General features: G+C 34.8%; 1 long non-coding RNA gene across 1 annotated transcript; it reads right to left on the reverse strand.

Annotated features, from left to right (window-relative positions):
- Positions 1-10,420: 10,420 nt before the first annotated feature.
- Positions 10,421-32,808, reverse strand: LOC116657457. Its single transcript, XR_004312539.1, has 4 exons — positions 32,798-32,808; positions 29,923-29,928; positions 18,167-18,173; positions 10,421-10,751 (listed from the first exon to the last, which is right to left on the reverse strand). It is a non-coding gene; the product is annotated as an uncharacterized LOC116657457 (long non-coding RNA).
- Between the last annotated feature and the right edge of the window lie 39,281 nt (positions 32,809-72,089).

A 72,089-nucleotide genomic window follows, 5' to 3' on the forward strand; every position in this document is an offset into this window, starting at 1 on the left:
ATTCCCTTAAGAGAAATTGTCATTGCAGTTTTCTTCTGTGCAAGATTTGGTCATTTGCCATGTTCCTATAGCCCCTCTGTCTCTATCAGAACTCCCACATTAATCTTCCTAGAATTCCTTATTTCAGTCCCCAAAACCCATTTTCATTTTTTCCAGAGGAGTTTGGTTTCTCTTTGACCTACCATTGAGGTTCCAAGCCCTATTCAGTAGGGCTCATTTCCACAACCAAGTAAGTCCATCAGGGAAGATAATCACCCACAGGATTCTCTTCTAGAAATTCTGTAATTAACCTATTATTTAATAATGTTGTTTGGTTTTGTCTCTACCACATGCAGAATCACACGGATTTCCCTGTGGAGCACCTACTCTCCCACCCAACTCTAGGATGATCTTGGCACATTCTGAGACTTCTCAGTCTAGAGTGAAAGTAATTTATTCTTGAGTGAGAGTGGAAAGTGCAGAGACAGAAATGGCTCGTTTAGGGGGGAAAAATGAGAACTGGCTGATCCAGAAAGGGTGGGAATACAATTTAGAATTGACCACATTTACAAATAATGACTGTTCATGATTATTAGCTAAATACTGCAGCTTCTCCAGAGAGTGCCAACATGGCTCTGAACTTTTGGTACAGAAGTATACTTTAGGAAGCATCTAGAAGAAGAGTCACAACACTTTGTATGATGGGCCCTCATATTGTCTTTGGTTCTGAAAATCTTTGTTACAGTTCTTCCTGCTCTTATTCCCCTTGAGATTTCCATGAATAAGATTCAGACCTTCTATAAAGGGGATTCCTATAGTAACAAAGTTGAGTATACTGTCAGTTTGAATGACTTAAAATGGCTGATCCTCAAGGCCAGCACTGAGTGTCCTTTATCTTTAAAGTGTTGTACACAGTTTGAGTATTAACTGATTATACACTTTGTAACTAGATTTGTCTATTATCTTTTTAAAAATCATAAAACATTCTAGATATTTGATAAGTAGTATTCAGTTAAAATTATATGCAAATGTGATTCTTCCCCACTTTTATTTGCATTTGGTAACACTTTGTGCCTATGTCTTTCTTCTCCTGATTAACATCCTCATCTTTTTTCACCTCCTTGACTCAGTTTTGAATATACAAATGCTCCCTACTTGCAGGATATATGATTATCTTTGACCACGTTAAAAGGAAGAAAAATCACATAACATCCTATTTTTCTCAACAATAATCCTTATTTAATGGTGAAGTGACATGCTTATAAATGAGAAAAATTTCAAGTATGATAACTTCATACAGACTTTGCTTTTCCTTTGTTAATCATTCAATTCTGTCATCTTGACACCACTAAAGTTTTTTATCTTTAGAACCTAATTACCAAGGTCAATTTCTAACAATTCCTTTATTCAGTGTCTATGAAAAAAAAGAACCATTTGAGTTGAAGCTCTGATTAAAAATGAAAGAGTCATGTAAATTGAACAAGTGACATTCTTTTCAAGGCTTATAATTCATTTTTATTAGTAGAAATTGTGTTTCATATAATTAATATGAAGTTTTTACTGGGCTTAAAAAGAAAAAGAAAGTTTGTTAGTTATGATGCAGAAGAAATACATATTTATATTTGGCAAGGATTAATAGCTTCTAAATTCCAAATTTGTTTAAATGTCAGTATGTCTTCAAAATCCTAGACTAAATTAGAGCTTTTGTGAAATTTTGCAGAAATTCAGACTTTCTGGGTGACTTATTTTCCATCTCTCCAGTCACTTACCCTTCATTCTCAATTGAAAAGTATTTTCTACTTAGTCTTAGTTTACTGAAGGTCAAATTACAGATTCTCAGTTTTTTTTTAAATTAAATGCTTGACAAGTGTCATGTAAATTTTATGTAAGGTTCATTCTCATGTCATGTAAGAAAATTTATGCTTGTGAAGAGCCTTAAAATTCTTCAAGCTCTGGAAGTAAAATATGTGTATTGTTAACTTCATAGGCATATATTGAAGACAAGAAGACAATGCATAGGTGGTAGTTGTTGCTTTTACTTGTTCATATTAGGTCTTTTTTATTGAGGTATAATGACATAACATTATATTAGTTTCAGATGTGCAATGTAATGACTTAATATATGTACATACTGCAAAATGGACACTACAATAAGTCCAGTTAACATCCATCACCACACATAGTTACAATTTTTTTTCTTATAATGAGAACTTCAAAGGTCCACTATCCTAGCTTCTTTCAAATGTGTAATACAGCATCATTAACTATGGTCACCATGCTGCACATCACATCCCCATGACTTACTCATTTCCTAACTTGAAATTTGTACCTTTTGACCCACTTAACCCATCTTGCCCACTTTCCATTCTCTTCTCCTGGCAATTACCAATCTGTTCTCTATATCCATGAGCTCAGTTGGGTTTTGTGTGTTTTATTTTGTTTTGTTTTTAGATTCCACATATAAGTAAGATCATATCGTGTTTATCTTTTGCTGTCTGACTTATTTTACTGAACATAATGCCCTCAAGTTCCATCCATGTTGTTGCAAACGGCAAGATTTCATTCTTTGTTACATCTGAATAACATCCCATTGTATACATATATAGGTTGTTTCCATATGTTTTCTATTTTAAATAATGCTGCAATGAACATGAGGCTGCGTTAATCTTTTCAAATCAGTGGTTTCATTTTTTTTGGGGGGGTGGAATACCCAGAAGTGGAATTGCTAGATCAGATAGTTTCAATTTTCTGAGAAACCTCCATATTGTTTTCCATAGTGGCTGCACCAATGTACATGGGGGTTAGAGCTTCACATATGCATTTGAGAGCGATACAAATATTCCATCTATAAGAGACAACTTTAAGAGAGGAATCCTGATACTGGAAGCCTTGATTGGTGAAGGAGGGAGAGCGGGTTGACAAACAGGAAATACGGAAAGGGATCCTTTGGGATTATCCCAAGTTATAAGGCAATACTGTCACAAGTAACGCAGTCTCATGATATTACAGAAGGAGAAAAGGATAAATTTGTTAATATATTAAACATGATAGTCCATAAAACAGCTATGTTAATTGTGAAACACAAGTCATAGTTCAATTTGTTCAACGACAATGCAAAAATTCAAAAATTTAGCAAAACAGAAAGAAAATAAAAAGAAACTATGAGTGGCGTATTATTGCAGAATATACTGATAAAGCTTCAAATTGTGTTCATGTAGGCAATTTTTTCTGATGTGGCCACCTAAAGAACCCACTAAAAATTGCCCACATTACTAAAAGATGAAGTTTATCCGACTTTGTGTTAAGAACAGGGAATAAAAACTTTCCCCACTAGACTTAGTCATTCTGATATTGGGTCTATGTCCTGTTTTTAAATAAATACACTACCAACTGTTGAGAATTAATGCTGATGGAAATGCTCATTTCATTAGAAATTTCAGGGATTAAGGGCCTCTAAATAACGTGATTCATTGTATTTTTTGACCAAAAGACTGATTCTCATTATGTAAGGAGGTCAATAGATCGCCTCACTCCTACCCTTACTCCCTGCTAGAGGAGTAGATCACATTAGTCCTGGTCATACCCCTCTATTCCAAATGACAGCCTTCTCTCATGTTGCTTCCTATGACTGAAATGCACTTCTTCCTTGCTTGCCTTTGCTGGGCTAAGTCCTACTCATTTAAGTTATTACTTGTGGTAAGAAGAATAATGGCCACCCAAAGATGCCCAAATCCTAGCCCTAGAACTTGTGAATATTAGATTACATGCAAATGAGAACTAAAGTTGCAAATGGAAATAAGGTAAAGATAATCAGCTGACCCTGATATGTACAGATGATCCCAGATTTTTTAGATGGGTTCAGTGTAATCACAGAAGACCTTAAAAGTAGGGGAGGGTGGCAGAAGAGAGAGAACCACAGGGACGGCAGCATGAGAACAGTGTGACAACCATAGTTGCTGCCTTTGAATTGGGGAAAGGTAGCCACAAACAAAGGAATGTGGGTGCCTCTAACAGCTGAAAAAGGCAAGGAAACAAATTCTGCCCCCAGAAGGAGTGTATCCCTGAAAATCTTGATTTCAGCCCACTGAGAATCATTTTGGACTTCTGATCATCAGAACTATAAGATGATAAATTTGTGTTGTTTCCAACGACTGAGTTTATGCCAATAGCAATCTAATATAGTACTAAAATGATCCTAAATGGAACTTCCTTAAAGAAGTCTCTCCAGTGTAACAGAATCGATTTGCTGTTCACATGAAACTAACACATTTTAAATCAACCATACTTCAATAAAAAAGAAGTATTTCCAGAACACCTAGAATAGTTCTCTTTGTTCTCCTTCACAGCAGTTCTCTCAATTTTAATTGAATAAATATTGTTTAGTTAGTATTTGTCACCTATTTGAGAAGTTAAGCTCAATGAAGACAAGGATTTCACACGTTTTATCCCAGCAAAATTCTCAAGTCTTAACATAAGACCTGACTCCATAAGTGCTTGATAAATACTTATTAGATAAAATTGATTTTTAAATAAGAAATTGATTCGGTTTTACTCTTCTGGGGCTATCAAGGACCAATCTAGGAAAAATGAGTTTTGAATTCTTTAAATATTTTAAGAAAGGGATCACAAGAGAGTAAAAATATCTTGCCCGGAGGAAAACCTATTAGTGCTAGGACTTCCTGCCTGACTTGTGAGTATTTCTTCTGCCTTTTGAAGGCAGAGTATTCTCCTTCAGCCTGAATCTTAATCTACAGGACTATTTACAAATTGTCTTAAAAATAGAAAAGGTCCTAATATGATAGAACTGAAATCCTACAGAATAGAATTTAATCTGAGATCTCTCTCCCCATGCATGCACAGAGGAAAGGCCACGCAAGAAGGTGGCAATCCACAAGCCAGAAAGAAGTTTCACTGGAAACCAATTTTGATGGCACCTTAATCTTTCATCCTACAGAACTGTGAGAAAATAAATTTGTGTTGTTTCAGGCATTAAAAAATGTCTGAATAATAATAATAAAATAATAATAAAATAATTATTTTTATTACATAATAGTAAAAAATATAAAAATAATAAAAACATGATAATAAAAAATTATTAATGTCTTCTTAGTATAAATATAGAATGTTTAATAAACGCATGGTTGATATAAGAAATGAAAAACCAATCATTTAATATTTTATAATATTTTTCACACCAGTATTGCTTCCATGATAGTTCTATGTTCAAGGTTTGACAGCTAAGTAATACAAAATAAGAAGAAAAAAAAAACTTCTTTCCTTAAACTTAAAAGCAAAAGGAACTGGCTGTCTGAGAATGGTTGGAAACACTGATACTGTCAAGTCACAGAAGGCTACTTAGGAAGTATCCAGGCATTTTTAAAAAGACATTATCAAATGCCATAAATAATGATTCTGTGAAGTCCCGTCACAGTTTCGACTGCCAACGCACTGGCATCTCAACATGAAGAACTGGCTCCAAACTTTCTGAGCATAACCAAATTCCTAGGGAAAATGAGTAAATATCAAGAGAAGTGGCTGCTGTGTTGGCAGATTTACTGGGACTTCAACCAAATGAATTCAGCAAAGGAAGCCTTAACTTGCAGCAAATAATCCTTGCATCTGTTTCTTAGGAAGCTATATTCTGTTACTTTTGCTTATTGAATTTTCAATTTTGTGGATTTCAGTAAAATATTTGTCTTAATTTCAAATACAGTTTTCATTTATTTTCTAGTAGCCTCTATATTATAGTGACCACTAGCCAAAGTCACCAGACCTATTAAAACTATTTTTTATGTGAGAAAAAGGTAGAAATGTTAATTGTACAATTCATAGCATTTTATTCTACTTGAAATTATCATTAGTCATTTAAACCAAAAAATGTATTATCATGCAAAAATAAGATTCTTATTACATTTCCTAAGAGGTTACCAAAGAAACCTGTTATGTAATAACACTCTGGATTAAATAAGTCAACAAACATGTTTGGGCATTTATTGTATGTCACATCTTTTACTAGAGACCTAGTGGAACTGATAGACAAATAAATCTGTATGATGTAATATAGTAGAAACCATGATAAATGAATACAAATACATATAGTCCTTTAAAACAGAAAAGAGAAATAATTCACTAAAGAAGAAAGCATCTTTAAAATGGGGAATTGAGCTAAGCCTTAAAAGAAGGTGGAAAACGGCTACTCTGTGTTTGATGTGGACATGCTAGGGAGAGTGCTCTATTTACCTGCAGTGTTTGTTTCAAAGCAGATATATGATCCAGGGGTCTAAAGATTTTTTTACTAACAAAAACCCCTCTACTATATAAATAGTATATAAACATAGTACTATATCACTACAGTGCATGCAAATGACATGGAGGTGAACCGGAGGACCCAGAATGTGGGGATTTTTCCGTGTGCCCTGGACAGAGATTGGGTAGTTGGGTGAGGGGCTTCATGCACCAGATGGACAAGCTGTGGGCACAGACAGCCTCCTGGGCCATGCTGAGCTACAAGTGCTGTAAAGAGGTTATGGCCAAGAAGTAGTCCCACTGAGCCTGGTGCCTCCACCATTGTGGAGTTCAGAGGGCTGCCCAAAGGCCTGGGTCCCCCACCCCCAGGCCACAGCCCCTTGCCACCCCACTGTTCCTCTGTGGCTTGCACCTCCACCACAGCTTCTGATGCCACCACACCCGCCCCTTGCCTATATTATCCAAGTGCCCTACCCAAACCCTGAGTAGTATTGCCCTCTCTCCCAAGCTTATTTCTCAGTGGTTGAAGACACCTTGGGTGGGGACTTCCTCATTGTCCTGAACTCCATCCCAGCTGAAACTGGAGCTGGCATCTACACTGTCCACATCTTCCCCAAGCCTCCCAATGCTCTAAGGCTCTGAAACTCACAGGATGAGGAGCAGCCAGTCTGCTTGTCGGCAGTCCCAGCGCTCTACTGGCTGTTCCCCCCAAACCCCCTTCTCTCCCCAACACCCCATCTTCTGACTTATTGGCTTCAGGTTGGCAGCGCTGCCCATGTCCCCTGCCTATCTCCTCCCAACTAGCAACTTACACTCTGACCCTGGTCCCCTCTACTGAACTGATGTCCACAGGATACCAACTGTGAAAAACAATGAAACTATACTCATATATAAATCACTACATATAATTTTACATATTTATATAAAAAGTGGGTAAATTTTACATTTTTAAGAAATAATTTTTTCTACTAAAATGCACATGGCTTATAATAAGACTTATTTGTTAAGACTTTTACTACTAGTCAGGATGTAGAAATTAAATTTATAAGAAACCAGCACTTCCATCATAAATACATGAACAAGCCAGATAAGTCATAAAATCTCCATAGATTTTTGTTTTTGATGTTTTTTTGTTTTGTTTTGTTTTGTTTTTCTTTGCTTTGCTTTGTTTTCTTACCATACTAAGAAAACTAAATTCACTGAATGAAATTAACTATAGCAAGCAGCCTTTGAGATGATCACTGATGGTCCCCTGGTTCTTGCTCTTCTCTGAATGCAAAATAGTGGCCCTTTGAAGGTCATCCCTGAGTCAAGAAAGCTACTGAAAATCTCTTTAGTCACTTCAGACCTTCACTGACTACACTGGAGCAGCACTCCAAGATTACAGTAATGGTAGGAGGACAGATGGAGATTTTCCAATGCCCAGAAAACTAGGGAAAGGGCAGAAGAAAAATCAAGCAAATGATCAAACAAAAAACATCTCCAGAGAAAAAAGGCTGGCAGCCAGGCTGTGATGCAAAGAAAGACCACTCACAGTTGGGAAAACTGGAAGTAGTTTAGGAAAATACAAAGATTTTGTTCGAGTCTCTTTAGTGCTCAGAGTCCAAGACTTGCTGAAGGAAAGTCTACATTGTGCCTTCAAAATATTTGACAATAACAACAAATTGAGTCTAACTAAATTTGCAGCCAAGCCATGCTCAACTGAACTACAGAACACCCAGTCCTTACCCTCACACATGTACTCTAAGAACCTGGTAGAAGGTAGGGATTGTACTTTTTCTGGAGGTAAGTATTATTTACTTCAGCTGATACTTTATTTCTACAATGATTGTCATACAACCAAAAATTATGACATACAACATCAATAACGTCTACAACAAGCAATGCATATCATTCAGACATCTATATTTTAATAGTCTCTTGGAAAATAGATAAGCATTATATATCTGACTTGGAGTAAAAAAAACATACATTTTTGATGTATAGAAATTCAATAAGTTAATATAAAAGCTATATTTATTATTAAAAGATTAAACAATCTAGTAGTTTTAAAATAGTTAAATAAATAGAGTAATAGAATCTTCTTGCATTTCTGAAGTAAGAAATATTCTGCCAAAGTTCAGTAGGTATTCTGTGAGAATTGTTCTGTCTGTTGGTGTAATTTTTGTGTGTCTGTGGGAGAGGATGAGCTCTGCGTCCTTCTGTTCTGCCACCTTGGCAATCTTCCTAGAAATTTTTTTGTAATGATGATATGTGGCATTGGCCTGGGCTCTGGGCTGAAATCGATTTTAATCTGGAACCATTTGGCTTTCAGGCAAATGGTGAATTCAATAATCCTCTAAAATAAGTAGCAATCTTGTTTCCCAAAACCTCAGCATTTTTTTCCGGAAAATGGGTTAGAGAAGAGTGGCCCTCCTCATGCTTCTGGAGCCACTGGTAGTAGCTCCTGTCTTGCAGCTCCTCAGTGGCCCTCCCCTTTCCTCCTCTTTTCCCCGAACCAAGCCTGCCCTGCAAGTTACCTTAACTGATACCTGATTTCTTCCATCTCGTAAATCCCTGGAAGGTGCTGGCATTTGAAAAATACACACCACTAGGCTATTAACACACTTTTTTTTCCAGTGTGATTTTTACAAGACTGCATTTTAAAGAGCCTTTGTAAAAGCAAAGCATGTGCCTAATTATTAGTAACAAATGCTGTGTATTTAGCAAATTGAAAATGCAATAATTTCTTAGACTTCTAAATGCTAATGAATTAACTGAAAAATCCAGAGCTGAGTTCCTCGTTGCTGTTTCTATACATTTTATAGAATTCTATTATAGAGTACCAATCAATTGAGGAAGCAGTTCAAGTCAGAAGTGCTAGCTTATTCACAGGAACATTATTAAATCAATTAACCTACTAATGGCAACTGCCAGTTCATTTTTAGGAACGGCTCAGCAGCAATAAAATTAAAGTATAGTCATAAATTTTTCTCTGTTATAGGTATTGAAGAAGAAAAATACTAAAACTGTTTTTTAACTTTGTCTTTAACATTAATCAGATTGCTTTAAGAAGCTCAGAAAAGGGGTTATGCTATCAAATGAGAAATCTATTCTGAAACCATTTCCCGGTAAGTGAAAGTTATTTTTACATAAACTTTTTTAATTGCTGAAAGTGCAGTTACCTTCACACATTTACTCTGTTTAGGGAGAAAATGAAATAAATCCATGCTGCTTCATTTCACATCATGCTGCTTCTGCCTGGTTTTCCCTCACTAGCTTATCTCCCGTACTGACAACAAACAGACCCAGCTACTGTCTCTTAGAAAGATGTGACAGAAGAGAGAATATTTGAAAGAAGTATATTAAGAATGAAAAACTAAATATTCCGATGCATTTGCTTAAGGTTTAGTGAATCTGGCCTGCACTAGTCAGAAAATGTGAAAGATTTAAGAAACAGTTAAACTGTAGTCTTCCCTTAGGAAAAATTGGTATTTCTTCAATGAGTCAGAGCATATGTTAAAATCATTAGAAAAAGAATGAATTTTTGTTATGGTTGTGTGGGAAAATACAGGTTCCCTGTGTATTTAGAAACCTAAAATTTAGTCCATAATGGACTATTAAAAATAAGGTCATTTCAGATCTCTGCAAAAAAAGGGAAGAAAAAGAAAAAAACAATTGGTTAATGATGAAAAAGATTAAGACTGCATGAAAGAATGTTTGCCTCATGATGTCTGAAGTATATTCAAACAGCCTTTTATTAGTGTAGAAAGAAATCAAAGGAGCAGCCTTTTTTTTTTTTTGAAAGAGAATTATGTTTTTTTAAGTTGTCTTTCTATCCATCTTTAATGAAATTGCTCCTAGCAATACTGAAGTAAAATTAAGAATAAACATATATGTATCCCAAGTCAAAAGTAACTTTCATATAGAACTTTTTACCTTGCTGGCAGTAGCAATAAGCTTGGATAAAAGGTAAAATTTGTACTTCATACTGGACGAGGGAAAAAGCAATCTTATTTCAGTTCTCTTGCTGATTATATTAGATGGCACTGCAAGTTAGTAATATGTCAAAGCGTAAAATTTCACATTTCTGAAAGCTGTAAAACCTTATTTTCAATGGGCTTCTTTTCCAAAACTTGTTTTTAATGTTTACATAATCATAGGAAAAACCACTGGGTCAATTTCATCTGTTACAGCTTTAATGATTTATCTTCTTTTTCCTAGAGTTCCGCTGTCTTGTGTTTGGGCCTGCTACGTGTTAGCCACACATATTCTGTGCTAATTAGACTTTTATAAAATATCACTGATTCAAATACTATTCCAGATGAAGTTCTGATTTATTAAATTGGTGCCACTGGAATATCTGAAACAGTACTAAGTTATAAAATAGCCTGGTCTTCTAACTTTCATATCCTGGATGATCATGCTTGGGAGGTTTCGAATGTCATTGTTAGAGATATTCCAAATTATCTGAAATGCTTCAGATGAGAGGTATAATAGCTTTGCAGCACTCATGTTCCCATGGCAATTTGTGAAAGAAAACCAAGCTCTCCTCTTTCAGTTAAAGCCAATTTAATCCTTTGAATTAAAGAGCTATGTCCAACTTTATAGCAGCTGAGAAATCAGGAAACATGAACTTTTGGAACTCTATCTCAGGATATGATTTTAAGAGGGAAAAGTTGATAAAATACCATTTGTGTAATTTATTTAATCTCCCATAACCATTGTGTAAGGGCATGCAAAAATGTCAAGGATAGGAATTTCAATGCTTATTGTCTGCTTCAAGCCCAGAGGAAACTACAAGGCAAAATGATGAAATACCTTTCCTAAGAAATTGAAAAATTTTCTCTAGTCCCAGACATTGCATGTGGCCTTTCTTCATCAAAACTCAAACCCTCAAATTAAAATATGTTACTCAGAAAGCAGTAGTCTTTTTCAGAATTCTGAAACTTGATAATGTCTTATAACCTAGTGTATACTACTTTCTACTATTTGATAAGCTTAAACCCCCTCTAAGACAAATCTCAGTGCATTCCTAAGGATGCGTTTTTATTTATTTATTCATACAGGCAGAATTCATTAAGAACCAATGAAACCGCAAGCATTGTGCTAGATTCTGGGGAAGATAAAAAGGAATAACAAAATATTGTCTGTGATCTGAGAACTCAGTCACTGGCTGGAGAGAGACAGATGTGCAAACAGTGCTGGTTCTACTGTATATAAAATCAAATACTGAAACACAACGTGGTACAAAGTAGAGATAAGTACAACATGTTTTGTGAATGCCAAGGAAAGAGCAACTAATTCTGTTAGATGGAGCAATGGAAGCTTTAAAGTTAGAAGGAATATTTGAGCTGGATCTTGAGAGATAAATAGGATTTTATGAATCAGAAAGAGTGCAACCTTAATAGACAGCTGAATCTATTTACACAGACATAGAAGAACAATGAGCTTTGCTGGTTTATAAAAGACCATCAGTGGTGATAAAGTAGAGACCTTATTTGAAGGAGACTTGACAGGTGAAACTGGAAAAGCAGGAGAGTCATGTAAAAAAAGAACACATATATCAAGTTAAAGGGTTTGCTATTGATTCGATTAATGGTGACTGAATGGAGGTTTTAAGCCTAAAACTTGTATGATAAAATCTGTGTTTTAGAAAAGTTCTCAGGTGAGCAGAGAGAGAAAACTAACAGGGGAAGAGACTGCTTACAAAGAGGACTGATAAAAGGTGGCACAAAATAGTATACAAGATTTTGAATGTTAATGCAATAAGGATGGAGGGGAAAACATGGGTTCAATTGTTTCTTGGAAAACTGGATGGAGTATAACATGGAAAACATAGAAGAAATATACAGGTATGGGAATAGTACAGGAAATGGAGGAGAGGAAGGATAGTGAGATTGGTTTTGGACACTTTAAGCTTAAATTGTCTTCGAGAGATAGAAAAGTTATCCAGTAGCTCAGAGGTCAGCAAACATTTTCTGTAAAGGGCCAGATATTAAATATTTTGGGTTTTGTGAGTCATATACATCTCTGCCATTCTGTCATGAAAGTAGTCATTGATTCATATAAATAGGTGACACTGTTCCAATAAATTTTATTTACAAGAATAGGTCCTTTGATCATTGTTTGCCAAACCCTACTGTAAAGTGTTGAAAATAAGTGACTTTTGCAAACATGCCATTGTCTCAGGTGCATTCCCTCTGAACAGATGCTACAAAGGAGGTGCATGCAGCGAGTTTACTGAGGAGTCCACTTTAGAATGACAAATGTAGAGAAGTAAGGAATGCATGCTTAAGCAGAAGTAGAACTTGAACCTGTGGTATGCTGGCATCAGTTTAACAAGTTCTCTGGAAAAAAAAAATCCTTGATTTGTAGCATTAGCTGATTTTCATGGTGTATTTAATTATTTAAAGCTATCAACATAAATTCACTGAATGCAAAATCGGGAAGGATGCACAAAACTGCCTCCCAGCAGACACTTGGAACTGGCCCCAGCACATCACTGAATTGAAATATAATGCAGCTGCAACAGAGGACTCAGCTGATCCCACATAGCATTTGGGAGCTCAGATGCTCTCCAGGAAGAGCAAATTGAAACAAGAGGGCTAGGTGTTTAAATCTTTATAGTCATTGGGAGTGAGCTGCCCAAGGAGAGGACAAAAAATCCATTGAGCTAAGGACAATTCCTGGAGAAGAGTTAGCTGGGTAGCTCAAAGATGGGGGTATCTCAATACTGTGAAGATTATCTGGGCTGAACACCACAATACTCATGGACTACCAGGTAGGAGACTGAGTTTGTTTATATGAAATTATATTTGATTCAAGTTTTTTTTTTAATAATATTTAGCCTCCCAAAATAACAGCAACTATAATAGCAACTATATATGTCATGATCCCACCATTTCACAAAATACATCTTCTGAAGTTTTCCACTGATTATTTTATTAGTCAGGTTGACTTGCTTTGTGAGAAAGTGGGAAATGAGTAAATTAAGCAATGTCTATATCATTTGATACCATCAATAATAGTACCGAAGTTAACAATTATGACTTTCATCCTTTGCTTAATTCAGTATGTTTCTTCTCATTAAGAATCAGCCTTAACCATAACAATGAGCATAAGCATCTGGAGACAGAGAGACACATTTAAAAAATGATTCATTATGTCATTTTATACCTGACAGAGTATCTGAACCTCTCTGAGACTCCTTTTCCAAATCTATATGCTGAAAATAATATCTATTTTGCTCATAGTTGACATTAGATGTAATCTGTACTTTCAATCTTGCCTATCATCATTTTTCATGTGTTCAGTCTGTTCAATAATACTAACAACAATAACAAAATTTATGAATTATATCTCTTCCTTAGACCCACTGTCTTATTTTGTCCTTTCTTTCATAACCAACGCTCTCAAAATTGGTGTCTACACCAGTGCTTCTCAAACTTTAATTTGCTTAGCAATCACCTGGATATCTTGTTAAAATGCATATTCTGATGCAGCAGTTGTGAGGGGATGCCTGAAATTCTGCATTTCTAACAAGCTCTTTGCGAGGGCTGATGCCATTGAGCCATAAACCACTGTTTGAATTGCAAAGGTCTATTCCTTACTCCTCTGCCATCAGGCTCAGATAATAGACTGGATAGTAGAACATCATTCATACCACTTGACTGCGTAGCTCCAGTGATCTCTTTAAAGTCAAATCTAATGCATCCTTTTTAGTCCCTAACTTTGGTGAACTCTCAGCAGCCTTTGATATTGCCAACAATGTGATGGAGCTATTATCACTCCTAAGCAGACAACTGCCATCTCATCCCCAGGACTCTCAGCAACTAGTGAAACCATAATCAGTTGGCCTCACTGCAATTTAGCAGATTTCACCTTATCCCTGAGAAACCATGTAGTCATGTATTTCTCTCTTCTCTCTTATCCCTTTACATGGTTAATCTCTTCATCCTGTAGTACAAAATTTAGACTCAATCCCTCTGAGAAACATTCCACTTATAGGAAGATGGAGAATATTGCGAAATTAAAAGAGAGAACAAAATAATTCTTATATTTTTAAACCAGACAACAATATGCATGCTTTTTCTATTAAAGCATGATTTTTGTTTCTTTTTTTTTTCCAAGAAAAATGTGAATCATGTGAGTTGGCTAGTGTAATGTCATGTCAATTTAAAGCACTGATGTGTTCTATTATCTGAGCAGGCAGATGCCCACACTGATCTGTAAAAAAAGGGGGAGTATTGTTATACCATACCAATAAGTACAGTTACTCTTTCTACTAACATACAACACACACACACACACATACACACACAAACACACACACACACACACACACCATACGCACAATATATAGCTTAAGAGTTCCAACAATTTGTATACTACCATGAGGACATATAAAGTGGAAGAAAGAGGTTAACACAAAACCCACTCTATATGAGATTAGCAGATCAGTTATTTAACTATTCAATAAAAGAATCTGCGGGATTTCAAAGGGAAATTTTCAAATGGGCTATTAATTGATAGGAGAAAACTAAAAATTAGTTTCAGTTGAGTTCATGATCCAGTTAGTGGAGTATACAAAATCTTGCTGGAATTGAAGTCATCATGCACACTAGGAATAGATACAGCCTAGATACAAGGATAGCAGCGGATATCAGATCCATTCTACATTTCAGGAAACTGAGGCATGAACAAGTTAAGCAATGTACCCACCATTACATAGCAAGTAAGTGACAGTGCTAGAGTCCCCTTCAGGCAATATTATTCTGTAGCCTGCACTTGTAATTCTTAAACTATGTTCCAGGCACCTTTCTTGGAATTGGGGGCAAACAAAATATTCATGAGTCCCTGCCCTCATGAAATTCGCATATCTTATATTTGGCTGTGACCTTCTTTTTTGTGGAGATTTGGAAAGAACTAAATTAAATATGTAAAAGAAGACAGCTAGAAGTGTGAAGTTGGGCACATTTTAGTAACATCTATTTGTTCCAATTTCAAGTGCACACTGATGGAATTAGAATCAACCTGAATCCCCAGATTACAGTTGAAGTGCCCTGTATACATACACACACATATAAACATGCATTCATAGAGATATACAAGGGGATACATACTAAATAAGTAGAGTTTCTTTCCCCAAATCATAAATATTCAAAAAAATGTTTAAAAGGTTTAAAACTTAAAACGGCTACTCAGAAGCCATTAGTTGTAAGAATGACATTTATTAAGAGTACTTCATTACTTTGGCCACATCCCGAAGCAATCTTTAATAATTTCTTTAATGGAATGAGCAGATCAGAACTGTAATGAACCTCTTCAACTTTCTTTAATGGCTATTTTATTAGCTAAAATAGATATTTGCTTCTTTGTGTTTGAACCTCTTATAAAAATCCCGCATCTGTCACACTGGATGTTAAAAAATAAAAATTGAAACCAGCTCTCTTTATTTTGATCAATCCAATCTACATATACTTTGAAGCCAGTCAAATCTAAGTATATTTCTGAGGACCAAAAAAGACATAGAATACAGAGCTAAAATAACTTCAAAATTCCAATACTTTTCTTTCTTCTACAGTGAGGCTTGGAGATCTTTAATGATTACAAATATCAGATCAATGTCCTTTGGGTCTATTGGACACCAAGTGACGTGGCAAGATCATCACTGGTGGAGCCAGGTCAAAGTATGTATAGGGGGCATCATTGTGCCCTCACCCAAGAAGAGGAGTCCTGAGCTGACACTTTTGTCTAAAATTTCTGCTAGAAATTAGTGAACTCACTGTTGTCAATCAAGTTATGGGGCAGATTTATTGAGTCAGTAAATTAGACCCATAAGCAATCTGGTAGACTTTTTATAGCCTGGAAACTATTGCAGAAAATGGAACAAAAAGAGTTACAGCTATTTGACTGGCATAGTCTCTGGTGTAAGGTGGCAAAAAAAAAAACAGTGATGAAGTTTCAGATTGAAATTATAAAATCAGTAAGTAAGCAAGCCCCAAATTTAATTTTTTAGATGTTCTAGCCATACCTAAAAAACAAAACCTCTATAACACAGTCACCTTCAAAAATACCACTTTCCTCTTCATAACTGAATATACATGCATACTTATGTGTACACCTCTAAACAAAATCAATTCATACATACCATCTGATGAAAAAAAGTGATTACAAATACTTTTTTATATGGCTTTATGTAAGTCTGCAACACATACTATATATAAAGTTTCTTTTCTTTCCAATTACTACAATGTCAGAAGGTTAGCCAGAGAGGAAAGGAAGGAAAAGACATATGCAGTTTTGTAGAGCTGACATTTTTTTCAAACCATTTACAACTCTAATTTTTAAAATGCAAGGACATTTTCAAATACAACATAGAATTGGAGTGCAATACATGCTCGGTAGGAACAATTCTCAGTTAATGGTTCAGTCTTAGTGAATTATGTTTTTACAATGGGCCACTTCAAATCCTTTTAGCAAAAAGTGAATATAAATATAGAAGTAAATAAAATAAACAGAAACACCATAAAACCGGTTTATATCCCTTATGTAAAGTAATGGTGAATTCACTCTTTGCAAGAAAACAAACAAATCTCACCTAGCTAAATTTAATATCTTATTATTGAATTCTAGCTGCCCCTGCCTCTGAACCCTCCTCCTCCCAGTACAATGTTTTCTGCCTCACCTTGGCTTCCTCATGATGATAAAATGCCAAATAATCCAGAAGAAATTGCATAAGAAATGGTAGGGGGAACCTAATAACAAACTCTATTTCAACTTTAGCAATAGGAGGGAAATAAAAGTGCTATTATCCAAATCCAGAAGATTGGGTAATTGGTAAATTAATTAATACCACTGTAAGTTGTGGACCAAAAAAGTGACACATTCTTACCTTAAATATTTTATTTTGACTTAACTTTGAAAGTGTGTTATTTGTTTGCTAAACTTTTGACATAGGGCCAAAGCTTTTTATCAATGCAGATTTGACTGGTGTTTAGAATCACCTATCTTGAATAAACAACACCCAAAATTTAACATCAGTTTACAATATCTCAAACTGTATCAAGAACAGAGGAAAAATATGAGTAGAATGCTTTAAAAAAAAAAATGCGTATCCCAATCTTTCAGAGTTGACTTGCCCACATCCAATTCCACAGCACTTTCCTCAAATATTTTTTTCTCTCTTTCTTGAGTCTTTCCAAAGACCTTCAATTTAGATTTCATGACAAAGATAGTGTTTTTATTTTTGCACTCATAGTCCATTGGCTTCTGTAATAGGCATTTGAGTTTAATAATTCAGCTTAGTGACAATCAACTGGCGTAGTAGGAAACAAACAAGGCTGACTCTAGTTAAGCACTGAAGTCAAGAAGGAGGATCAGGGGTGGTGAGGTCCTGGACAGGGGCCTAGTAGAGTGAGCACTCAACCACAATTGCAATGAGAGGTCCACATGTTTTTCTAAGGGAATGGAGAATGTTGGTTAATCCAGTGAGTCTGTGAAGTGCAGACAGCTTAATAGGGCTTCCAATATATTTATGATTAGAATACAGTGGTGCCTTGTGAAGTATAAGGTCAGGCGTGCAGCTGTGACTCAGGCGCCAGAACTACTGATTGCAAGAGGCACTGGAGGAAACCCAGGAAGTGTCTGGTGGGAGAGGAGGGGCACGGCCATGGAAGGCTCCCATGTAGTATCACTGTAGTCTGATTTACATGTGTCTTCCCACAGATGAAATTTCTGTACTTTCTAATTCACTTAAGAAAAAAATGTTTTGTTTTGTTTTTTTTTCTGCCACCAACAGTTTCTGCTTTGATTTCTTTTTTCATCCTGGAAAAGTAAGTCTAAGATTTAATTTTTTTTGACCCCACTTTCAAAGTCCCAGTGAAGGACTTTTCTTTATTATGTGTCCATCTCGGTCCAAAACAATCTGTATTGGGAATGCCAAGCTTTTTAGTATAACACAGCTGCTTTTTGGAAATGTGCAGAAATGGGGAGAATGGGCACAACTTGAGAAAAAGCATTGAGTATCCACCTCAGATACATTTTCTCCAACTCTGGGAAAATGGAAGAATCACAGGGAAGGCTGAGTTTAAATTAAAAAAGTTCAAACTAATGTTCCAGGTGCAGGGAAAGTTTGAGACCCACAGGCTTACAAGACAAATTAAAAAAAAAAGGCAAGGCCAGATCACATTGAAGCCATTAGCCATATTAGGAATTTTGCTAGGTTAGTTTGAGTAAAATGAATAGCTATCAAAGAGTTTTAAGTAAAGGGATCATTTTATTTCAGTTAATGTTTTTAAAAAGATCATCCTGGTCGCAGTTTCTAAATTACTTCAGTTAAGACTTGCATGACAAATGGAGATGAGTTAAGAGAATAAGGATAAGAGAAATCTTGTAATTATATTTTAAGTCAAAATAATTATAATAGGGAACACTACAGCAAAATGTACTGGTTTATATTTTCAAAAATACCTTATCTTTGTGGAACTGTGATAAGATTTATGCTTTTTGACACAAAAACTGGACTCATCCTCTCTCATTCTAATGCCATTGTTTCTGGAGTTGAGACGACCTGACTGTGACTCTGAAACAATCCTTAAACATTCTGGGCTTTAATTTCTTCATATTTAAAATAGGATATTGTTACCTATGTCATAGAGTTAAATTTTTGAGGTCTAAATCTTAAGTACCTAGCTGCATACCTACTGAATAAAATGTACTCAATAAATGGCAGTGGTACTTCATTCTGGTATTAAGCTTCCATAACCAAAGCAGGTGACTTATAATATAAGATAGTAAATAATAATGTGATGAGCAAAACTTTACTGCCTGAACCTCCATTATATTGAGCCAATTTACATACTAAAGCTTAGTGGACAATGAAACTGCTCTCAGCACATAAAAGCAGATTTGGGACAAGGTTTAACCAAAGGACATAATTATTTTCTAAGACTGATTTCAAAGGATGGTAACTCAAGCTACCTCAAGAAAAAGTGGGATGATTTTAATAATGCCTGTATAATGGACTGGAATAGGAAATCTATTAACAAAGTGAGACAGCTCTAGAGACAGGCTACTCTCTCCTCTCTCTTCTCCATTTGTCTCTCAATCTCCATACACATCTAATTGCTGTCTCCCACTGGCTTGGTTTCTTATAAAAACTTAGTCTCTACTTACTTTATAATTTCACCTTTCTCTGGATCTTCTATTATTATTGACCCTACTTCAATTGCAAATTAGCAAATTCTTCCTATGTTTTAATTCAATTAGCTCTAAGTATGAGCTATTTCATACAGTGATTCAGTGATCATAGGCCACAGCAAAGTAGGTAATCATATGACTTATGTACATTCTTTCATAACATGTCAACTGTTAACTAGCATCTATAATCATCTGTGTTTTAAGGAAATCTTTTTTTACAGAGAAAAATATCATCCAGTGAAGGCATTGTTAGATCAAGCTCATTTTGAAGCCAACTAAAGCTAACTAGTTTTGTACATTATCAATTCTTCACAATTAATTACTGTTAGCAATTCCTGAAATAGGGTCACTATCAATTTATTTACAAACATAAACATAACACTTATAAATACTAACTCATAAGTGGAGAAAGTTTGGTCCATTTTGAGCTCAGTATAACTGGAATTAAAATCAAATTATCATCACTTAACTTGTAACATGTGAATTTAGTTGACTTATCCTAGTTGTGAGGAGTCAGCATCCTTATTCTTCTCCAGTTTTACTTTCCTAAATCTAACATATTGCTAAGTAACTCTAGAAAGCCCCATGGAGTGTCTCAGAAATACTCATGTAATACCTGTATTCCTACAGAAATCTCTATCTGCCTATATTTCTCCTCAGCGGCTGTCTTGTTTGATGCCCTTGAATCTCTCCAGAGAGGAAGGTCATCTCTGGTCTGCTTCCTGAGCTTGTGGGGAAATCACCTCGCCTGAGATGCTGCTCTCTGGCATATCACAGAGTTGCAGAGCACTCAAGGTACCAAAACTATGCTGTGCTCTTATATACTTATATTTAACACATGTTTGTTGAATCTGTATTGAGTTCCGGACAGGACGTGAAGCACAGGGGATATAGCAGTAAATGAGACACTTATGATACTTGCTTTGAGGAGTTTATAATCTAGAGCAAAAGAAAGAAATTTAAGGCCCTGTTATGTTCACACTCAATGGGATGTCTCCTATAAAGAAGTAAATAAATGACAAGTATTAGCAAGAATATGAATAAATTGGAACTCTTGTGCACTGTTAACACGAATGTAAAATGGTGCAGCCACAGTGAAAATAGAATTACTATATGTCGCAGCAAATTTACTTCTAGGTATATACTCAAAAGAATCAAAGGCAGAGTCTCCAAGAGATATTTGTACACCCATGTTTATAGCAGCATTATACACAGTGGCCCCAAAGTGGAAGCAACCCAAGTGTCAATCAATAAATAATTGATACACAAAATGTGGTATATACGTGCAATGGAATGATACTCAACCTTAAAAAGGAAGGAAATTTGGACAAATAAGACAACATGGATGAACTTTGAGGGTATTATGGTAATGAAATAAGCCAGTTACAAAAAGACAAATCCTGTATAATTCCATTTATATGAGATACCTAGTGTAGTCAAATTTATAGAGACAGAATACAGAATGGTGGTTGCAAGGGGCTGGTGAGAGGAGTGAATGGGGAGTTGTTTAATGGGTATAGAGTTTCAGTTCTGCAAGATGAAAATAATTCTGGAGATAGTTTGCACAACAGTGTGAATGTACTTCACACCTCTGAACCATATATACTTAAGAGTGGTTAATTTGGTTAACTTTATGTTATGTGTATTTTACTAGAATTAATTTTTTTAAAAGTCCCTGCTGTGTTTCTTAAAGAATCCCTTATAGTGATGAGAACAATATTACACAACCCCAACTGTAACTTGCACATTACCATCTGCTACATATGTCCCTGATCTCTCAAAAACCATCTTTAAAACTGCTTTTATGTGAAATCCTTTTAGAGAATTAAGAGCCAATCCCTAAAACCAAGAGAAAAACCAGATACCATATCAATAACACCATAAGTAACTTCCTTTTCTCTTTGCTTTGAGTACTAGAAGAACCTCCTTCTCTCAGCTCCTTACCAAATTTCTGCTGCTGAGCCAATCTTGTAAATGGATACCAGATACGTCGGAAGGAAGGAAGAGTGTTGACAACCTCACATGCCTGACTGCCTTCATCTGAATTGAATGAAATGCATTATACCATAAATGGACCATTCTCTTCCTTACACTTTGGCAAATATTCATCAATATAAATTTCACATGAACAAGGGGGCTGAGTCTAAAAAGCCACTGTTCTCATTATATTCAGATCTTGAATAAATGCAGTATGTCATTCAAAATGAAATTTTAAAATTCAATGAATTCATGAAAACACCATAACATGTTAAAGCTAACATTTACTAAGAATTTACAATGGGCAAGGCACTATTCTACTATTCTAAATGTATTTACTTACTTAATTTTCATAACAACCCTATGAGCTGAGACAATGGTCTGCACTGTGAAAAGGAGGAAACAGAGACATCAGGAATCTTGCCCAATGTCACACATACGATGGTGGGCTACAGTTTTCACCTCAGCAAATCAATTCCAAGAATAAGTAATCTTAATCATTATTCAACACTGCTGGATGCAGAAAGTAAGATTCACAGAGGTGAAATAATTTATCGAGATCATACAACCATATAATAGAAGAGCCAGATCTCTTACCCAGTCCAATGGCTTTCTTCCCTTTTTCATATCCAACCAATCAAAGTAAACATTCTGTAATCTCTCAGTAAGACAAAGTAGTTCTATTCCTTGCTTGTCACAGCACAGGAGGTTGTTAGAATTTAAAGGATGGACTTCAGCAATCAGACATTCCACCCCTTTATCATATTATTCTTCACCTCTTTGTATTGATAGAATTATCTCAAATTACAACACTTATTTATTAATTTTACTCTAGTTAATTCAAGAGTTTATAATTCCGGGCAAACATCATGCATCTTTCACTTGTCCTTAAATATTATCACTATTTAAAGATTTTTAAGTAGTGGAGTTAAATTAAAGCACAGCTAAAATATAGTTACAATTTTAACAACATTTTAAATTAAAATACGCTTATTTTAATATCATACATTAATTCTCTTCCTGCATGTTAAATGGAGAATGCCATAATATATTTCTTATGTGGTCCTGAGATTTGATTATGTGTGATATTACTGACCTTTTAAACTTTTTTTCTTCCTTTTACATGAGATGACATTTTTTGGTTGTTTTTTGAGTTAGTACCTAATCGATTTAAGTTTTTGAGAAAAGTATTACTTAGAAATGTATTTAGAAAAACAGTAGTTAGGAAAAAACGACACAGTATACACAATATAAGTTACTCATTGATCACTGTCCTTTGGCTGGCACAATTCATAGTTTGACACCTTTCCTTCTTCTAGGCATTAAGAAACTATTTGATATTATTAAACATATCAACTGTCACCAAAGTGAGTATAATTCACATTGCTCTAAGTATGTACTATTACTTTTATATGGAAAACGATTGTGTTTTGTTGTTTACTGTATGTAAACATACAAAAAAAAAAAACTTGACAAAGACTTGGCTTTTATTTTCAAGTAAACAACTACTGTAAGTCACTTACAGTCTACCAAAACAAAACCAGAACTCTGCAACTTGAAATCAGATCACAGCTGTGTTCATGCATAGCATTCTAATTTAATCAATAGCCAACAGTCTATTCTGAAGTGATAGCAACCATTAGAGTTGTCTAAGCAATTCTTATTTTTTTCTCAAATCAATCCACATATTAACAGAGCAAAATAACAGAAAAAATGACTACTTCAAGCTTTTTTCCCCCATTATTATTCTCAAAGGGGACTAGTACAAAAGTGAGGCAATGTAAGCTGGTCATAAAATGTTTCAACAAGAAAAAAAATCACAGCATAAAGATCATTTTTGTTGAAGCTAAAGAGAATAATAGAAAACTGCGTTCTCTCAGGGATGGGGCCAAGGCCCCAGTTCTACTGCTATTGGAGAAAATGCTGTGAGTTCAAGAGTCAAACTGGTTTCTACTATAAAAGCAGTAGATTATTCTGTGATTAGTGCCTGAAACTGCTAAGCTTTACTGCCCCTTTTATTTAGCTTTACCTTCTCTTCTCATATAACCTGGTATCTGGTAACTCTTTATCTTCAGGACGTATGAAGTTCTTTAATGTTTTACATAAGTGGATACATATGAGTGAGATAAAATTTAAGCAATCCGAGGTAACAAACTGATTCCATCTTGAAACAACAAATCTGAAATTGCAGTTGTTATCAATTTGTTGTTATCTGAGTACAAAAGTGATATAATTAAACGCAATCAGAATATATGCATTTTGGATTTCTCTCTAGTGATGGTGATGGGTTAGTATTCTTCTACCAACTTGCCCTCACCCTCCTCTTTGAATACAAGAACAGACCCACATTAGCAAGGTTGTTGGCACTGCTTGGAAATTTGATCATGGTCATTGAACAAGTTGAAGTAATGGGCACAAAGAAAAAAAAATCCCATGATGTTAGCCCCAAAAGATGGATGTTCCAATTAATTAATAAGATAGTCAGATTCAGTCCCTGACTGATACTAAAGATTTCAAAATGAAGAGGGCAGAATTCATGTCAGAAGAATTAATGTAACAATAGTAATATGCCAGAATTATCTACATAGAAATAGCACTGATACAGAGTCCAGAAATGCTAAAGTGGGAATACGGCTGAGACTAGAGCAGGGCATACACAAAACAGCCTCCTGTGTAGGGACATGTATCTTTCGGGCTGCAATGTGTAAGCCAGTTTATTGTGCACACACAGAGGCCTCAATCAATACTGCTTGAACATGATGATGATTATAATCATAATTCACAGTTGGTCAATGTTTCAGTGTTCTGGAAGAATTCTAACTAATTTCTTTAAAAAAAATGTTTCTGCAATGTTGTTTTGTTTCAAAACAAGAAATTTTAAGAAACAAATATATTAAGAAACTAAGTATAGTTAAAAAAAATACTCAGGCCTATTTTAATGAATCATCACTAATGAATTTTGTACAGCTGGGATATGCTTTATTTTATATACGCATATATAGAGAGAGGACAGTATCCACAACTGTAGCCCATTATGAGATTTTGTTTGTTTTGTTTATCCTTAGATCACCCTTTACTGGTGAGATTCATTTGGACCCTGACTTGATATTTAGTAACTGAAAGGTAGACAGCAAGAGAGATTTGAGGAGAGTTTCAGGTAATGTCTGGAGAGTATAAGCAAGCAGGCTCAATGCAGTGACTGGTTTTGAAAAAGTAAGAAGCTCAATATTCCATATTAGTCCACACAATTTTTTAAATTGTATTAATCAAGGTCACTATTTGGTATATACAAATTATAATAATTCAAAGAGAGCTCTGTAAAGGAATAACATACAAGACTGGGAGCCCTGCAGCGAGACCATGAGGGACAGAACGATTCCACACGGGGAGAATCCCAATGGCCTGAGGAGGGAAAGGGTTACCACCATTCAGAGCAGAGAAGTCTCTCTGGAAAAACTGTCTCAAGGAGTTGAAATCTTTAGTCAATGGACTCAACTGGATCCTGGCTGCACCACAGGGAGGGAGTGAAAGTAATAGTGATTCCCACCTCATTCTGCTCTTCCAACCTATTGCCTGAGCTCCCCAGTGGCTAAACCCACTGGAAGCCTGAGGCAGAGAACCCTTGACCGTGATCCACATAGATCAGTTCTTCTGCGTGGCACAAGTGGAGAAGGGCGAGGAGCGGTGAGGGGGTGTGGGGAGGAAATCATCAAGTACATGTATCAGAACACAGAGTCATCCTTTCAAACCTTACTGGCATGTAACTATTTCTTTAGAACCAGGCTGGGAAATGTATCAGTTCTGCCTTTAATTTCTAAAGAAGAAACAGATACTTAAATGTACTAGGCATTCATTTCATAAAAGCTGTTTAAGAAGTATTTGGCAAGGGAGCTAAGAAAACAAGCTTTGGAATCAAGCTGTCTGGGTTCAAATTTTCCATCAACTCTTTAGCTATGTAACATTGGACAAATTACTTAGCTTTTCTGTACATCAATTTCTTCATTTCTGTAGTAAGGGTATGATAAGCCTTAATTCAGAGAAGTATTTTGAGCATCCAGTGAGATAATAAATGTAAATTAATGGGCAAAATTAAAAGCAAACCTCAAAAAAAGGACAACTACTATTATCATACTAATTTTTAGATACATTAACAACAAAAGGAATGGATATCGAGGATGAGCTCTACAGTTCAGGCTCTCAGAGCTCTCTCCTGCTCATCTTTCCTAGGTTATTTTAGACTGAAGAACCAGTGTGGGTGAGGATGCAATGCTGAACTCAACTAGGTTCATCTCGAGATTCCTGAAAACTCTTGGCACAAATTGGAAATAACAGAAATTTGTTGGGATTTTCTTTCTACAGAACATATTGCTGACAAAGATAAGTGAAAGTAAGAGTAGGTCTATTTCTGCTCAGTGTGGGCCTCCTGGAAGAACAAGCAGCTGGAATCTGCAAATGCACCCCTGTAATGGTTTTGACTGCAACACGGTCCTGTCACTCCCTTCTGAAATCAGATGATGCCATTTGTCATATTCTGAAAGGAGCACCACAACAGGTGAATGCAGAAACTTCTTCCCTGCATAAATCTTTGCTCTCTCATGAAGTTAATCAAAAGAAGCCTGGAGAACAGGCGGGTTACCTGTGCATGGTTTACTTCATGGGTTATAAGGTTTGTAAAAAAAAAAAAATTACCTCTTCACAAATTGCAGGCTATCCAACACTCCTGCTGGCTGTCATGTCCTCCTGAAGATGTAAGCATATTCATCACTGCACAGGGTGCCTGCCAAGTATGCCTTTATAAGCAAGGCTTTTAAAACAATTTGGACTCTCTTACAAGATCTGATGGAAGTATGTTTCCAATACCTTGATTTTCTCACTGGCTTGATTTGGTAATATAACCCAATACTGTAGGATAATTAATATTTCCACAGCTGCACTTTGTATAACGGAGGTCTGCTCTCATAAGATTTCAAAAATACCTCTTATTCTTATTAATCCAGACTAACATGTTCAGAACAGAAAATATAATAAAAGATAACTGTGCAAGGATTTGTTCTTTCTCTGGCTTCTGTATCCCCCATATCTAAGCCACAGCACTAACAGATTTTCAGGAAAGTGTTCTAACTTCCTTGGTGTCCTACAACAGTATCTAGTAAAGATACATCTTAGGTTTTCAAATTTGTTAATTAGGATAACAATTAGGATACTTAACATATCAATGTATCAGTTTTTTAGGGTTGCCACAATAACGTACCACAGCCTGGGTGACTTAAACAGAAATTTATTTTCTCACACTTCTAGAGGCTTAGAAGTCAGCGGTGAAGGTGTCTGCAGACTTGTTTCTTCAAAGGCCTCTCTCCTTGGCTGTAGATGTCTGTCTTCTCCCTCTGTCTTCATGTGGTCTTCCCTCTGTGTGTGTCTGTGTCCTACTGTCTTCTCATAAAGACATTGGTCCTATTAAATTAGGGCCCACCCTCATAATCTCATTTAATATTAATTACCCCATACTTATCTCCAAATATTCTGAGGTACTGAGGGTAGGCCTTCAACATATGGATTCTGGGGGAACATAATTCAGCCTATAACAGTCAACTGCTGGAGAAAATGATCAAAATATGCTTCTGAGACCAATAATTTTAAACTTTATATCAGGAAGTTCGGCAGAGTCAAATTTATGATTAATGAAATATTGTACCCAATACTATTTTCAGTCTTTGCATTGGTGCGTCCCTCTGGAATGTTCTCCCAAGGATAGTTCCATGGCTCACTCACTTTCCTCCCTAAGCCTTTACTTACTGTCATCTTCTCCGTGAGACATCCACTGATTTATACTTGGACACAGCCCTCCAAACCCTCCATCACACTTTTCCTCTCTAATGCTCCTCAAAGCAATTATTACCTACTGAATACCTCACATCTTATTTTTAATTGTTCCTCATTTTCTATTAAACTTTAAACATAAGGATTTTTGTCTAATATATTTACTGTAATACTCCATGTAATAGGAGATTATTAAATATTTGTTGAGTTAATGTAAAACAGTTTTATAAATGTCATTGTCTTTTATTAAATAAGAATAAAGAGTAATTTATTTTCTCTAATTGAGTCTCCTAAGTACTAGTATTACCTTAATATTATCTGTGGGGTCTTTTGGGAGGTTTAAGTGCATCTAAGATTTGTATTTCCAGATTTCTCTAGCAAGCAAAGAACCTCTTGCCAACATGATGCTAAAAATTCCAAGCACACTCACTTCAAACAGATACTGATTTAAAACACCTCTTCAGGTACCTTGGAATGTAGAAGAAGAATGTGATAATAAATGTAACATTTGTGAAGAACGATACGGAGATCTAAAACTTGAGTCAGTGAGAAGCTGGATAAAATGAGATTGGTTGAGGTAAGAAACTAATTCCAGATTAACATGTACAAAGTACAGTGGTGCCATTCTAACTTATTAACAGAGTAATGGCTTGAGAAATGAAAAGAATGAATATAATAAACCCAAGAAGGTAAAGAGGGGGAATAGAAATTTTGGAGCAGTGAACATTTATATTAGTTGTCCCATTTAGGCAGCTTAGGAGATCTGTTGGTTTGTACAGAAAGTACTGGAAAAATGAGAGATTCAACCAAGCCCACGCATCTTTTTTAGAGTAGCTAGTCCGGCATACTAGTACCCAGACTATGTACTTCGTTAGAATTTAATAATACAAAGGAAAGTAATTTTCTTTCATAAAAATATATGTTTAAATGATGACTGTGATTGGATCATCATTAATATGTAAGTTCAAATTAAAAATGAAGCATCTTAGTTTCATGGAAAAATGAAAGAAGATAGGAGGCCTGAATTCTAGACCTAGTCCTGATACTTCTAATTATATGGTTTAAATTTAAAACGATCACACTGACTGCTCTATGGAGAATAGACTTTTGGGTGTGTGTGTTAGAAGTGGAAGCAGGAAAACCATTAAGAGGCCATCATGGTAGTCTTGTTAGAAACGAAATTCCTTGGACCAAGTGAAAAGAGGAGGTAGTTGGGTGTGGAGCTTATGGTGACAGGATGTGCTGAGGAAGTTGGGTGTGGAGCTTATGGTGACAGGATGTGCTGAGGAGTTGGCTGTGGGATGTGAAAGAAGAGAAATCAAGGATAAATGCAAGACATCAAATACTGTGCTAGATGGTAGGGCTCAAATGGTAAACAGTAGCAAAAATAAAATGGCCTCGATTTAAGTAGACTATGGTCTAAGAGAACTCTCACTAAAAGGTATTCTTCATAGTTAACTCAGCACATGGTCCTGTTGTTACAATACAGGAATTGCTCCGTAAGTTTTAATGAAAGAAATGAATAAATTAATCAAGCCCCTATATTGCTAAGTATGTAGACTTTCCAGAATAATTATTTGATTTTTTGAACTTTCATCCTCCTCTTCAGAAGATAGTTTGAAGTTATACATTTTTATTCACATAATGATATAAATTAATTAGAGCTAAATAAGACTAAATTGAGTTTATAGATACAATACCATAAATATTCATCCCTCCAATTTCAATATTTCTCATGTCTCCCTTCTTCATTTTTATGAGATGCTGTAATGTCTCTTTGCTATGGATAATATGCTAAGCCAAAAACTATTAATGTGTATTTGTTTTGTGTTCAGTTCTTTTGTTCAAATTTTCAATATATTTCTGATATTATGTTTATATATCATCATTCCAATGTTCCTATCTTACAGTCCCAAAGCACCAAATAAACCAATATTTTGCTTGATATTTAATTGATAATCTAGTTAGTTAATTTCATCTATAGAGAAGATGTTCCTCAAATTCATTTCTCACCCCACCAAAAGAAAACAAACAAACAAGCAAATGCAAAAGCGCCTTCCAGCAGTGCATCATAACAAGGTAAGCTGTTCATGGTCAGTTTGATGCCAAGGCAGAGCTTAACTGTCTATTATCCCTTGTCTCTCCCCTTCACCCTCATAATAAACTTGAAATTGCACTTTTGTGATCTGAGTTTACCATAACATCCCTGCTTTAACCTTTTAAAAATTCCTTTGAAAACATCTCCAGAGAATGTTTTAAAGTAAGGAAATTTAGAAAAATATACATAATGTTATCAAGAACTTCAACTTGTAAAAAAAGCAAATATATTAACTGTTTCCAGATATTATGGACATTCTGTAGAAATACAGGGGCACAGACTTCTATGAATTGTTTGCAAATTATTCCCAAAAGGGGTGAAATCACATTTCCCAAATATCAGACTAAAACTTCCACAAACAAGAAAAAAACACCTACATATAAATCTAAATAAACTTGAATTTCATATATATAAGCACAAATAGGGCAAAGGTTTACTGTAATAGGCTTAAAACAATATTCAAGAAGAACGCTAATTAAAATTCCTATAGTTTAATAATTATAAATTGTAGATGGTTCTACCTAATTATCACCATAGGGCACTTTCCAAACTATGTTCTTATCTCTACCATTTTCTACCCTAGTATTAACAAAACTTCTTGCCTTTCTAGTGATACTGGCAACAACTTTCTCTACCTCCCCTTCTGACTCTTCAGCAATAAGACTAATAAGAGTAAATTCCTTTTCTGTATTAAAATACGACCTTAAAGAGTGAAGGGAAAGTGGGGGAGGGTACATGGGGGGAGGGGCAGGTCATGCCAGCACAAAAACGGACATGAGTCTGTGCACATGCATATACACACGCATGTGAATAGATATTTATTTTAAACTTTTATTTGTGCGTTTAAACCCATCATTTGTTGCAAACTGTTTGACTGTGAAGCTTTTATAATATTTTGTTTTATTTTTAGAAACAGTTCTTTCATTTGGGGACAACTGTACAAAGTGTTAAGAAAAATGCAATGCTGATTTGGCACAGAAAAAAATATGATCTTTATATAGCTTGTGCAGTGTGCTATTATAAATATCTCTTTTCAGGTCTTTCTACTTAGCTAATTTGTAAAACTGTGCTTTATTTTTTCTTGGTCATTTTAACAAATGTTCACTAACTGCCTACCTCTGTATTTCATTAAATCTAGCAAGTCATCAATGGTAAATTATACTATATTATTTTATGCACATATAAGAAAAATAATCTATTCAATTGATCTATGATCTGCTATCAATAGTAAATTACATCCTGTTTATAAAGATATTTTAAAAGTTTTAAAATGTACACTTCAGACTAAATGAAATCTAGTACATACAAGAGATTATTTTAGATGTCCAGTATATAATCAGTGGAAGAAAAAAATATTAAAGTCCTTGCCCTCACAGGGAGTACATTTCAGAAAGAAAAACAAACTGTAATAGACAACACAAATATATGAATGAATTATCTTAGATGTTTATAAATGCCATAAAAATAGAAAAGACGAGTGCATTAACCATTTAGTAGAGTTGCTGAATAGGGTGGAATCATTTAGGTGATAACATCTAAACAAAGACTAAAAGAAGTGAGTGATTTTTCCATGTGGATTTTTGTGATGATCACTCCAGGCAAAATGAAGAGCTAGTGCAAATGTCCTGTGGCAGGAATGTCCTGGCTAGAATGAGGAAAAGCAGGGAAAGGGATATAACCGGAGAAGTGTGAGCAAGAGAAAAGCAAAAGGGAATGAGGTGATAAAGATAAGAGGGAGTTGGATCACTTGGAACCTTGTGGGCCATCAAAAGGACTTTAGCCATACATTGAGTAAAATGGAAATCTTCTGTAGTGTTTAGAACTGAATAACTTGATCTGGTCCCTGTTCTAACAAGATAATTCTTGCTGCAAATAAAAACTGTTAACTGTGCTTCAGGTATGAATAGTGTTGAGAAGAAATCTGACTTTGGATATACTCTGAAAGTAAAGCTAACATAGTTTCTTAACAGATTGGATGCAGAGCTATAGAAATAGAGAAGAGTCAAAGAATGTTCCAAACATTTTGGCCTGAGTAACTAAAAAGGTGCAGTGTCCTCAACTGAAATGAGAAGGCCATAGGTAAAGAGACTTTTGGGAAGCCAAGAGTTCAATTTTGGACATATTGATTCATGGTGTCTTATAGATTCCAAATGGAGATATTGAGTAGGTGGTTGGACATATGAGTATAGAATTTAGGAAAGTGTTCGAGGGTTAGAGATACAACTGTGGCAGTCACTAGTGTGCAAATAGTCTTCAGTCATGACACTGGGTGGTGCATCATGAAGAGAAAGAGTATGGACAGATAAGAATAGGGAGCCAAAGCCTGAGAACTTGAAGATGCCAACATCAAGAGTTCAAGGAGAAGAGGAGAAACCAGCAAAGAAATCGAAGAATTGTTCAGTAAAGTAAGTGGAGAATCAAAAGTGCAAGTGTTTCCAAGGGGGAAGGGGGTGGGAAGGGACAGACTGGGAGTTCAAAATTTGTAGATACTGACAGCCATGTGCAGAGTAGATAAACAAGATTATACAGTGTAGCACAGGGAAATATATACAAGATCTTGTGGTAGCGAAAACAAAATGTGACAATGAATATATGCATGTTCATGTATAACTGAAAAAAAAAGTGCAAGTGTTGTGAAATCAGATTTAACCTCGGTAAGCTACGCAGTCTAGAGTAAGTGCTCAATAATTGTTAAATGAGTAAATTGTCTTTTACCCATTGCCTATTTTATGGCTCGTGTACACCTATTCTCTCAGCCAACTACAATAGAGTGATGATATCTGTTTTTCTGCTATACATTCCTCTACCTCTAAAATACAGAATTCAGATAAAAGATCCCTAGCAAGCTCTTCACAGTAATCAAGGGGTATGAGAGGGTGCATTGTACATAAATTCATAAAGGACAGATCAGGGAAGAGAGGGGATAGGAAACTCTTTCTGTCAAATGGTGATATTTATGGTCAGTTCTGTTAAATTTTTCTGGGTGACAAAGTTGACAGTAATGCTCAAAATGATGTTTGCAGATTATAAATAGATTTAAATTCTTTTCTTATTTCCTTTCATATTTGTCTTTTCGTAACGAGAACAGAAATGCATTCATCCAAGCAAAATAGTAACCATCATAATTGCTTGTAGGTGTTTTTTGCTTTTGGTCATATAAATTCTAGTTCTAGTTAGGTTCATGAAGAAGAATTCAAGCAGACTGGCTGAACATTTACCACCCTGATGAAAAATGGTGTTCTAGGGAAAAAATGGTGTTTTAGGTACAGCATTTCAATTTTGGTGCTGTGGATAAAAATGTAATAAATCAAATATTTATATGCTGTTCATTTCTGACAAAGCCTGTTCAGGAGGGACACAAAAAACACTTATTTTAGGAGGAACAAAAGCCTAGATAAAAATCCCTATCATATAATTGACTGCAGTTTAGAGTTTACTACTGCTATTAATGGGCATCCTCTATTAGATGGTATACTGAGATAGTATTAGACAGGTGACAGGAAGAGAAGGATTTATGAAATAAACCAAGGAGAGATAACACTGAGGTTACATGGAGACATATAAGTCAGAGAAATTGAGGAGTAGATAGAAATAGCATTACAAAATACATCAAGGTCAAGCAACTCATACGGTAGAATTGAGTGAATCAAGTCTGATCTAACACTGTCAGACTATTCTGGAGACTACTGCAGTGACAGACAAGTCAGAACAAACCATTCAAAATATATCACTGTGTTTGTCTTATAAAATAATAAATTATATATGTGTGTGTGAGTGTGGTGTTTGTGTGTTTTACATATATATGATGTAATATAATTAAAATGATTTCAACTGAAAGGCTAGAAAATTCAGAGTAATTGCAATGAATAAAACAGTAAAAGGATAGTTACTCAATTTAGGACAAAATTTTAATATTCTTTTATATTAGTAAGTAATTACAGAGAGTTACAGAGTTGGGGTCAAATAATTCAAAATAATTCAAAGATTTGTTTATAATAATCTTAATAGTTGTCACATCTTCCATCTTCCTGTCCCTTCTATCTATCTAATGAATTCATTCCACATAAAATATGGCTTTAATTATGTTATCTTTTTTGCTATAACTGCTATTCAGAATTATTTAATAACTCCACACAAAGAAGTAAATCACAAACACTTGGACATGGCATCAAAAGCTGACACTGCCTGTCTCCATTCTACAGATGAATCACTTATTATTTCTCAGTAAGACTCCTTGGATCTGGTAGATGGTTGGAGCTGCTTTTCTAGTTACAGCCTCTTGGTTTTCTTATCCCTTAATCTTCTCTTCAACTGTCTTGGCCTCCACTCCCCACACTCCACCACTGTTGCCTTATTTCACCTCATTCCAATTCGAGTCCCACCTCCGTCTAATGACTTTCCTATTTACTTTAACCCCGAAGCAAAATCTTATCTCCTATAATTGGATGCCACTTTTTTCTTGGAAAATAATGGTTCCTGTGACAACCACAAAACCTAAATGTTGTTAGAATGTGAGGAATGTGATGAATAATGATGAATTCATTTCTTTGATGCTAAGAAACCTGACTTGATGTCTCACAGTAGATGTCTCATAGCCAAAAATATTAGCATACATATTTAGCCAATCATTTGATTAAAATGGGGGATGAAAAAACCCTACAACTACCTTAAGCATTTTATTTTAACATAAAGTGTAAAATGCACATCCACTCACCCATTATTTTTCATGTAGGAGCAAAATCTTTTATTTAAATGTTTAAAGTTCTGCACTGCCTTCCTTGCATAAACTACTGTCTCATGTGTGAATTTCAGCTTGAGTTTCTTCAAAGTGAGTGGGAACTTAAGACAGTTGCCAAGCAATGTGATATAGAAGATCTCCAGATTTTTTTTTCTTGCAATTTTTTTCAGTCTTCTGCCTATGCATCATTCAGCAGATTTTCTTTTCCTTTTATCTTCAAGTCTATCCTAAGCATTCAAGTCCGTTTTCATACAAGCATCAACACTTCATCTTAACAAGCATACTTAAAGTTTATAATTGCAACAACAATATTAACTGGAATAAATAGATTTAGGAATGACCACAAGTGATTCTTGATAAAGACTGAACTACAAACACACAAGCTTTTCAGCCAGGACTTCAGTTTGCAATGGGCACCCATCAGCATAATTAACAGAGTTGATTAGCTAAAGATCAGTTAGGTTTTTTAAAATTATAAAACAAATGCTCAACAAATATGAATTGAGCGACCATAAACTCAACACTGTGACTGTAAGTCAGCAGTTGTCAGAGTGAAGAGCATGTGGAAGGCAGAGATACAGGGATGAGTGAACAAGAGCCCCAGCACCAAAGACATTACAATTTCTCCGGTGCTTTATGAGAACTTGAAAAATTGCACAGAAGTAAAGCACAGTCTCTGGCCTTAAGGCACATGGAAACCACACAAATGGCTTGAAGCTGAGGTAAGTGCTCCAAGACTGCCTCCAAGCCTCTCCGGAGGACAAGCCAGTCCACTCTGTTTGTTCCTTCTGGCTTCCGACCAGGTGCTCTTGCCCATGCTGACTCCCTGGTCCATGTCTGCTGCCTGCCCTCGCAAGGTCTGACCAACAGGAGCACCTAGGAGTTACTGCAGGGGCTCTTACCCCAACTCCTGGGGTACGAGCAACAGGAGTTGTCTACGACCACCACTACAGTGACTCTGATCCTAAAACAAGTTACATAGACATGGGGACAATAATCTTAAGTATTTTCCCAGTTTTAAGATTCCTCACAGGCTGACAAGTCCAGTAGGGAGACACACAGGCATGAAGCCACGTGGACTGCTGCTAGTGCCATCTCTCAGGGTGGAATTAGCTGCCAGACCATCAGTGATTCTCCCCCAGTTATACTTGACTTCGTGTGAGTGTAAGTTTCCTTTTGTTCTCATCATCAGACCACTGGTGTGGGGAGGAAGGTTCATCACTTGAACAGGGACTTCAGCCTGTTCACTTCTGCCACACTGGAAGCTCTACTGCATTTGATCCAGCCCAACTGTCCCTAAAGCTCAGTGGATTTTTGTGGTCTAATTTCCACAAAGTGTCAGATCTCTGATTTGTGAATTCACTGACTTTATATTTACTGTTTCTATTAATGCAATGATTAATTTTATGAGTTAACTTGACTGGGCCACTAAATATCTGGGCTCAGATATTTAGTCAAACATTATACCAAGGGTTTCAGTGAGGGTAGTTCTAGATGAGGTTAACATTAAAATCAGCAGACTGCCTTCCATAACATGGATGGGCCTCATCCAATCAGTTGAAGGCAATGAATAGAACAAAAAGGCCGATCCTCCCCTGAGTAAATAAGATTCCTTCCTGCCTGAGAGTCTTCAAACCAGGACATTGACTTTTTTCCTGCTTTAAGCACTGAACTGAAATAGCAGTTCTTCCTGGGTCTCAAGTCTGTCTGCTGGCCCTTGCACTGGAACTACACCATCTCTCTCCTGGGTTTCCAGCTTGCCAACTGAACCTGCAAATCTTGGGACTTGCCAGCCTCCATAATTGTGTGAGCTATTTCTCAGGAGAAGCCTGACTAATAAACTAAGAAGCATTTTTTATATTTTCCTTTTCAAAGGCAGTATCTTCTCCCTCTAAATTCTTGCTCTGATTAATTCTGCTGCACCTATAAGCTATCTGCTCCTTTTTGTCTTAGCCTCCTCTTCAGACCAGTGTCTGGGTTGGACGGACTGCTTCACTTTGGATTTCTTTTTACCCCAGTCATGACTCTCCAAATGCTTACCTCAACTGCAAGCACAGAAATTCATAAGCAGTTCTCATTCTGCCCAGGTGCTTAGTTTAGGTTGCCAGATCAACACATCCCAGCCTTTATAAGTACCCAAGCTCCTACTTACTTTATTTAGAAAGTATCACATATGACTTAGTAGAAAAAGAAATTAAAGAGATATTTATTTTGGGAACATTCTCCTACAGAAACACACACACACAAAACTTTGTAATGATTCAACATCAAGTTAGCAACGGGTCTAAAATATCATACATGACTATTATAATTTGTAAAACTTATGAGTGATCTTGTTAAACCAAGTCACTTTTGGAATTATTTAGAATGTTTAGAAATTAAAAAAAAATGAAAAACAAAAACTCAGCATTTTATGCAACCACAGATGGTATGAGAAGAGACGGCTTTTATTCTTTAAAAAAGTGACAATCTACCTATTAAAAAACCCTAAAGTAGTCACTTGACCACTTTTTCTGGGAATGTTGGGACATCCTTCATTAGATGGAAGGCACATTGTCTGACCCCAAAAGTCAAAGCAAATGAGAACCAAAACCTTAGTACCTCACTAAAGTGATGCTATGAGCAGCGGCTAATTAGGAATATAGACGTCCTGACAAACCGGGCAGTAATGACAACAAGCATGCAAACTTCTGGAAAATGCTGGAGTTTCTTGCACAGAGAGTTACCGTCTCTAACTACAATAAAATTTATTTTTGTATGTCATGTATATTGATCCATCTTAAAGTCCCAACTATAAATAAAAGAAAAACAAGGTTTAAAAGTCCTGCACCCTTGGATACACTGCAGTTCAGTATCTGTCACCTACTTCTATATGGGTCTTGAGTGTTTTTTGGTCTCCTGTGTACATGTGAATCATCAAGAAGATTCACAAGTCACAACTCCATATTCCTGGCACCTCTAACTTCGTCTTAGAGGAGGAAGTGAAACATCAAAAGGCTCAATTTGATTAGCAATGAATGAATCTGCCATACCTTCTGTTCTCTTCATGAAGTGAGAAAGTTTTCCAGCATCAGTGAGACATGGAGTACATTGCAGGAAAAGACAAAGATTATATTATGGGGAAATAAGGCAGTATTTCCAGCATGTATAATTAAAGGCAGATGAATTTAACATTTCATAGAATAAAACATGAGAATACAGCTGCTGAGAAACAGGAATGGTATCTCATAAATATAGGGTTTATCTGAAATACCCCAAATCCATTCAAATATATACTCTAATTTCTTATATCAGCAGAACATATTATGAGCAGGATCTTGCATCATCTTCAATGTAAGATTCAAGAAATATTCACTGAAAGTCTACTATATGCTAGGTACTGTATTAAGCACTGAATTTTAAAATTATTATTATTGAAGTATAGTTGATTTACAATGTTGTGTTAATTTCAGGTGTACAGCAAAGTGATTCAATTGTACATATACATATTCTTTTTCAGATTCTTTTCTATTATAGGTTATTATAAGATGTGAATATAGTTCCCTGTGCTATACAGTAGGTCCTTGTTGTTTATCCATTTTATATATAGTAGTGTGTATATGTTAATCTCAAACTCCTAATTTATCCTTCCACTTTCCCCTTTGGTAACCATAGTTTGTTTTCTATGTCTGTGAGTCTATTTCTAGTTTGCAAATAAGTTCATTTGTATCATTTTTTTTAGCACTCTGTGTTAATGGATATATTGAATACAGTTCTAATCTTCATAAAGCTAAGAGCCTACAGGAGAGAGGTCAGAAAATTTAATATTATATACTGTAATATGCTCAAGTACAAGGTATTCAAGGTGCTGTAGGAGCAATGAGATTGAAACATTCACCTTGCTGTACCGATGATCACATCCCAGAGCCTAGAAGGAGCAGTAGGAATTTCCCAGGAAAAGAAAATCAAGGAAAGCATTTCAGGCAGAAAGGATATTGTTTTAAGTATGCTTGAGGGTGTTTAACACTGTGTCCTACATGGGTAAATACAAATAGTTCAGTGTGGACAGACTGACAGACATGATTTACAAAGATTGGGGGAGGACATAAGAAAATAGAAGTCAGATGTGTAGAGCTTTGCACTTCATGGTAAGGGATCTGGCTTTTTCTTAGATGTGTTATTTGAAGAATTTTAAGCAAAGGAGTCATAATGTAAATCAGATTTATGTTTTACACTGGCTATGACACTAGCTGTAATGTGGAGAATGTATAGAAGGAGATTTAAGTAGGAAACACCTGGGCTTGATCAAGTGACACTATGCATTCACCCACCCTTCTTTACCAACACATCTTTAATCCTTACCATTTGCCAGGCACTTTGCATATCCTACCTCATTAAATTCCCATAAGAGTTGTATGAGTTAATTACCTTAACCCACCCCTAGTAAGGAAACTGAAGTGTAGAAAGTTAAATGAGATGTTAAGAAAAACGTACAAGAGTAAAACAATTTTAACTTCTATTGTATTTTTTTTACTCTCCCACAAGAATCAAATAGAAAATATTCATGGTTATTAGCTTTTATGTAAGCTGTTGTCTATAATTAATCCATTAGTGTAAGACCATGCTTATAAGGAAGAGCTTCTTGATTTTACTTGGTCCAAAGGAAATTTTTTTCTCTTTAAGCATATCTTACTTCAAATGATTTCAGACAAATTAATCTAGTGTTTGCATTTAAGCTATATACACATATGTAATTCACATACATACAAATATATGTGTATTATATATATGTGCATATTATTTATACTAACATTACCTCCATTGCCATCAGTAGCTACCAGGCTAACCTTGTAATGTCTCACACCAGATAAAAATAACAAGGGTGAGAAAGACTTCAACAGGGGCATTCAACACTAGCTATTTTAATATGAGCCTAATAATCTTTTCCACCCTTCAGCATGATTATTGTTCAATGTGAACAATATTTTTTAAAACTTCAGGTCATTAGAAACTAATTTTTATTTAAACTATATGAGTCACATTCTCATTCCTACATTATAAAGCTGTTTCTGTCTTATTAAAATATCTGAATCAAAATGTTCTCTTTATTCCTACCATTTTTAAACAAAATTCTAATACTGCCTTAAAAGCTGATTTCATAAAAAAAATTAACATGAAATTGCTAAGTAGTGCCCGAATTAACACAAATCAGAGTTCATTACATGGCATTAGCAGCTAATTTATTGAAATCATTAAGTCTGTGGTTAGAGAAAGCCATATGCCAACTCCAGAAATAACAAGCATTCAGAATCAGGGTCATTGCTTTTATATTTGCATATGTGATATATTAACTGATCTCATGTGCATATTAAAATTAAAACTGCATTTTTCTTCAACATTCTATAAAAAGTTTGGTTAGCATTATATTATTAAGGCAAATGTTTATTTCTAGATAATTTCTTCTGCACATGTAAATTGATTTATACAAATCATTATTAGTTGCATATTTCCTTACTTTCCTCACATATCAAGCATGTGTTTTTTTATTTAGAAATGTATTATTTTATACTTTTCTGCTTCTATCTGTATCTTCTATGTAGAGACAACTGCAATAACTCAACAGTTAATTCTGAGATACTTAATTTACCTCAAGGTAGAAGGAAATAAATTATTAATAGTGGGATTAAAAATATCTTTTCCACTAAACTGACCTAAAATGAACAAATTAAAGAATGTATTTCTAAAGTTTTCCACAAGCATTTTTAATAAAGTTGATTGCTGCTAATATTAAAAAGAAAGTTATAGCAGCATTATAATATAGGTTATTTGCTTATTGATTTCATTAATAATTTTACACAATTTATTCAGTAGTATGTATGGCACCTACAATAAATATCTCACAAAATCTTGAAATCACAAATTACATACTGGACTTACTTTGACACTGTATTTGTAGAAAAAAGAAAAAAAGTAATTAAGGTAAACTGAAATGTCACCTTGTACTATACAGATTGCCAGAGTCCAATATATAATTCTCTGTCTCTTGTCTCTGGTCTCTGTTTCTCAGACACACACAAATACACACACACACACAACTGTTGTGATATTCCACAGGAATATGGATAGTAAACTTACATTAAATGAGTTTCACTATCTGTATTTTGTGATACTGAATTAAACTGATGAGCTATGCAGTTGTTAAAATGTGAGGCTTTCTGATCTTACACATTTCAATGACAGGAAAGGGACAGGTACACCATGATATGATACATCACTCTCTGAATCAAATTTCAGGGTAGCCTGTAGAAAACCAGTGTATAATTCCCCATTCCTAAAATAAACTAAAATTTTCTAACTTGAAAATTACACTAGTAAGGCTATTGCAGAATGTGTTATATTGTGTGTCTCTGTGTGTATCTGTCTGTTCTGGCGCTACTTCATATACAAATACATGAGAAATTAGGGAAAAACTAATTAAAAAGTTAAAAAGTAAAGATATCCATTAACATGAAGAAATATTTCCCCTAATCATAGGAAATAAAACCTTGAAATAAACCTATAGATTGGAGGCGGCAGTGGGGGGAATCTTCAGAAATTCAAGTTATTTTAGTAAAAAGCTGAAGAGATTGGGTACATTTTTTATTGAGCTTGAACTTACAGATGAAAATTAATTATCAGACATCATCTTACAGAGAATAAATTCTCTTAAAATTACACAGACAGACAAACAATAGTAGATTGATAGATTTTTTTTTAATGAAAAGGCAATCTTCTTAATTGTAGAAAGGCAGCCACATACATTGGAAAGCACACACAACTGTGTGTCAGGAAACCTGAATTCAAAGATTTATTATCTAGAGTATCAGCTTAGCATACAAATATGCAGTTGAAATGAACAGTTTCTAAGTTTCTCTTCAGTTCTCCTCAGTTTACTTGTGAATAAAGTCCACTGTACCCACAAAGAGAAGGGAAAATTAATGACTGGAGTCTTAGGGGATCATATGAGATTCATAAACTTCAATTTGGATAAGCTACACAGTAGCCATTCTTTTCTCTCACCTACCTTTTTGTTTTTTTCCTCCAATTTAGCCATTTGTTAATCTAGAAGGAGAAAGTGCTGTTCACTGATTGGACCACGTTACTAATAAGTAATCTTGTTCTTGGATGTGGCCTCTTTCTTCTGCTTATTCTTGTGTGTTAAGATGAGAAACAAGTCAGGGCCCCATTCAAGTTTTTCTCTTCTTTTTATTAAAGACCACTCAAGTGCTTCGCAGATCTCACCATGTGGAATTTTGATGAAAATTCGATAATAAGATTGGAACTGCATAAAATTCAGTTCTTTATTAGTCTTTAGGTAATGCCATGTACTGCAGTCTGTCTTTGACCATTAAACCCTTGTGATGGTCAACAGTGACCCTGCCAAAAAAAAAGTGTTAAACTATTTCCTACTTACTACACTTCCTGATAAGTCAACATCCTCCAGATCCTTGTGGGTGAAAGACAATCAAGAAAAGATTCAAGAACATTTTGCTCCATAGTTATTTGCAATAGCTTTCTTAAAACAAAACAAAAAACAACATAAAAAACCCCACACCTCCTTTTAATTCATTACACAGCTGTGTAATTCTTGTTTTGTCTGATGAGCAGAATGTCTCCATCTTCTTTTGTTGGTAGCCAACCCAGTCACCACTCCATGACCACAGATCTTGGCATGGAAACCAATGTGGTGCATTCAGTGCCCAGAGCCATATTTATTTGTTCATGGTTGGCACACATGGCAATGTAGGTCAGAGTTCTTCCCAAGAAGCAGGAGCTCTCCTCCAGGGTCACTAAAGAAGATAGATTTAACTCTGGGAATTTTGGGTCACTAAATAAGACAGATATTCACTTTCTACACCAGAAAAGATTCTATCCAAGCAGAGAGATGAACATATGAGAGTCACTCTTAGAGAGTAAATGTCTTGGAAACACTGGGTGACTTAGAATCCCCAGAAGCACCCTGGGGCCTGTACCTCATCTTTTGATTCAGTAAACTATATCAATATTCCTTTAGTACATTCTCTTTTTGCTTAAATTAATTCAACTTGTGTTTTTAGCACTTGCATCCAAAAAAGTCCTATTATATCTGCTAAAAATTTTGATTTTCCCCATAATTTAAAGTTTTAAAAAATATTTATTAGCCATTTCAATTCTTAATGTACCTCTTCATAACCTGTAGCCCTTTCTGACAGTTAAAATATTTAACTTTTTTTCATAATTTAATAAATTATAAGAGTGATATAAATGGTATATTTATTTTTAGCTATATGTATTGAAATTACAGTTTCTCAATCTATCAATCATTTTTAACTTGTTTTTGAAAATAAAATATTATTTAAAGCTTTTTGTTTTTTAAATCTATAAAAGTGTTTTTTCCTTGAATTCTTTCTTGCTCATTTAGTTTATCTTTGGAAATTTATGTAAATACTGTAGAAAGAAGAACTTAACTCTTTATTTTATATAAAAATGTATACATAACTGGGAATATTTCTTTGGTATTGACTTTAAATAAGTGAATCGCTCTTCTTTATGAAATAACATTTAGAAATTCTCACAAGACTTCTGGTTCCAGTTATTAGAGTTAGAAATTTTATTAAATTCTCCTGTATCTCAAAAATCCATGAAGTGTTCAGTGAAGAAATATGAAAGTGAATAAATCCGCAGAGCTTCTGAGAATGGCAGGAGAGAAACATCAGCAGTCAAAAGATTAGAATGAATTTCAGGAAGACAGAAGACTGATGGGAGCATCTTGATGGATATATTAGAATAAAAAGAGCTACTGCTCAGTATCTTCAACAGAAAAAACTGCAGTGGAGCTAGGAGCAATTTTGCACAATGCAGCTCCCTGGAGATAGAAGCTAAAGAAGAGAGGATGTGGGAGGAAGGGCAGAAATCACAATGATTGATGGGGAATCAATCTGAAAGACGTGCATGTTCAGGCCACCTCCATTCCTGTGCATCAGGAAGTGGTGTTTGCCTCGATGTCAGATATAGATTGAGTGATATGTTGAGGAAGATCCATGGCTCCCAGACTGAGGGTTTGTTCACATTAGTCAGACCAGCCTTGTTTTGGTATTTGAATGTGTCTGGATTCTTACCTTGTGTGCCAGCTTCATACTCGTGCCCTGGAAATATCACAGTAAAATCTTCAAATATCACATGTATATACACATGCTGCAAACATAACTCTCATTCAAGCAATAGGCCTGTAACATCTGAGGAAACCCCTGCCAGCCATCTAACTAATCTACCTGCCCCTTTATTTTATGTTCATCAATCATCACTTAAGGATCAGTTGATATTTCAGAAATTCAATAGTTCAAAAGAGAAGGGTAAAGATGAACAAATGAGACAATTAATACTGAAGAAGAAGCAATAAAATTCAGGTTAGAGAACAGAGTGTAAACAAACAAATTCCTTCTAATTAATATGTTCAGAGAGTTTAGATAAGATGTTATTTCAATGAAATATAAACAGATTGTTATGAATTTGGGTAACAGTTATATAAAATTTAAAATATGGCTACTAAAAATTGAATCCAATAAAATATGTGAAAAGGAAGGTAAGAAATTATTTCAGAACACAGAACTAAAAAGACAAAATAGATTAAAAAATAGTAGAGAAAATACTGACATTCCATATTTCCAAACTCCTTCATAGGAAGAATGATGAAACATTTAAATACCAGGGAAAAAATGAAAGAAAAGTAGAGGAAGAAATTATCACACACACAAAAAATAACAGAAAGGAAATTTTCAGAGCTAGAGATACAGACATATGCCTTCAGATTAAGTTTTCAGAGAGAAAAAGCAAGTCCTCTACAAGGAAATGAGAATCATAATGAACTTCAGATTTCTCCCAGCCTCACTGGAAGCTAAATGACGATATATTTCAACTACAGAGACTGAGCGAAATAAGATGCAGAAAGTTTACTTCCAATGTGTCCATTCTGAAATACACACACACACTCTGCAGGGGAAAAAAGTCACTCAAGGAAGTGTCAGGAGCTTCAGAAAGGAGCAGACAAGAAATACCCAGTGGCAACTGTTCAGCATGCCTAAGGAGGAGTCACTATTACAGCATTCAAGAAACCGTTAGAGATTGACCTGATTTGATGAAGGCATATAGTTCTTGAGACTAAAAAAAAAAAAAAAAACCAAAGAAAGAAACAAACAAAAACCCCAGAAAGGTAGGTAGAAAATCCAAGAGAAAATCCAGAGCTCTGAGTAAGAAAGACGGTGTAAAGCAAACTAAAATGTGAAACAATTTTGAATGATGAACTAAGTTTAAAAAAGATTTTTTTCCCTTCTGTATAGCACAGGGAACTATATTCAATTTCTTGTAATAACCTTTAATGATAAAGAATATGAAAACCAATATATGTATATACATGCATGACTGGGACATTATGCTGTACACCAGAAATTGACACATTGTAACTGACTGTACTTCAGTTAAAAAAAAGAGAGAGAATGTTTTAGTACCTGGGGGTTTTCCCTGTCTAGTTGTATAAGTTCAGTGACCTGGAGCCACCACTTCTCTAATGCTCTACCTGTTTTCCAAATAAATAATGTTGACATAATCTTAATGTGGCCACCACTATGTCTTGTCCTTAAATTTTCAGAGTGGAGCTGTAGTAAAATCGTGGATGTCTCTAATTTTACAGGTCTATACTCATGGAAGTCTGTAGAATGCAAGTGATGTAAATTGTTGACAATGTAAAGGGATGCTGGCAAAAATGCAAAGTAGAGAAGGAAAGGAAGGAGGGACAAAGTCAAGAGATTCTGAGACTGATGGATCGAGAAATAGAGATTTAAGTACATTATTTAAAATTATATAATCAATAAAACCAATATTTATTATAAAACATGGAATGGGGGAAGAGAAAGGAGTTTAACGGAATTAGTCTTCAATAAATGGCGTCAGATAACACTTATAGTTGATCAATAAAGAAATAGTGGCATAAGCCTACAATCAGTCTAATGTAGACAACCAACATGTGTACTAAAATCAGAAGCAGTTCAAGACTGTGGACACTAGAAAAGGGAGACTAGGCCTGTGTCCTGGAGACAGATATTCAATTGCACATCCTTGAGAAAGTGTTTGAATGTATTTCCTTTTCATGTCCTAATTTTACAATAATAGGAATGAAAATGAATCATTTTAAAAAAAAAGAGTCTGTTTTCAAATGTTTTAAATAAAAGATGAAATAATTTATTTTTGCCATATGATTCTTTTTTCAATAGCGGTTACATGGAAAAACTATTATAGGGGCTTACGTTTAAATTAATTGAAAATCTACTTATTAGAAATCTCAATTAATAAAGTATTTTGACTTTAAATTGTATCTTTTGCATATAGAGAAATAAAATATAGATGGCTTAATAAATAAGCCATTTAAGGCAATGTTAAAAATTACAATGGCAAATTCAATTTATACCATGACATCATTATACATTTAATGTGGGTCATTAGGTTTTCTTTATCAGCAACAGTGTTAAATGTGAAAATCAATTTTAAGTGACAATCATGAAATACATAAAAGCTTTTCATCAAAAAAGAGAAGTGTCTTGGATAGTGTAGAATAATTTTCAATAAGGATATTAAAAAATTATTTTCTACTTAACTATAAGATTTTATTTCCTATTCATTCTATCTTATCAACTATTATCTATGTGTTTGTGTCATAATCAGACTTGTTCTGATTAGGTCTATCAGCCTGAATGTTTTATCAGGTAGCTTGAGGATTATCAAAGTCTGGTGCCAAGATAAAAAAAGAGAGGGAGTTTAGTGTGAAGTCAGGGAGCATAATTCCTCTAGCTCTGGTGTTCTTTTTCAAGACTGTTTTGGCTACTAGGGGTGTTTTGTGTTTCCATGCAAATTCTAAAATTATTTGTTTTAGTTCTGTGAAAAAGTTCTTGGTGGTTTGATAGGGATTGCATTTGATCTGTAGATTGCCTTAGTTATTATGGACATTTTAACAATATTAATTCTTCCAATCCAAGAACACATATCTTTCCATCTATTTGTGTATCTTTGATTTCTTCCATCAGTGTCTTATAGTTTTCAGAGTACAGGTCTTTTGCCTCCTTAGGTAGGTTTACTCCTAGGTATTTTTTTCTTCTTGATGTGGCGGTGAATGGAATTGATTGTTCCTTTAATTTCTGTTTCTGAACTTCTGTTTCTTTAAAAAATGACAGAAGAACTAAATAGACATTTTTCTGAAGAGGAAATGCAGATGGCTAACAGACAAGTGAAGATGCTCAGCCTCACTAATCATCATGGAAATGCAAAGCAAAACTACAATGAGGTATCACAGCACACCTGTCGGACTGGCTATCATCAAAAAGAACACAAATAACAAACATTGGCAAGGATCAAGAGGAAATGAAACCCTGTACTCTGTTGGTGGGAATGCAAATTGGTGGAACCACTGTGGAAAGCAGTGTGGAGGTTTCTAAATAAATAAAAAATTGAACTACTCTATGATCCAGCAATTCCACTCCTGGGTATATATCTAAAAAAACAAAAAACAAACAAAAAACCCCACACCAATTAAAAAAGATACATGTACCCCAATGTTCAGCAGCATCATTTACAACTGCCAAGATATGGAAGTAACCTAAGTGTCCATCAACAGATGAATGGATATGGTGTATATATATATTCCATTATTTATATATTATAAATAGTATATATTTATAATGGAATACTACTCAGACATAAAAATATAAGATTTTGCCACTTGCAGCAACATAGATGAACTTGGAGAGCATTATGCTAAGTTAAATAAGCCAGACAGAGAAAGATAAATATGGTATGATATCACTTATATGTGTGGAATCTAACAAATTAGTTCATATAACAAAAGAGACACAGACTCACAGATATAGAGAACAAACTAGTGGTTACCAGTGGGGGAAAGGAGCAATTTAGGGATGAGGGAGTAAGAGGTACAAACTATTGGGTATAAGATAGACTCAAGGACGTATTGTACAACACGGGGAGTATAGCCAGTTTTCTGTAATAATTGTAAATGGAAAGTAACCTTTAAATTCATATAAAATAATTTTTTTTAAGAGAGGGAGGAATTGGAATGAAGAAGCACATGTCTATTTCAGTAACTGAATTCCAGAAGAGTCTGAGCTCAGGAACCATGAGTGAAACCTGAGATTTTTAGAAGGGCTTCCAGAACTGGTTGACTTCATGTTGTCATTGCTGCTGTTGCTGCTGAGTGTAACACACACATCAGAGATCATTTTCAGAACACTCCCCAAGCATTAGAATGGCTCCCTCCAAATTAAGAAGTTTCAATAGGAACCTTAGAAATGAATCTGAGTCTCATTTGACTGTGAGTAAAATCTGTGGCACATTGATTAAGAACATGCGCTCAGTTTGACCCCTGACCCTATTGCTACTAGCTGTGAATTCACCTCTTTGTGCCTCCACTTCTTCATCTATAAAACAGAGATAAGCATACAGGTAAAACCTCTTTTATGGTGATATCATGAGAAATTAACAGATGACACACAAAAAGTCCTTGAAATGGTGTCTGACTCAGTTGATGTTCACTATAATTATTATCTGCTCAGAAACTCACACCAGAGGATTCACAAAGTATTACTGGATTTTACAGCATTCTCTGCTCAGTTCAAAGATGGACCTGTGTGATTATCCTATTCTCTACTCTCTCCACATGGTTGGACATAGAGGAAGGATATATGGGTACTGTCTCATGGTTGTCATAAATACCATTTTTATTTCCCACCATTTTAATTAATTAATTAATTAATTTTCTATCTGGATATTTCAAGTGATTTTCATGAAATTCTTCTTTTATTATCTTTGTCTTGAAAGTCATTAAAAGAAGGATAGTAAAAAATGTAGAGCTGGTATACAGGACTTGGAGATGTGCTGAGGCTCAGAATTTAAGGTTCACAGTACCAGGCTAGGAATCAGAGTCCATGCTAGCCCTCCCAACAGCACTTTCTCCACCAGCTAGGATGATTTTACTGGCCTGCCTACAACCTTCGTCTCTTAACTTCCTCTGATATTTTCATACCAGTTATCTTTAATGCAGTATCAGTGGAGAGAATTGAGAAGCACAGGTTTTCCAAGTTGCTTGTTTTAGTTTATTTCAGCTTTAGAGTTTCTCTTCCTCTACATGTCCATCAGTCCTCATGCACACATACCCCCACACATACATTCATTTCCAAACCATACATGAACATACAAATACATACACATACATACTCATAGCCAGAATCTAAGCCAATCTAATAAATTTGAATGAGTTTCCTATTGCTGCTGTAAAAAATTATCACAAACTTAGTGTCTTAAGCTACCAGAAAACTATTCTCTCACTGTTCTGGAGACCAGAAGTCCAAAATCAGTTTCAATGAGCTGAAATCAATATATTACTAGAGCTGCACTCACTCAGGAGACTTCAGTAGAGAATCCATTTCTTGCCTCTTCCAGCTTCCAGCTTTCAGCTTTTGCTGGCATCCTTGGTATATGGACACCTCAGTCCAATCTCTGCCTCCATGGCCATATTGCCATCTCCTCTTCTGTCTGAAGTCTCCCTCTGCTTCCATCTTATAAGAACACTTGTGTTTACACTTAAGATCTACCTGGGTAATCCAGGGTAATTTCCCCTTTTCATGATCCTAAACTTAACCAGACCTGAAAATTGTTTTTTTATATAAGGTAACATTTAGAGCTTTCAGAGATTAAGACATGGATATCTAATGGAACCATTATTCTACCTACCCCATTTTCCCCCTTTTGGACCCTCTTTGTATTAATAGCATTACTTTCTTCCCAGTCACATAAACTGGAAACTTTACTATAATTTCTGTATCTTCTTTCTCCTGTAACACTCAACATTTCTAAATATAACAAGCCCTCCTCCCTATTAATGGCTCTAAATTGTACATCATTCTCTCCATGTGCACCACCACTACTGTGGAGATCTGAATTAGTCTCATCTGTATTATTTTAAAAACCTAATGAATCTTCCTGCCTCCAAGTCCTCTATCTTTTGTCTATCTTCCACATGTCTATAAAATATTTGAAAAAAATATAATCATGTGTTTGCCCAACTTATAAATCTGTCATGGATTTTTCACTGTTGGCAGGATGTATCTAAACTATAGTAATAATACCACCCTCCACTTCTTACCTCTGTTCACTCCTTGACCTAGAGGCTAGCAACTAGTTTCCATGAATTATGTGTCAAACGTGTGCCTTGTACTATTGAATATGTCACTTCTGTCATCCAGAAAGCCTTTCTCCTTTGGGCATTGGAACTTTCTTCTTAGCCTTTAGCATACACATAGTATATCTCCAATATTTCTTCTGTGATTATTTTTCTGAATCACTTAGGTAATGTATTCCTCAAACATTCATTAGCTCTTGATTTCTAACTCTTAAAAGCACTGACGTTACTACTACTATCACAGAATTGTAACTACTTGTTCATAATCTTTCTACATTTTTAGATTGTGATATTTTATTAAACTTTGTCTTCCTATTGCCTAGCAGAATGTCACTGCAGAATGGGAACTCAAAAATATTATGTGACTCAAAAAGGACATGCTGGGGTACTCAGTGGCTGTACATCATAGCATATATGCCCAAATATCCAACTCAGCACACTTAGAACTTCAGCGCAGATAAAATAAACATAGTTGTCATTAACAAAAAGGCAAGGTTATATCATGTTATGTAACATAACATGTGATGTAACATAAAGACTATGTAGATGAAATAACAAGTTACACTGAAATACAAGTGGCTTTTAAAAGAGAAGCTTATGCCTTGTTATTGCAAAGTCTGATGAGGTTCAATAACTTTCCAGGGCACTTTTATACTAAATGATATCTTGGGAGAACTAGTTGGTTTTCTTACTGTGATTTCCTCATCACAATCCGCAGCTTTCAGAATGCTGCAAAAGAAAAAGGGAAAGAGGGTTGCAGAAGGATTTTACACAGCCTCAGTCCTAATGTGGCACCTATTCCTTCTACTTAGGTCTGTTGAGCACAATGAATCATAAAGCCCACCTAACTACAAGATTGGGAATAATGGTCTTGCATGCGTCCAGACAGGAGAGGTCAACCAGATAAGGCCAGTGTCTACTATCCACATTCTTTAATTAACCTCTGAGGAATTTTAAATCAACATTCAGACTTTACCCTATTTGAACCTCCCTCTCTTCCTTTTCCTCTTCAAAATAATTAGCCCACTATAGACAGGGATTATAAGTCAGTAATAGGTAGGTCCATTACCAGATTAAATGGTGGAAAACAGTTATTAATGGTGGAAAGCTCTTAATATCATTATTTTTTTTACCCTAGCAAACCATTTTGTAATTTGAAAGTATACTCAATTATGCATGTTTTAAATGAATGCTTACTCAAGCAAACCGTCTGTCCTATTAAAAGGGATTTTTGTTTCTTTCTTTCTTGAAAATTATTTTTCTCAACTGTAACTTTCATTGTATTTTCTACATAGAAACATAGATTGTTTTGTTTTGTTTTTTGTTTAATGCTAAATAACTTAATAAGTTATCGAAAGTCTCTAGAAGAATGCATTCAGAACCTTTCCTTGGGACGATGACTAACAAAATTTTAATGATAAATTTAATAAGATATGGAATTTATGTAGTCCATGAAATCAATTCAGAGCAGCTTCATATAAGTAATACAGAACCTTATTTACTGGAACTCATGCTAAAAGAAGTTGACATATTTTTCACAATCTTTAAGAAATCTTCAAGAAAGAAGCCATTTGCTTTAAAATATTCAAGAATATAGGTCACAGAAAATATTTTCTCCATCCTATCTTTTTACTGTGAATAATAAACTGTATACTTGAACAAGGATATAATTCTCATTGTATTACATAACTATGCTAGAAATGAACAATATATATGATATTTGGATATATACTATATCAACAAGAAAATTTCCTCTTGAATGTGTTACAAAAGTAGGAAGTTGAACTTGGTCTCAATAAATAAGCTACAGACTTCTATAGTGGCAAACAAAAACGAACAAGAAAATATAAATGAGCAACAAACTTCTATCATGGCAAACAAAAAAACAAACAAGAAAATAAAAATAGACATAAAACAGCAACTAAGCAAAATCCATGGCCATAAAACCTTATTTATTGTAAATGGAGTTTTTACTGTTTATCCCACTAAAAATTTTATTTCATTCATTCACATATTTATTATAAAATATTTATTAAATGTTTAATCTATTGAATTCCTCAAAATGTGTGATATAAAAGTGAAAGAAAAGTTCTTGCTCTCAGGACACTTGCAGACTCCCTGAGATACTATGCGAGATACTGTGGCTTGAGTGTGTGTATCTGTCTTCTGGGACTTATGATAAAGATGCATAGGAACATCTGAATATATGTAGAACTTGGAGAAAATTTTAAAACAGGATGCTTGAGATGAATATACCAAATAAGTTTTAAAATTAAATCACATCTGAGAGACAAGAGGCATTAAATTTCACATTAAAGTGTAAATGTTCTAGTCACAGATGGTCGGATATGAGGAGAAGACCTGAGAGAAAATTGCCAAAATAGAGTCAGTGAGCATAAAGGGCAGAGGTAGAGGAAATAATACGAGGGAAAGTTACAGAGAGAAGTCGCATGTGCTGAAGAGTATTCCCGGTTTTATTGTATCTCCTTAAGCCACACCTAATGCAAATAATCGATAAAAGATAGGTTACAATATTGTATTATAAATATAATATTGACAAATACTATCACAAAACAGGCAGTAAGTTAGCAGAAACACCAAAAAGGATACCTAATTCATGAACTGGTGAAAATAAAAGTTGAGCAACAAATCAGAATTTTCAAACTTGGTCTACAGTTCTGTAGTTAGAGAAAAGACAGTAAATACTAGTGTCTCCTCATTTTTTCACTAATATCAAACAGATCCTAGAGAATATTTGTTGACAGTTACTTATCTGTGCTTTTTTTCCCTATCTTCCATTTTTTCTATTCCTCTCCTATTCTATTCCTTTTCCTCCATTAATCATGTATTAACCGAATTTTTATTGACTGCCTACTAGGTATCAGACACTATTTTGGGCACAGTGCCCAGAATCGACAAGATTTTTCCATGTGTGATCTGTGAATTTCATTCTAGGGAGGAGATAGACAATAAGTAAATATACAAACAATCTACTAAGGTAGGAAGTAGAATGAATGAAAGCAAAGCAGAAAAAAAAGGACAGTCAGTGTAAGAATGGCAGTGGATCTGCTCTTTTATCGGAAAACACAGTGAAAGCCTCCCTGGTTAGGAGACATGTGCACAGATAACTAAGGGAAGTGATGGAGCTCTTTAGTGAGGTCCCTGGAGGAAGAAGAAGTAGAAGAGCATTTTATATTTTCTATGTTTACTAACCAAACCACAAAGAGGGCAGAGTGCCTGGAGGTAAAGGAACAGGGGAACTAGAGATGGAGACTGAGAGAGTCCCTTTCACACAAGAACTACAGGGAGAGTTCTTTTGGGCTACACACTCCATTGAAAACCTAGTTTAAGTCTGAATGAGCTAGGGATCCATAGCAGAATTTTGAGCAGAATATTGATATGAATGAATAATTTTTTAATCACTCAGTTGTTTATGTGCAGAGTAGATGTCAGGGGCAAGAGTGGAGGTACGGAGGGGACATGTCAGGAGGAAACCACAGCAGTTCAGCTGAAAGAGAACGGTGGTTTAGATCAACGGTAGCAGAGGAAGTATGGATTCTGGATTTTTTTTAATACAGAACTAGGAATTTCTACCACATTGGCCATGGCATTTTTCCTCTCCAGTATTTTTGCTATAAGCTTCCTTGCCATTAAACATCTTTCCTGTATAAGTAATTTTGGATTAGGCAATTTTGCCATGAAAGATAAAATAACTGCTTGACAGTTTTTCTTTTGACAGTTTGGTTTCAACTGGTTGAAATGTATTAGCATTTATGGAGCAAACAGATGATCTACCCCAAGAGCTGGTTTCTTATTTTGAAACACAAATGTTTTGTATTTCACAATAAAGTGTTTTTAATTTTGTTATTCATTTCTTATTATTCATTATGTCCTTTTTTAATGCCCTTTTATTTTTTGTTATTTTATCTTTTACGGCAAAATTGCCATATGGGCAATTACTTAAGTGGCAAAAATGCTTGCGGCAAAGATATCTATAGCAAAGATTCTTACAGGGGAAGTATCTAAAACTGGAGTTTTTTAATATCCCACTAAGATCTTCCCTACTCCCACACAACCTCAAATTCCCCCACTGAAACTCTTATGTTCTCAGTACATCTAATTTAAATTAGCAAGAAAGAGAAAACTATTGGATCACTGATAGTTGCCTTTTAACTCGTTCAGGGGCTCTTGTGGTAAAAAAGAAAACAAAATGAATATTAATTTGACTGATTTGAAATTCACAGGCTCTTGTGAAGTGCATTAAAATGAAGAATAGCGTGATAATGTTGGGAGCATATTAAAATGGAAGGGAGTAAAAGAGTCATTTGTATGAAAAAGTCAATTAAAAGAACAAGTTTATAGGTCAGTTATATATGCCCCTATAATGCTATGTCATCACTAAATTTACAAGGCCTAACAAGATATATTAAAGAAGAGGTTAAATAAATGAGTAGGCTTTAAAGGTTGGTGGCCTGTCTTCTAATTCTGACTCTGCAATTGCCTAGCTTTGTGACTTTAGCAAAATGACCAACCTCTTCATGTCTCATTTTTCTCATCTAGAGAACTGTCGTGATGATGGTAATACCACTTACCTCATTGAGCTGTTGTGAGCAATGACTTTACAAATTACACTTATAATAGTGCTCAGCAAATAATAAGTATTCATTGAATATGAATAAGTAATCATTAAATAAATTAAAAATATATGTATGTATATACACACACACACATATATGCTTAAGCTTCATTCCAACTTTAGATAGTATTTCCCATATACAAAATATCTTTACTAACATGGTGATTTATATTAACAATCTGTAATGTATTTTTTGGATGCTAACAAACAACTTAAAGGAAGTTTAATCTCTAAAAATCCAAGAAGAAATTTAATAGTGCTACTATGATAATATTTGATGGAAGAAAAATCATTCAAAATTCTTATCAGAAATAAAGCAATATATATAGACCAAAAACGTAAATACTGTATTTGTTCTTTTCCAGCACTGGGTTAAATTCTACTAATATAAATTTGAATCAGGAGCATAACACTAACACAAACAGTGTGGTACTAAGATTTGAAATAGACTTTTGTACTATTTGAAGACAACAACTTCATCTCCTCTTGGGGGAAAAAAAAAGCCAGAATTCCCCAGAGCACGACCATGACTATGAAATCAGAGTGAAATGTATTGAAGGCCGTTTTCTTGATCGTTTGAACGTCATTTTAAACATGTCTGTGTAAAAACATTCTGAATTGCTTTGCAGTAGAGAATCAGTATTTTGGTGATTTGCAGTTTAATACTGATAAACAACTTTCACAGTAAGGAGTACTGGTTTCTCTGTCATAATTAGCTCTAAATATAGAAGTGCTCTAATTTAATGGTCTAGATTAAAGGGATTCTTTTTAAATCCTTGGAAGCAGACTCTGCCTTCTATTTATTCAGAGACCACCCCCATATTTCCACAATGTTCATGATCGAAGAGTTGTGCCAATTATTTGCACCTGTATATCATTTGCACCTGCATCGCTGGTAACTTCAGGAAAGGTGGCTTCAGCGGGAACCAGTTATAATAATTCTGGTGATTTAGGTACAGAGAATAACACTACTGCTGGAATATCTTCATTGTCTTTTGAAAATTTTGTTGACATTTTTACCCCTGAAAAGTGTTCACTGTGGTTGCAGAAGTGTACCAGGCCGATTGTTTTATAGTATAAGAGATTTATTCTATTTCAAAGGTGTTCATCAAATCATTGTCTTTGGCAACCGAAAATATGTCATGCAGGATTGCACTCTGTTATCAAATGACATTAGTCAAAGATCTGAGGTTACTCTGAGGTGAGGAAACAAATTGAAATTGGGAGTGTTGAGCATGGCACATAGAATGATGCTCTACTCTGGACTAGTAATAAATCTACTGGGGACACTGTTAGTCTTTCACAATAGTAAAGAGTTTTGTTGGCTTTAAAACACAAGTCAGAGAAGTTCAGATTTTAATGTATTTGGTAATTTGGGGGAAAGAAAAAAGGAGATAAAGAAATGGAAACATAGATATTCCCTTCAAATTCTATATTTTTAAGAATATTTCATATTATGAGAACTATGCACTATATATTTCATAAATGACAAATTTAAGAGATCTAAAGTTATTACAGTTATTATGGCAGATCCAAATAACAATTATATTTACAGTGGTTATAATACTTTTTCACCCATTACATTTAAAATATACACATATGGTAGGAAATTGTAACTAAGAATGATATGGGTTTTTTGGGTTTTATTATATCAATATTTTCTATTAACTAGTCAATGAATTAAAAACCACACAAAAATTAAAGTTGCTTAGCAAATGGAAAGATATACCATATTTTTGAATTGGAAGAATTAATGCTGTTAAAAAGAACTTACTGTCCAAGGCAATCTACAGATGCAATGCAACCCTTACCAAAATACCAATGGCATTTTTCACAGAACTAGAACAAATAATTTTAAAATTTGTATGGAAACACAAAAGAGCCCAAATAGCCAAAAGGTCTTGAGAAAGAAGAACAGAGCTGGAGGAGTCATGCTCCCTGTCTTTAGACTGTAGTTCAAAGACACAGTAATCAAAACAGTATGATACTGGCTTAAAAAAAAAATCAATGGAACAGAATAGACAATAACCCCAGAAATAATCCCATGTATTTGTGGTCAGTTAAATTACAAAAAAGGAGACAAGAATACACAATGGAGAAAAGACAGTGTTCTCAATAAGTGGTGCTGGGAAAACTGGACAGCTACATGTAAACAAAATTAGAACAGTCTTTAACACTATATACAAAAATAAAGTCAAATGGGTTAAAGACCTAAATGTAAGACTGGAAACCATAAAACTCCTAGAGGAAATCACAGGTATACTACTTTCTGACTTAAACTGTAGCCATTTGTTTTTTGGATCTATCTCCTAAAGCAAAGGAAATAAAAGCAAAAATAAACAAATAGGGCCTAGTTAAACTTAAAAGTTTTTGCACAGCAATGGAAACCACTGACAAAACAAAAAGATGACCCACTGAATACGAGAACATATTTGTTAATGATATGATCCATAAGTGGTTAATATTCAAAATATTTAAGTAGCTCATACAACTCAAAATAAAAAAAATAAACAATTCAATTTTAAAAAAGGGCAAAAGACCTGCATAAACTTTTTTCCCAAAGAGGAAATGCAGATGACTAACAGACAGATGAAAAGGTACTCAAAATCACTAATCATCATGGAAATGCAAATCAAAACCACAATGAGGTTATCACCTCATACCTCTCAGAATGGCTATCATCAAAAAGAACATAAATAACAAATGTGGGCAAGGATGTGGAGAAAAGAGAACTCTTTTACACTGTTGGTGGAAATGTAAATTGGTGCAGACACTGTGGAAAATAATATGGAGGTTTCTCAAAAAACTAAAAATAGAACTACCATATGACACAACAATTCCACTCCTGGGTATAGATCTGAAAAAAACAAAAACCCTAACCTGAAAAGATGCACCCCAATGTTCATAGCACAAACACACACACACACTCACACACAGATTAATTTCAAATTGTAAAAACATCTAGGAGTTGGAACTTGAATCTACATGCAATGGAAGTCATTGAGTGATACTAAGCAACTGAGTATCCCGTATTAAGTTTTTAAAAAATCACTCAGGTTTTTTATGTTTATATTAAATTCTCTGATTACTCTAGCCTATTTTTATCCACTATATTTAATATTAACGCTGCTCTTACTTTGTATTTTCTATCTTCCTTTTTCTATCTCTACTTCTATCACAGTATCTGTATTTCAATAATTTGCCTATGTCTAGGACAACGGATTTATGGAGGCATTTAATAATCTTTAGATATCAGGCATATCACATTTTCTAGGGATGACTTTACCGACAGTATCCCCAGAGTGGTCTGACCAATAAGAAAGAACCAGTTGAAACGAATTGGTAATGTGAAAAAGCCTGAAAATGAGCCTGGGACTTTGGATTTCAAAATAAGGAAAAGGCTGGGAGATAGAGCACAGTGAGAAAGAGGTCTTACATGCTAAGTAAGCACACTTCAAACTTAAAAGAAAATAACAGTAATAAGCATGACTGATTATATAACCTTTTTTATCCTACAAAGAGCTTACGCATTAACTCATTTTACCCTGGCAACCACTTTATGAGATATTTTATCTCTATTTTAAAATCAAGGAAGGAAAGCAAAAAGGGGGCTAAGTGACTGCCTTGGATCACAAACTTGTAAATGACAGAGCAAGGTCTTGAACCTAGGTCACCCGGTAACAGCTCCAGGACTATTTCCATCACTCCCCATAGTGTTCCACAGCCAAGCCCTGGAAAATTAAATGTCTCAGATGGATGGGAGTTCTTAAGGAGCAATCTCAATGAGGGGTTGAAGGGAACTTTATCAGAATCACTTGTGAGTTTTTTTTTTTTTTTTTAACCATACACACACACAATCAACAAGATGCTATATACACAGACTCTGCTATACCTAATTTGGGGTATTGTCATAGTGAGCTATTGATATTGATGGGAATGATCATCAAGGGGTATAAGGATGTTTAACAGAAACAGCTGAGAATCAATGATCCAATAATTCCATTCTGAAAAATAATCTTGAGTAATTTTTACCTGAAAGTAAGAAGAACTATAATAAAAATTAACAAAAGTGCCAAGGCGATCACTCAGTAAATCAGTATGGAATAAGCTTGTACAGAAGATGAACAAAAGTTATATCAAAGCATAAAAAGAACATTTGTTTATCTGAGATTTTGTGAATCTGAGAGAAGAATGTCAGGAAGTTTTAGATTCAGAATACGTTGAGACACAAAGTGAAAAAGCAACAAAAGACATGTTTATCAGTCAAAGAAATGAAACTCTATTTTTATTATAAAATAAAACATATTCATAGCAAAGAAATATATAAAAGAAATTTAAAATTACCAAGAACCTCATAACCTAGAGATAAGCACTACTAAATTTATAGATTATTTTCTTATCACATATGTACACTTTGTTTTAACTATTTTTATTGTTTTCCAGAAAGGGTAAATATATTTATATAGTCACCATATATATTAAAACTTTTGTTAAAAATAATAATTTACCCTGTTGATTTTCTCTGCAAAGACATGCTAGTAAGTGCTTTATATGCATTACCTTATTTAATTCTTTTTTAAAATTAAAGTATAATTGACATTTAACATATAACACCATGTAAGTTTAAGAGGTACAATATGTTGATTTGATGTGTTTATGTATTACAGTATGATTTAACATTAGCTAACACCTCTATCAAGTCACATAATTATCATTTAATTCTTTAAAGTGACTTTTTAGTGCCCCTTTCCTATTTTAGAATAACAGTGCTTATTAAAACTATTTGAACTCTTTTTAGTTTAACAATATGACCCTTTCTCTGGCATACCCAAAGAAGATTTAATGCTAATTTTAAAGAAAAGTAAATAGAAGAGTTTTGCACACGGTTAGTATTTAGGGAGGAGTGAAAAGCAGCAGATAAGAAAGAAGGTTTATTCTGTGAATCTTCAGGAAAATTACTGAATTTTGTTTATGTAAAAATATTTTACAAGCTATAACTTAATATAAAATTATCAAGCAACTGTTACTACTATTATAATTTTTAGTGACTAAGATATTAATGTCAGATTTCAGTTTATTAAAAGAAAAAATTTCAGGGAGTCCGGATGAACCCATTCCTGTCACTGGAAGTGCCCAGAGACGTCTCAAAATGTAATAAGCACTTATGTGTGTGTTTACATATATGTGTATGAGGTGGGGGTGGTGCTTACACCCATCCTGTTGGTTTGTCTAGTCATCCAATTAACTTTTACACTTTCTTTGAAGTCTACTATACATAAGATCTTGTGATAGATACTAGGTGGAAAACATTGATAATAAATATCACTTTGTAGTCTAGTAGGGGTGATAAAATATACAAACACAAAATGTAATATTAAGTATGAACACAATTTAGGATGGGGTAATGTTTCTTTTAGATAGCACAATCAAGTAAGTTTCCATGAATGAATTACAATTAGAACTATTGCTGGACAGAAAAGTTTAAGACATGTTGGTAGAAAAGGTAGTAGTAGTATAGATGGAAAGATGGTGAAAAAATTATATAATTTACAACAAGCAAAAATAAATACAGTAAGCTACGTTTCAGAAGCAGCCACGGGAAGAGAACAGGAGATAGAACCTTAATGTAAGTTTGGTAAAGAATAGCATGTTTCAACTTAAGAAGTTTGAGGAGTGAATATTATACCACAAGAGGCTGATACATTGTATTATTTGAGATGCTTACTCTTAAAAGAATAAAAAGGAGAGAATATTGGGAAAAGAATTTGAATCAGGAAGGCCCAAGAAAGCTTATGCAAGGAAGAGATAATTCGTGTTTGGTATCTCTGGAAATAGAGCCAATGAGATGTGAGAGTGATTGCATGCATAGAATTTAGAACTGAATGAGTGGTATGTAGAATAAGAAATGATGATGCTGAGAATCTAAGCATGTTGGTGCTATTAACAAAAACATAAAATTAAAAAGAAGAGCAACTTGAGTGGGGGATATATTTAGTTTGATTTGGTACTTGTATAACCCAGATGTCAGCTGAAGTAGCCTGTCCTTAGCTATTTCAATCAAAATGGCAAGAATATCTAACTATATGCATCAAGAGTTTTGGAAAAGAAGTAGTGAGGGATGTGGGCAACTTTACCAATTGTGCTTAGTTCTGTGTTTCAACTTCTGAGAAATAATTCACTTTACAGAAAACATTTCCATCTTATGCATGCTGATTATTCCTTACCATGTGGATATAATCATAAAATTTAATCCCCTGCATATTAAAATGTCTAATATATTATCAACTATTAAAAAATACGAAAGAAAACTTCTAAACTTACGTGAACACAATGCTTCAATAAAAGAATTATTTAATTACAAGTGGGCTAACCTTATAATTAAGCATTGTTATTTTTGAATTCGTAGCTCATTCAGACATAAACTACAGTTAGACAATTTCACAAATTCTTAAAGTTTTTCTCAACCAACGTAAGGGGGGGATATCTATTTCTATCTAGGCCCTAAGTTAATTAATGATTTACTTTGATTGACAGTGATGAGCATTAATTATCACATTTTGTTTTACTTGGGTGTGGTGGGCAGTCTCTAAGATGGCCCACAAGGATACTTACTTCCTAGTATTCACATCCTCTTATAATATCCTCCCCTTTAGTGTAGGCTGGACATAGAGTCACGTTTCTAACACATAAAATGCAGGAAAAATTTATATTATGTCACTTCTGAAATTAGCTTATAAAAAGACTGAATTCTATATGATTGTTCTCTCTTGCTCTGAGGAAAGTCAACTGCCATGGTGTGCTCCACCCTGTGGAGAAGCCACTAAGCAAGAAGCTAAAGGAAGTGTCTGACCAACAACCAGTGAGGAACTGACATTTTTAGTCTAAGAGCCCATGAGAAAGTTTTTTTTTTTTTTTAATTATTTGAGTGAGCTTGGAAGTGAATCTTCTTTCATTTGAGTCTTCAGAAGAGATCACAACCCCAGGTGACAGGCTTGACTGCATCCAGCTGGGTGGATTAATTGCACCTAGCGGGACAAGGCACCTAGCTAAGGCAAGCCTGACTGCTGACCCACAGAGAATGTGGGCCATTAAATATTTCTTGTTTGAGCTGCTAGATTTTGGGATAACGTGTTCAACAGCAATAGATAACTAACACGTTAGGAGAAATTTAGAGGTGCATTTCTATTCCGTAAAATACCTCATATACCAAGCATATTAATGTGATCCTGGCATTGAGCAAAATAAAGGCATGAGCTTATCTCCTACTTTCATTGTATCTATTTTTTGTAATTTATATAAATTATCTCTTGGGACTGGAACTAGTCAAGCCTTGCTGTATTATATCAGCTAGTGATGGTTTATCAAGAATTTTTCTCCTAGACATCTTATCCTGCTTCATAAGATTGTCTAAGGATTTCTGGGCACAAACATTTTTCTGAAGATCTGGAGAGGTAAAGCACATTTACACTGTAGAAGTGTGAACAACATAGACACAAACACTATTCATTCTGTTTTTTAAAAGTACTGGGGTGTCTCTGCTGGTTCAGATTTTAGAGTCCTACCATGTTACTTCAGCTTCTTCCTATGTTGTCCCTCTCTGCTCATTTTTATTTTTTACCCACCCCCAAATTATTCTTCATTTCTTCTTAGAGCCAATTTGTTTTGATGACTTGTTTCTGGCAAATTTAAGTCATCATTTTCTTGTTCTCCACCCACAGGTTTCTCATAAATGTATATTGCCAAACAAGGAAATTTTCTTCTAGATGACTAATTCTAGTGACAAGTTGTTAAGATAATATTTGTTTTTTGCCCTGGTAATTGGATTTGAGGAGTCGGCTAACAAATTAATTATCAGCTTATGCTTTAGAAAAGATTGGTGATATGGGATAAAGTCATTCTCTAGAAAGAAGCCATCTTCAAGACAGGCTAATTGTTTTAGTTTAGCAGTGGCAAAAGGAGATCTACCGAAGGAATAAAAAAGGCCCCCAAATCAAACTTGTTTTAGGACATTCTGACTATAATCAATTAGGTTCTTTTTTCACCCCAGTTTGACACTGAAAATAAGCTTCATAAAAACTATTTAGAATGGCATCTCACAGTACATACAGTACCTCTCAGAGTTGGTAAAATCACTTCCAAATTGACATTGTAAATTTTATTGCAAATGAGGTAGGAAGAAATCTTTTGAGTCTATGTGAACCAGAGGGATGATCCCAGGCAAATGTATTTTGTAAAATAATGTAATAAAAATATCTTTTACAAGAAATAACAGAGTGGCCTTTCAGCCAAGATGGAATAACAGACCAGACCAGAGTTTCTTCTCCTTCCTAAAACAATCTAGAACTGGGAAAAATACATAAAACAATAGCTTGTGAGACACTGTACATCAGACAACAAAGGGCAGTGGTCACTGAGACCAGGAAACAAACAAGGGGACCCCTGTGATTGTTCCAGATTACTTCCTTGAAAGGGCATCCAGCCAAGGTACAGGCAGAGAGAACCCAGGTAAAGCCCAGTAGATTCCCTGTGCTGAAGTAAAAGAGATGAAAAGCTGGGGAGACCAAGGCAACTAGACTTTGCAGGACAGAGTACCGGAAAGAGGAAACTTGCACAGAGAGAAAATTCCAGAAATCTGCACAGAAGTACTCGAGTATTTCTCTGAGTACTAATCATTGCTGGGGTTGGGAGAAGAACCACCTGGAAGGGTTGGTGTTAAGCATGTTCAGTGTTCACATAAGGCCAGGGATAGTGCCTTTTCTTACCAGCCAAAATGATTAACCTAACCTCATGGTTCATGAGACATTGAACTGAGTAAAGAAAATAGCTTTTTACTGGTATTACAGAATAAATAACCCTATACTAGGCATTGCTCTGGCCCCACCTAATAAATGTTAATAGAAGACCTGAATAGCTCAAACTACTTCCAAGTAGCTTCACTCTGTCCTAGGAATATGCTTAAGAAAACAAAATACAAAAGCATTTAATACCTCAAAATTTAAAATCCACAACGGCTTGAATCCAATAAATTACAAATATTAGGAATAAGAGAAATGATTTTAATACATATTCTCTGGATACTGAAAAGCTAATATAACAATGTTATGAACAAATTTACAACAAAAAACCTGACAACATAGATGAGATGTATCAATTCACTGAGACATGAACTACCGAGGTTTGCTCAAGAAAGACGGATAACCCAACTAGTCTTTCATCTATTGAAAACACTGAATGTGTAGATAGAAACTGTCCAATAGAGAAAACTCCAGGCCAGATAGTTTTCACTAGTGAATTCTGTCAAGCAAGAATTTAGAGAAAAACACAATACCAATACTACACAATCTATTCCAGAAAATCTAAAGCAAAGAATACTTCTAAATTCATTCCATAAAGCCAGAATTACTGATACCGAATTAGAGATAAAATAAGAGAAAACTACAGATCAATCTCTTATGAACATAGATGCAAGAAAACAAACAAAAACATCATGACCAATTGGGATTTATCCTAGAAATGAAAGATTAACACTTGAAAATCAATTCACATATTTTGCCACAATATAAAACTAAAAAAAGTAAAAAGCTAAAGATTTATCAATAGACATGGGAAAAAATTTAATAAATTCTAACATCCCTTCTTGATTAAAGAAAATCTTAGTAAACTAGAAAGGAGATTTATTTACCCTAGACTTATTTCTCCTAGAAAGGAAGAATATTGAATGCTTTCTTCTAGCAGTCAGGAACAAGAAAAAGATATCTTCTATCAACACTTCTATTCAACATTTTATAGGAAGTTTTAAATAGTATACTAAGGCAATATAAGTAATAAAGTAAATAATAATAACAAAAGGCATCCAGATAGAAAATGAAGTAAAAATGTCTTTATTCACAGACAGCATGATTTTATATGTAGAAAATCCAAAGAAAACTTTTAAAAAGGGCTACTGGAACTGATAAGTGAATTTATCAAAGTTGTAGCTTTTATATACTAGCAACAAGCAATTGGAAATTCAAATTTAAACAACTATACCAGTTACAATAGCATGAAAATATTACATATTAATGGATAAATATGATATAATATGCCAAAATGCTCAACACTGAAAGCTAAAAAAAATTTGCTAAGATAATTTAAAGGACACCTAAAGAAATAGGAAGATACACTTGGTTTGTAATGGAAAGACTCAATATCTTTATGACGCCAATTATCCCTAAATCTATCTTTAGATTCATAATCAAAATCCCATCAAGGTTTTGAAGAAATTGACAAATTAATTTTAAAAATTTGTATGAAAATGCAAAGGTTTAGAACAGCCAAAACAATTTTGAAAAGAACAAAGTTGGAACAAAGTTGGAAAAGAGCAAAGAACAAAATTAATACTACCTGACTTTAATATTTATAATAAAGCAACAGTAATCAAGGCAGTGTAGTATTATTGTAAGAATGGACAAATCAGTTACGTGAAAAGAAGAGGAGTCCAGGAATAGACCACACATATATGGATTACTTGTTTTCAACAAAGCTACAAAGGTAATGTGGTGGAGAAAAGATAGTGTTGTCACCAAATGATTTTGGAACAACTGGATATCCACATGCAAAAATAAATCTTTATACACAAAGGACATTAAAATCCATTCAAATGAACCTGTCCTAAATATAAAATATAAAACTACAAAAATTTAAAAGAAAACTTAGGAGAAAAATTTTATTACCTGGGTTAGCAAAGGAGTTTTTAGGTATAACTCAAGAGACACAACTCATAAAAGAACAAACCGACGGAGTGGACTTCATTAAAATTAAAAACTTCTGTTAAAAGATACTGTTAGATAAGGGAAAGAAAAGCCACAGATTAGGATATTATATATTAATACAATATTAAAGACTTGTATCTAGAATTTATAAAGAATTCTCAAAACTCAATAACAGCATATCAAACCACCCAAAATAAAAATAACAGATTTGAACAGACACTTTACCAATGAAGATATATGGATGGCAAGTAAGAAAGCTCATGAAGAGATGCTTATTATCATTAGTCATGAAGGAAATGCAAATTAATAAGGGAATACTACTAAACATCTGTCTTACAATGGCTAAAATTAAAAAGTCCATTCATACCAATTGTTGGCAAGGATATAGAGCAACTGAAACTTTCATACCCTCCTGGTAGGAGTATAAAATGATACAACCACTTTAGAAAACAGTTTGGCAATATATTTAAAAGTTAAACAGACACATATCATATGATTCCCTCCTTATACTGCTAGGTATTTAGCAATAGAAAGGCAAGTAGAGGGCCTAGCAAACACTTTAAAACAAGTGTTCATAACAGTTTTATTTGTGATATTCACAAACTGGAAAGAATCCAGATGTCTATTAACAGGTGAATAGATCAATTTTGGTACATCCTACAATAGAATACTTCTCAGCAATTAAAAAAGGATGAACTCTTCATGCACACTAAAACATGGGTGAATCTCAAAATGATTATGCTGAGTAAAAAGGCAGACTAAAGAAGTGCTATGATTCTACTTATATAAAATTTATAGAAAATTCTAAAATGTGCAAATTAATATATAATAACAGAAAGGAGATTAGAGATTGCTTCTGGACAAAGGTATCGAGAGTAAGAGTGGAGAGGGTAATAGCATGGCATTAAAAATGGGAACAAGGAAACTTGGGGTAATAAATGATGTTCATTTTCTTCACTGTGGTGATAGTTTCATGTTTGTATACATTTGTCAAAATTCATCAAATTGTACATTTTGACTGTGTTGTTTATTGTATGTCAATTATAATTTGATAAAACTTTAGACTGTTTTGCTATTTAAAGTTATAAGACAACACTTTTTCAAAGATTTTGTATTAATATACTATAAAAAGTAACATTAAAATAATAAGTACTACACAGTAGGATATAGAAATAGAAGTATTTTGAACATATCAGAATAGTTATGTTTGTATTATTCAATACAAATTAACTAGAATTCAGGGGAGTCTCTGGACCTTACAGATACTAAGTTAATATTTGAAAAACAGTTTTAAACAAATTGATCATAAAGCAGTCATTTATTAAAGTGTTTGTACTGTATGTATTATTGTTTTGTCTTACATTGAGTTATGAAGTTCTCAAATTTTGGAAAAGTACTTTATGACTTTTCTTCAACTTGTGAGCCAGGTTTCAGCCTGGAGCAAATTTCTATGAAGATGATAGAAATAATGACAAGTCATTAAATGTGGCAGATCAAACATTGCCACTACAATGTAACCCAGAATGTCAAGGCAACAACAGTTTAAGAGACTTGAAAGAAATTCTGAACTTATTCCCCAGAAGCCATTACATTAGTGAAGTTTATCTCAGTCTTGAAATTCGCATAAGTCATGCACTGAATTGAATTTACTACTCAGGCATCAGCATCAACTTCTGCATATCATCTTGTTCCCCTTCTAAATCACCTTATTCTACTCAAAGATAAAAGGCTGCTTTCATTTCTGTAGGGGACAGATTAAACATTAGCAGTCAGAAGCAATTGCTTTTCCCTTCAACATCACCTCTAGCCTTCTTACTTAGAACACCCTCTCCAGGGATTTCCTGCTGGCTGAAGAAGAGGCAAATAACATTTGTGCCTCAGCACAGCATCAGTTGATCTCATGCTGTAAAACTGAGTTCTTTCAAAACAATGTGTGAGGTCTTAGCAGGTGAGAGGTAGTCGTGGCACAGAGCTTTGAGAAGCTCATAAATCTTAATCCAGGTCTCCCAGAAATCTCTGCATGTTGCTTTGAATAACTCATAGGCTATAAGTATATGCATCATAAAAGACTATTTCAACAGTATCTGTATAGGACATGAGCCCTGTGACTGTTGACCGAGACAGTTGACCGAGACAGCCTGAACATTCTCTGCAGCTTAGTCAATCTTCAGACAGGCTTCTTCATGACTACAGGCTCCTAATCTTTCTTTTCTTACTTTAGAAAATCTGCAATTGTAAATTATTTGTCTGCCCCTTTGAATAAATATTCTCCCAGAAATGTAGTTCTCATTAAAGTTAGGACTCCATCTCCCAGTCTCTATGGGAAGCTTAACTTTGACAAGTGCCAATTAGCCAACACAGATGATCTAATCACACTGGCCATACCTCCCCACTAATGTCCTCTAGTACATTTCCACTCACTCCAGCGCTTAAAAACTCTTCTGCCTTTTGTTTCAGTGGAGTTGAGTTCAATCTCTCACCTGCACTGCAATAGTCTTAAACAAAGTCTTCCTTGCTTGTTTAACTCCATCTGGTGCAATTTTTCTTTGATGCTGTCCTTCAGAAACTACCCCTCTCTGGCGGTTATCAGGGTGCAAAAGAGACAGGGTATAATTTTTAGCAAAATACCTTAAACGTTTCTTACATTTCAAAATTAAATTATACATTGGCTAAAGGTTGAGTCATGCTCAATTGAGGTTGTGTGGCTGCCTGTTATGAAGTCTGTTTAACTTGAGGGGCTCCAGAATCCCTGTTTTACTATTTGAATCATTTTTTCCGTTGTGATTCTACAAGCCTGCACTCCTTCTCAATTAAATAGTATTCCCTATTAGTGTAGGGAATAGTGTAGACTAAAGCCCATTTTGTCTCAGAAGATGTTGTCTTTATCTGTTATTAGATATCTCTGTAATTTTGATTACTGCAAGGATTCCTGAGCTGAAGATGAGATAGAAAAACCAAAGGAAATTCCCAATAGGGACCTACAAAAATCCTGAATTCCTTAGGGCTTATGACTGAAGTATCCCAAGTCCCAAGGTATCCCAAGGTATATTAGAGGAACTCTTAGTACAGATAACTCCAAGTTAATAGTGAAAGAAAAGAAAAGAAGAGAAAAGAAGAGAAAAGAAAAGAAAAGAAAAGAAAAGAAAAGAAAAGAAAAGAAAGGAAGGAAGGAAGGAAGGAAGGAAGAAGAAGAAAGAAAGAAAGAAAGAAGAAAGAAAGAAAGAACGAAAAGAAAGAAAGAAAGAAATGAAGGGAGGGAGGGAGGAAGGAAGGAAGGAAGGGAGGGAGGAAGGAAGGAAAGAAGGAAGGAAGGAAGGAAGGAAGGAAGGAAGGAAGGAAGAAACTGATTTCTTCAATTTCTGCTGATTCTGTTTTCTCCATTCTCCATCACAGAACATGAGTCCCTTGAAATTGGAAAGGGAACTGTAAATGGTAGTGGCTGCTGTCATATTACAGTAAGATCAGAGCTTTATAGTAATCTCCATTATAAGCCTTGTTCAGAATTACCATTTTGGAACTTGACCAGAAAAGACAAAGTTGTCTTAAAAAAATTCCAGACCAGCATTTGCTTTTGTAAAATCTTTGAACACCAAATGGCAATGGTTATAGTGAAAAAGTTGTTCTGGTCCTATAATAAAATCTACTGACTATAAGGCTTAAATTTCTAACTAATTAGCTAACATATAATAGGGATATTGATTTTATGTTTTGGGTTTTTTTTTTTTTTTTTTTTTTTTGCTCTCAATTATCCATTGCTCAGTTTTCATCCTATGTTTTCTATGATGGGCTGTTACTATCTTCCATACAGACACTGTGTCTTCAGATATGCTATTGTTGATATTTTTAGACTGCCTTTGTGCTTAGTCTGTCCAACTAAATTTTAAAATCTTCAGGTTTATTATTGCTTATATTGTTATTCTACCTTTTTATCTCTCATGACATTATCTATTGGCTCCTTGTAATATGGCTGCAAAGTATATAGGTGCTAGAAGGCCACTTATACACAGAGATTTCTACAAGGAAACTTGAAATCATTCTTGAGTATTTCTTCTTGTTTTTCATTTAAAAAAAATTACAACTGTGGAGTAGGACCAAGAAAGTCTCCAATTTTAGGTTTATCACTCACAACCTACTGTATTGTAACTCTACATGAGTTACAACAAGAGTAAATATGTACCTAAAAATATAAAAAAGTGTTATATACATCTCTAGAAAAAATGATGTGGTAGTTGACTGAAATGACCACCTACAAATACTAATGCTATTAATAATAATAATGATGATAACAATAACAACAACAACAACAAAATTTACAAAGGCACCTCTTTTGGGTTTCTGATCATCAAATTCCAATGTGAGGGTGGATGGGGGTGTCCCCACATCAACAAACAATCCTTGGATACCAGCAGTGTGTCCTGAGAATTCAACTCAATTCTGTCACTATCTATCAGGAGACAGCATTAGATCCCGTAAGTTAAGGGTTCAGTCTTACAAGGCTGCCCCTCCTCCCACCACCTCAGATTCCAGTCACAAGCCCAGGTTGTTACCTGTCCTTCTGACCAATGGCTATTAAGCAGAGGTTCCCACAGCCCCATCGGCGGGTTTGATTATTTTACTAAAGCAGCTCACAGAACTCAGAGAAACATTTTACCTACTGTATTACTGTATAATATTTATTATAAAAGAATGATTAAAGATACAGAGAACATCCAGATGGAAGAAACACTTAGGGCAAAGAATGAGGAAAGGGTGCAGAGATTCCATGCCCCCTCTGAGTGCACTTTCCCCAAATCTTCATGTGTTCAGCAACCCAGAAGCTCTCCATATTTCACCCTTTGGGTTTTTATGGAGGTTTGATTACACAGGTATGACTGATCAACTCATTGGCCATTGGCAATTGATCCAACCTCCAGCTCCTCCTCTCTCAAGAAGGCTGGTATGAAAGTGGAAGAGATGAAGGGTTAAGGGGTGGGAAGGATTAAATATTCCAACCCTCTAATCACTAGGTTGGTTCCCCTGGCAACCAGCCCCCATCCTTAGGTTATCTAAAGGCTTTCCAAAAATCACTTCATTAACATAAAAAAAATGCTCTCATCACTTAGGAAATTCCAAGGGTTTGGCGGTTTTAGGAGATCTGTGACAGGAATGGCTGGAAGACCAAATATATATTTCTTATTACAAATCACAATATCATAGCATCTGGAAAACAGCATGTGATTTGACATCTTTTATACCCTGTGAAATACACTTTACAGTACTAGGCTCAACTGAGCTAAGTTAACGGTAGAAGTTATATAGTCTTTGAGGTTTGCTATTCAATGGGAAGACAGAATAAGGGAAAATGTAAATGTGCACATATGTATAAAGAATCAATATTCCTCAATGTTTCAAAAGTTTTTTAAAAAGACATTTTAAAACCCCATCACTACATCTGGTTTCCAAGAAGCTTACGAAGGAAACAGAATAGACAACTTGTCCTATTTTATGGTGAGAACTTGGGACATTAAGGAAAGTCAAATGATTTGTTCAAAGTCACATGACTTAGAAATTCTTATTTTCTCCATTCTTTCTGTACTTTATACTTTTTTTAGATCCCAGCCTGACTGTAGTTTTAAAAATCGAAGGGAATAAAAGATGTTCATGAGTCTCTGGAGGAAATATATTTTTAAAGATATTTAATCATCCACTTAATTGTCTATTAAACATATGTGAATCATTCTGGTATTCATTTCACTTGAATTCTCAACAGTTCAGCACAGTTCACCACTTTCCTCCCAGTAACACTGTGCTCTCTGCTGCTCTGAAACTTTCTCCTGGTTTTCCTCTTGCCTAATTGGTCAGATCATTTACCTACAGCAGGCCTCTACATGTTGCTCTCTCTCAGGTCTCAGCCCTCTTCACTTCCTAGGTAGTCGCATCTCTGGATATACAATACCATGTGCTGACAACTCCAAAATCTGTATTTCTTGAACAGACTTCTTCCCAGATCTTCTAACCTTTACAAGTTCCGTACACTGTTTAAGAGTGAGACAGACTTAATGTAACTCTCACTTTTCCATTTGTGCTAAAGGGGTGTGGGGAAATTAAAAACTTCTCTATATTTCAGTAAATTCATTTGCAAAGTGGGGAATATAATAAAACCACCTCAGAACTTCAATTATGTAAACTTTATCAGAGCTCAGACATCTCCACTGGTATATCTCGCAGGCATCTCAGATTTAATCTAACAAAAATGACTCTTGATTTTCCTCTGCAAATCCTACCCTACTCAGTCTTCTTTAAATTAGAAATTGACAGGGTTTCCTGTTCCTATGTATATCTGAGTCACACTTAATTTTGCTCTTTCCCTTACCTCATCCCAGATTCAATCTATTAAAAATATCTACCAATTCTACATTCAAAAATAAATTGCTAATCTGTCTCATTTTCTCCATCTCATTGTCAAAACCAGAGACTTGTCATCATGTTCCCTTTCCTGGACTAGTGTAACAGCCACGTAACTGCTCTCCCTGTTGCTTTTGTTAGTACGTTGCTCTGCTTCCATCCATTACCCACTGAACAGCAAGTCCTTATTAAAAAATAATATCATGCCACTCCCTTGCTTAAAACTTTGCAGTAGTTTATGATTTCACTAAGAATAAAACACAGATGACATTCAAAAGTTGTGATAGATACATAAATAAAATAAGTACAGATAGTTATTTATGCTCCAAAAGAAAAAACAGGATGTGGTGTTGTGTTTAAAACAAGATAACTGGAAGGGTGACTAGAACTGTCAGAGAAGATCTCTCTGAGATAATGACTAAGACTTATAGGATGCAAAGGAAGTTCCAGTGTAAATCCAGATAAAAAGCATTCAAGGAAGAGAAAATACAAAGTGTAAAGAACGTACACAAAGAGTCTGCTGAATTCCAACAATTGTTGGAAGACCTTTGTGACTGCAGTACAATGAATGAAGGAGGGAGTGGCTTGAGATCAGGATGGAGAGACGAGTAAGAGGTAGCTATGGAGGTTCTTGTAGGCAATGATATGTGGATTTTTCAAGATGGCAGATTTTTTTTAACATTTTTTATTGATTTATAATCATTTTACAATGTTGTGTCAAATTCCAGTGTAGACAAGATGGCAGATCTTATAGCATGTTTGTATGCTAATGTAACGGAACTAATAGAAAGGGAAAATCAGATAATGTGAGAGAGTGGGGAAATATGAAAGGGTGACAAGGTGAACTGATAAGGTAAATAGAGCAGGATTCTGGAACAGTTAGAAGTTTGTACTCATAAATAGAACAAACTCAGGCAGCAGGATTTTCTTTTTTTCTGAAGCTAGAGGAAATAGGTAGCAAGTTGTGTTTACCCCATGACTGAGGTTTTGCCAAGCAAGTGTTACAGAGGAAGAAGAGTTGAGAATGTAAACAAAGGAGTGATTAC

This window comes from Camelus ferus, chromosome 2 (genome assembly GCF_009834535.1).
Source record: "Camelus ferus isolate YT-003-E chromosome 2, BCGSAC_Cfer_1.0, whole genome shotgun sequence".
NCBI classification, from domain to species: Eukaryota; Metazoa; Chordata; class Mammalia; order Artiodactyla; family Camelidae; genus Camelus; species Camelus ferus.